A 70,205-nucleotide genomic window follows, 5' to 3' on the forward strand; every position below is an offset into this window, starting at 1 on the left:
CGGTTCACGTTCCCGGTGCTGCACAGCCCGCTCCCCTTTGCAGCCCAGTTGGGGCTCCCGGTGCTGCACAGCCCGGTCCCGCTTGCAGCCCGGTTCCGCTTGCAGCCCGGTTCACGCTCCCGGTGCTGCACAGCCCGATCCCGCTTGCAGCCCGGTTCGCGCTCCTGGTTCTGCACAGCCCAGCGACCTTCGCAGCCCGGTCTGAGCTCCCGGTCCCGTTTGCAAGCCGACCCCTTTACAGCTAAGCCCAAGGGATCCGGTGCTTTGCATCCGTCCCGTTCGGAGCCTGGTGCGGGCTCCCGGGGCTCCGCACGCCCCACAGTGGGCTCGCCCCGACCGGGACCCCTTTTGCCGGCCGCGCTGCCCGGGCGCAGGGCCCCGGTGCCGGGGGGTCCCAGCCCGCTCCCCGGCATAGTTTTGCTCCGTTCTACGCTTGCTCTCTGCGCAGAAGCGGGTGTGCAGGCACCTGCCCCGCAGAACGACCGGAGACAAGATCCCGCACGCGGGGCAGGGGACGGCAGCAGACACAAACCTCCGTCCCACCGGGCACCGCAGCCCGGCCCGGAGGCTGCGCGGGCCCGCCGGGCAGGAGGGATTTGTACCCTGAGCCCCGGCCCCGACCCCAGCCCCGACCACGGTGCCGAGCGCGGGGCCGCTGCAGCGCCGACTCCCCCCGCTAGGGGGCAGGAGAGGGCACGGCCGGCGGGCAGCGCGGGGCGGGCGGGCGGCGCGGGGCGGGCGGGCAGCGCACCCGCGTTACTGCCCCGGGCAGGGCTGGGGGGGCTCGGCCTGGGGGCCATGAGCAGCAGTACGGGGCCTTGCAGCCCCTCTGGGGCCGGGGGAGGGCTGCCCGGAGGAGGAGGAGGAGGATGGTAGCAGGGATGCAGGCGCAGTGCAGGCAGGGATGCTCCCAGGGCAGGCAGGGTGCATGACCGCAGCTGTGCTGCTTGACCTTGGCGGGTGCTGAGTTGCTGGGTGTCGGTGGGGTTGGAGAGGCAGCTCCCAGGGCTGCCAGCGTGCTGGGCTTGAACCAGCACATCCCCGAGCCAGCGACACACCGGAGACAGTCCTCAGGGAAATGGGAGCGTTGCTGTGCCGAGGGATCTCCGTGCCATCAGTGGCAGAGAGACAGGGCTCAGGGAAAGCCAAGCTCCTCTTTCACATCAGGCCGATGACAGCCTGAATTCAAAACACCTGTCAGGACCTATTAGAATAAAAAAAACCCTCAGCCAAAGGTGATGCTTAAATAAGGTTCAGGATAAGCGAAGCCTCACCTACACCACCGCGAGGGGCCTCAGGGACAGCTGGAACACAGAAATTTGTGCAGCGTGGTGCATTTCATCCACACCGCTCGGGAAACGGATGGTGTTGAGCTTTTCATTTCCCCCAAGTGTGGTCTCACACTTGGATATTATTAACTTAAACTCTGTCCAAAGGTTTCCGGAGGAATTGTGGTTGTCTGCAGGGTGGGAGGGAGCAGTGGTTTAACCAGCCCCTTCCAGCCCCAGCCCTGTCTGCAGGGAAACATCCTGCCCGGCAGCAGGGACACAAAGACACTTTGGGGAGAGAAGGTGGGACGGTTCCCCGTGATTATTGATCTGTGTGCGAGACAGCGACGAGGTTTAATAGCTGATTATAAAGCACAAATGTATCACCCCAAAATAACAAAAAGATCATTTAATTGAAGCGGTTGATGGAAAACGACAGGGGGAATAGGAAGCACGGACCTCTGGGGGACAGACAAATCGAATATCTTGATTGGCATTTATTGCTAACTGTAAAACTATTAATAGTGCCAGGAACAGGTAAAAATAGCCTGCTCGAAGCCTACTCTCAGGTTAACAGGCTTCAGCAACGGAAAATCCATTTGCTCCCTCCGAAAGGCTCTTTGTTGAAAGTAAAGGCAGAGCACACCATGGGGCAGATGCTGCTGGGATCCTGTGGGCTCAGCTCAGGGGTGCGGGGTGTAACCGGAGCCATCCTGCCAGGGACCCCGTGGGAGCAAGGGCAGGGACCCCAGGAGCACGAGGAGGGACCCCAGGAGCAAGGGCAGGGACCTCGGGCAGTCGAGGGGGGGATGATGGCTGCAGGAGCTCCTGGGGAGAGGACGTGGGCACCGCCTGCGCTATCCCAGAGCTCAGCTCCTCGCAGAGTCACGCAGAGCCTAAGGAGAGGAGTGTTATGAGGCATCAGGCTGAGTCCACCCCAAGATCATCTAGAAATTCGTCTCCTGGTGGAAGCAGAGCACGTTTGCCGCGAGCCAGCTGCCAGTGATGGATGATAAAGGACCCACTTCGCTACGAGGCAAAACCTTCCCACGGTTATGACTCTGTTAAAAATCACCACCTATTTCCGACCTGACTGCAAACAGCCCGAGTCTTAAGCAGGGGCAGGTAAAACAGCATTTTCCCCCACGCTGCTGTGCCGCCTGTGCAGAATTTGACCCTGCCTTTCATCAGGTGTTTTGCTCCTCGCTCGGTTTTGGAAGATCCAGGCTCTTTGCTCGCTCACGCAGCTGCTCGGTACAGCAAGAGCCTGGGGCAGGCTGCTGTGCACGAAACTCAGCGACTGCAGCCACCTTGAATGGAATCGAACATCTTCAGCACAGATCAATCCCCAGTTTCTTGCTATTTCTCTCCCTATTTGCACCCTCCCAGGTTTACCAGCCACCTGCCAAGGAACAAAAACCTGCCCAGCAGCCACGAGCAGGCGGCTGAGGAAGGGAAATTCCACGAAAGTCACACAAACATCCCGGCGACAGAACATGCAGCTCCCCAGGGTCCAGCTTGGACGAACTGTGCGAGCAGTAAAATAAAGCTCGCAGCGGCACCAGCCTCTGCAAAAATGTAGGAAGCAAAATGTACCAGGAGGCAGGAGCGTGCATCGTGCCGCCCGGGCCAGGGACAGGCGAGCGGGGAGATACTTGGAAAAAGAACAATTACATCAGAACATGACTTTGATTTCTGAGTGTGCCGCAGAGCCGGGAAGTATCGTCACCCTGGGGTCGAGCTGGCCTCGGTTCCCAGCTGGGTCCTATGGATCCCAGCAGTGAAAAAGCCAAGACCAGAATAGCCATTTGTGCCTTTCCCGCCCCGGCACACGCAGATCCCACAGCCTCTCCCGGGCACGGAGAGGGGCACATCTGACACGAGCTCCTTATCTTTGCTGTTAAGATGCTTCACGCCCTACCAAGGGCTTGTCCCCTGCCCAGCAGCACATGGAGCCAAGCCCGCTCCCCAGCCCAGCTTCCCTGGCTCCTCAATTCCTGCTTTTCTTCCCCAGGACAGGGACCTATCCTTCACCAGGTACCTCTCCCTGTTTGGTGTACAGCACTCCGGCAGGCTGCTCGTTAGCCTGCTCACAAATAACCGGCATGGGCTGTGTGTTTCCCAGCGCCTGCTGGTGAACAACGAGGTCTTGAGGGACCCCAAATCCTGCCCTGGCTGCTCCCCTGGGTCGGGAAAAGGAGTGAGAGGCTGGAGGAAGAGGGGAGCAGCTGGGTAGGGAAGGGAAGGGAGGATTTAGCTATAGCTCTTGCTTGTCCCCTTGGGGAGAAGCATCTGATTAAATCAAGATGCAGCATCCAGGGTTGCTATTCATTCCCTATATTATTAGCTTGTCTCATTTTATTAAATTTCCTTTAAGGCTTTTCAAAAGAACCACGTAATTCACAACGTATAATTTTTCCCAGATGAGATACGATGCAGAAGCGGGCTGCTCTGTCGCTGGGGACTGGGGCGGGGGGGTGGGTTTATTTGTTTCCTTCTCCCACCCCCTACTTCTTTAGCAACACTTTTCATGTCTCTTGATTCCTTTTAGCATTTGGGATTTGAATAACAGAGAATTTGAAAGCCTGAGACATGTCTCAAATCCCTAATTCCTTAAATTATCCAGGCAAGGGGCAGCATGAGCTTCCTTGGAGATGCCATCCAGGCACCTGGTGCGATGCAGCTCCTGGAGCAGACTTGTGCCATGCTGTGGTCTCCAGAATTTCTGCTCTCCTGCCATGGAAATCTCTCCCGTTCAAGTGTGTCGAGGTGACATTAACGCATCATCAATAACTATGTGGGAAAGCTGGGTCAAGAGCTCCATACAGAGCAGAACTGGGGTTCCCTGAGCTGGGAGCACTCCAGGAATCCTCTGCTCCCAGTTTCCATCCCATTCTCTTGCCCGTGGTTTGTTTGGATGCAGCAGCATCCCGCCAGCATCTGGCATGGACAAAGGTGTTTGTGTGTCCTGGATGTGTCCCCAAACTCTGGCACCTTCTGCTCCCTTCCAAAGAGCGGCAGCCTCCCTGGGATTAGAGAGAAATGTCACCTGTAACTGGATACAGGCAGCGACTGGGCTTGGAATATAGGGCATGGGGGAGAGGGAGGCTCAGTGACCCCGGTGGACATGTTGCTACAGATTTCAGGAGGGTTCCCATGGAAATAGCGGTGGCTGCCGGGGTTATAGGACAAAAATAAAAGCCCAAGAGGAGACAGGGAGCCGGCTGGTGGGCGACGGGCTGGAGCTGGCAGAGGGATGCGCAGCCGGTGCTGAGCGCTCAAGATCCTGGAGGTGTTTCGTGTCCTGGTCCTGTATCCACCCCTGGAGTCTGGAAGGGGCTGAGGCCAGCGCAGGGTTTGAGGCTGGGGTGGTTGGAGTAGGGGGGGGTTGAGCTGGGTGAGGGCCAGTGCTGGTGCCCGAACTGAGGACCCTCGAGGCTCCTGCAAATGCTCAGCCCTGGTGCAGCAGCAAAGCAGAACTGCAGGCAGAGCCTGGCCCCGACAGCTCCTTCCCGGGGGGCTCTGGCTGCTCTCCCTCCTTCCTGTGACCCCCATTCAGGAAGGAGCTGCGCTCGGTAAACAGTTCCCCTCTGAAGACAACGACGCAACACGGAAAAAGCAGCACATTCCTACCAATTTTTTTCTTGAAATAAGATCCAAGGAGGACGCGGCGCCTTGGCCAGCTCACCCGGCTGTCCCGGGGCGGCTTTTTAGAGTGCAAATTAAGGAAAACAGCCTTGTAACTTGTCCTCTGGCACATGGTGGGGGCTCCGTGCGTAAAGGCCCCTGGGGTGGAGGGCAGAGGTGGGTTGGATGGTGTCTCCGTGCTGTCCCTGGCCGGAGTGATGCAAAAGGCAGGGGACATGGGGTGCTGCTGCATTCCCAGCTCTTACAACACCCCCAAAATGACTGGGAGTCATTTTGAAGCATCCCCTGGGCACCCACGAGCTGGGGGCTGCCTGCATCCACAGACTCCAGAGCCGGAGCCTGCCAGTGGCATCCATGTGGCTCAAGCCCGGCTCTGCCAAGGCGGGATGGATCCTGGTCCAGCCCCAGGTGTTTGTTTGGGCTCCAGCACTGGGGGTTTCCCACCTGGGAATAGCTTCCCACCAGGACATTCTTCCCATTGCACTTCTTTGTGAGCACGGAAAGCCCACACTCCTTTCCCTACACAGTGGGGATGGAGGATGTTGCTTTAGTCCCATGTAAAGTCCTGTCGTGTCCTCCGTCTGCCTTCTCTGGATTAAGTGGTCTCCAACAAAGCATTCAGTGCCCAAACTGTCCCTAAAAGCCCCCATACCACCTGCGCTCAAAGCTCGTCTTTGCTTTGGCATCAAATCCCAATCATCTGCAGACAAGCCCACGTCCTCTGTCCACCCAACGGCCATTCAGCCTCCGGGTCCCGTTGGAGCCATTGCCAGAGCCTTGAGCCCCCCGTTTCATAGAATCACAGACTGGTTTGGGTTGGAAGGGACCTCAAAGATCATCTAGTTCCAACTGCCCTGCCATGGGCAGGGACACCCTCCACTACACCAGGTTGCCCAAAGCCTCATCCAACCTGGCCTTGAACACTTCCAGGGATGGGGCAGCCACAACTTCTCTGGGCAACCTGTTGCAGTGCCTCACCACCCTCATTGTAAAAAATTTCTTCCTTAGATCTAATCTAAATCTCCCCTCTTTCAGTTTAAAGCTGTTACTCCTTGTCCTATCACTACACGCCCTTGTCCAAAGTCCCTCTCCAGCTTTCCTGGCCCTTTAGGTACTGGAAGGTCTTCCTGGAGCCTTCTCTTCTCCAGGCTGAGCAGCCCCAACTCCCTCGGCCTGTCTCCATAGCAGAGGTGCTCCCTCCATATTCTCAAATAGCAAAAGTGCAGACTCAGCAAGCCGGGCCTGGCAGAAGCCCAACGGGAATTGGGACTTCTCCCATCGCTCTGATGATGCGATACATGCTGCCTTGACTGCTCCGTGTGTTTATTCTCCACTCCTGGCTAATGGTGTTTGTTTGCCATGTAAGGGTCAGTGGCCGTCCCTGCCCCGGGTGAAGGCAGTGCAGCTTCGCTGGGTGAAGGCAAACATGGGCAGAGGGTTACAGGTGGTCACAACGGAGGGCAGAGCCCTCGGGGCTGTGCCCCTGGTTCTGGATGTCCCCACCATCAGGTTGCCTTCAGGGAAAGGACCTCAGGATGTGGCCTCCATCTCCTAAACTGTCCCTGGATGAAGCATCCCATGAGCGTGGAGCTGGGTCCGCATCGCATGTCCATGGCTGGGGCTGTTTGGGTTGGTACGGGTGATCCTCCCCACCCCCAAAAAAACCATCCCACACCATCTCAGGGAGGGGAGACACATGCGGAGGGGCCACACAAGCAGCTGCACGGAGAAAACCTGAGTGGTGGGCAGAGCAGCTGCTGGGGGCTGCGCGGTGGGACGGGGTGACCCGAGGCAGCGCGGCGCGACGGACTGGGTGACCTGGCTGTCCCTGCCAGGCAGGAGTTGAGATTTAACTAATTCCTCCTGTCCTGGTGTTTGCTCTGGAAAAATATCCCAAACATCAAGGCAGGCGTTATCAGCGGCATCCGCGCACAGCCTCACGTGCGGCATCTCCCAAGGCTGCAAATAAACGCCCCCGCCAAGCTCACATGGGCTCAGCAAGCCCCACACTGCATTTGGAAGCCATGAAGTTATGAAAACAGACCCATAACCACATTTCCAGGGACCTGGCTTGGTGCTTGATACCCCCTCAAGAGTTGGAGGGATGCACCTGCCCATTCTGGCACAGCACCGGGGCTGCAACCAGCTGGTCCTGGGGTTCCGACGGTGCAGGTCTCTCCTTTGGAAGCAGCAGGAGTTTCATGGCCAGACTGGAGGCCGTGGGGTCCATCCCTGCATCAGTGCAGGATACGGCCCAGCCACAGCCAGGGACTGGCCCTGGGGATGGGAAGTGGGGAAAAAGCTCTGATACCACCAATGCTTCATGCTCAGCCTGAAGGTTTCATCCCCACCTTCGGTAATCTCAAATTCTTAGAAATATTAGGTAATTGGAGAGGAATCAAGCTTTTTCCCTATAACCAGGGAGACTCTCCTAATCCTTCATTCTTAAACACTATAAACCAATATAAATAATGGTCTTTCTGTGTTTTCCTCCCCATAGTCCCAGTGAGCAGCATGGCACTGCTGGGAATGGCTCCAGCCAGGGACAAAGGTAGGCTTGGATCCCAGTGAGATGGGCTTGAACATCACCTTCCAGCTCCTCGGGTTTGCTTGAGGGAACAGAACAGACGCCTTTGAAACATCAGACTCCAGCTTTACGGCAGCCAGAACCTGTTCTGTTAATCCGTGCTGGCTGCTGTGGGAAGAGCTACTAAAAACGGGGATATATCTGGCACAGCCCCAGAAAAGCCCTTGTGCAATGCAAAACCAACATGGAGTGGCTGGGAAGTGGGAAGGGTTGGGATGGAAATGGCAGAACAAGGGTGAAGGAGTCTGTGAAGCCAGTCCTGGTGCAGCACTGAACCCCTGTGCTTTCGGGATGCTGTGGGCACGGAGGGGGAAGCAGCTCCGTCACTGGGGCTTATGGTGACAGAGATCCATTTTAGGGGGGCTGATGCCAGCTGGGGATGGGAACGGTACAACTGGGGTCCCCCTGGTCTCATGGCAGGGACAGGGAAAGGCGTACGTGGTCCTCAGACCGGCCACGAGACAGCACAAATACAGCCCTCGCTGCGTTCTCGTTAAGAGTAATCCTTCCTGAACACGCACGCGTCTCTTTGGTAAATACTGATTTCACGTATCAACAAATCCGAATTTATTTACATCAGAGACTTTGAGCCAGGACTGGCAACTCTGACATAAATTGTCTGGATAATGCAACGTATCCTCTCCTTGCTGGTTGCTATGGGTACTGGGCTGTTTTAGCCTCTGTCTATAAACCTCAACTGAAGGGGACGTAGAAACTTATCTAAAAATAAAAGACTATGCCCAAGTCTTTAAGAGAAGGTTGTTGAGATGGCAATAAAAAGAATCCTGGTGTAATGGTTCTGAAGTGGTGAAACACAAACTCGGTGTCTGTGAGCCCGGCCGAAAGAAACAAGAGGCTGGACTGAAAAGAATCCAACGCTTTTAATTCCGGCTGAGCAACGCCCGAAGGGTGAATTACAACATGCAAAAGCAAAAGGAAATTGTACCGTTTCACACAGGTGACACTGAGAAAAGGAAGGAAGGACCCTCTGTGGAGGGGACGACGCGATACCGAGACGTGGCACCACATCCCCGTGCCGGCACGGGAGCTGGCAGCAGCGCAGCTCCCTCCTCCAGCGCCGCTGCCGGGGGCTTGACATTGCTTTTCTTTTTTTTTTTGGTCATTTACAGCTTATTTCTCAAACCCTTCTGGGAATCTGTAAACACTGAGCCTGAGCCTGGAGCATCATCCCTGGGATCTTCCCGTTGAGGGTAGGATCCAGCATCGGGCTCTTTGGGACTCGCCAAGGCTGGTGGCAGAGGCGAAGGGGCAGATCCGTACCTGGCTGTGGCCCTTCCCCTCCCTCCACCCATCTCCCCTGCAAGGCAGTGAAAATAGCTGGAAGGCACTGGGTGGTGGGGAAGGCAGGACCCAGGGAAAAGGAGGGGCTGGGTGGGTGTTGAGGGGACCGGGACACCCACACAGCCAGGGATGGGATATCTGCAGGGCATGGATGAGGATTGACTCTTCCCCTTGGTCTTCTCCATGCTGGGGTTTGCCCACAGGACAGCTGCCATCCCTCCACCACCTTGGGCAGCGGTTTAGGTGGTACGTTCACACCAACGTGCTCATCAGTCACCTTTCTCGGAGCCTTTGCAAAGAGCGCGGAGATGCTACAGGGCTCTGCGCTGGTGGGAAACTGCAGCTCTGGACAGGGAGGGTTCCCTCTCCCAGGAAAGAGGGGGTTTGCTGCTGGGTTTGCACCAGGTTTTGTTGTTGTTGAGTTTGCAGCAGTTTCCCCTCTTCCTTCCCCAGCCGTGTGCGAGCGCTTCAGGGGCTCCTGAGACCTCTCTGTTGCTTCGGCCAAGCTTTTGTTTGCTTCCCAAGGCTCTTTGGCAGCATCTTCAGATGATCTTCAGGATCAGCCGAAGCTGGTGCTTCCCCCTGCTCAGAGCTCACTTACGAAAAGCCCCCAGTGTCTCCATCATCACTCTGCTTGCCCTCCAGTCCGGGGCTGGTGCCAAATAGCTTTTTTCCCTGCTGATCTCTAATAATCAGCGCGGGAGAAGAGGTCGGGAGGTCCCGTGCCATGTGGCTCCCGGGAGATCATCGCCTTCGTGGCAGGAGCTGCAGTGACCTGGCATTGGGGACAGAGACCTGGGGACAGAGACCTCCAGCTCCCACGGGCTGCAGCGAGGAGGTGCCGCCACGCTCGGGCTGTTCCTCCGATCGCTTCCAATACTGCAGGGCGCTCAGTTGGCTCATTAAGGGTTGCTGGGCTAATTAGTAGGATACATCTCAGTAGGAAAACAGGCGAATCGGGACAGCGTGGGGACGGCAGAGGCACGCTGCGCCGAGGTGTCCAAGACGCTGCTCTGCAAAGGGCAAAGAGACAAGAGTCTGTTAGGGACCTCGCCGCTGCTCTGGCAGCTTTGTGGGGGCTGCCAAAAACCCAGCGGTGCCGAGTGCTTGTCCAGCCTGTCCCACCACCAGTGGGCAGATGGGGGGCATTTAACTCCAGGGAAAGGAGCCTGGGCAGGAACTCAAGGTTTAGTAGAAACCTTTGACCCCAGAAAGCAAGCATAGGCTGAGCTCCTGGAGTGAGCCGGTGCAAGCCCATGTGCAGAATGCTCCCGGTTCGGGCATGGAGCACCCTGGAGCAGGGATGCCCGTTTTCGCTGCGGGGTGGTCAGGCACACATGCCCTCTCACACCATCCCTGCCGCTCGCTGGAGCACTGGCCATGGCCAAAAGCTGCTTTTTTCTGCCTGATTTAGACTAAGCCTGGAGCCTTGAAGCTCCCCAGCAATTTTCCCCTCGCGCTGACTCTCAAGTATATAATCAAAACAATTTGGGGGTTGGTGGTTGGGTGCCAGGAGGCGGACACGACTGCCTCTGCATAAAGCCTTCCCACCTGGGTTTTTGCGGAGGTTTGAAGCTCAAATCCCTGGAGAAGTGCGGGAAGGGCTGTGGAGGAGCTGGGGAAGGCAGGGCTGGGCAGGGATGTGCTGGCAGGGAGGGTGGTGCTCCCGACCCCATCTAACGCGCTCGTAGGTGGGGGAGCAAAGCAAAGCAGCCCTTCTCGCTGACACACCGATGGGCAAACGTACCTGTCGCTACTTGTTCTTTGCTCCCTTCTGTTTCTGCCGATATATTTTCTCTGTGAAAGGCCTGTGTTTGGGAGAATGGGAATTTGGGGAGAGACAAGAGAGGGGCAAAAGAAGGGGGAAGAATTAAAATCAAGACTACTGTGTGCTTTCCGCCCAGAAATTCTGCCCTTCATGGGTTGGCACAGTCCAACTATTCCTGTGCCATGGCAAGCCTCAGCTCAGTCTCTTTGGACCATGGAGCATCTCCAAGCTGCTCCCACTGAGGACCATCCCTGTGCCGAGCAGGATGAGGCTCAGCACATGCTCGGGCTCCCCCTGCAAGCAGACCAGCCTTGGCTCTTTTTGCATCTCCTCCTCCCTTGCAAATACAAAAGACCTTTCACTGCTAAAGTACAACTTCTGCTTCTGGGAATAATCCTGCGTTGCTCTGTCCTGGGCTATTGTGGTGCAAAACATCAGAGAAGCCCATGCAAGGAACTACAAAATGCAAGCTCTTCTTGCAAGGGTCTCTTCAGATGACACAGTAAGTCCTCTCGCTGCCTTCCTTATTGTTCTTGTATAGACAGAATCAGGCACCCGAACGAAAAAAAAAGATCTCGTTTCGATAAAAATAAACAAATGCATAAATGTTCCTAGAACTCAGCAAATAGTTTCAGAGAGGAATCTGCCCATTATGAAACAATTGAAAAACAATCGTCTGTTTTCCTTCTTTCCTGCTGAATTAATGGGAAAAAACATCTCTACTTCTGCAGTTCCCCGAAACCTCAGGAGTTAAAGCTGGCAGAAATAATGAGAAGCTCTCCAGTTTTGCAGAGCTACTCACCCCTCATACAGCACCGCGATTGTGTAGGAAATCGCCACTACAGCTGTCAGCAAAAGGCCAGCTGGGCTCGCATGCCTGTTTTGAAAGAGAAGGAAAAGATCAGGTAAGTACACAGGCTTACGCAAGACCTGGTTTAGAAAGTGAAATGAGACGCCGGGCTCCTCTCGCTCATTAAACAGAAGCAGACAAAAGGGTGGTGGGTTTTTTTTGTACTTAACGTTAACTGTCTTAGACAGATGTTTCTTGGCAAAGACTCTTCCCCAGCCTACCCCAGCGACTTCTTTTAAGTCTGATCCCTGCACGTCTCTGCTAAGACAGCTTCTGCTTTGATGCCAAGTCCTGAGATTCTAAGGCTGTTTAACAGCTGAGCACCTGCTTACAGACGGCTGTGGCTCCGAGTCGGCGCTGTAAGGGAAATGCCTGATGTGCACAGAAAGATGGGCCACCCAGGGTGCACGAGGCACCTGGCAGACAGAGCAGCGTATGGTACCGTATACATCGGAACGGCGGCTGAGCCATCGCAGGGCTGGGGATGGAAGGGGATGGAAAGGTCCACACCTGCCCTGGGAAGGGTGCTGGCGTGGATGCTGCGTTGGGGCTGGGTGCGTGGGGTGCTGGGGGCTCAGTTCACATTTAAACCCATTTCAAGATGTTTTAGGAGCACGTCCTGTCACCTCCCAAGGCCCAGCTGAATGGTGTCCTGCAGCAAGAGGTCACCAGGCACAGCGCGGGGGACCAATGCCACCCACTGCACCGCCTGGTTACGGGCAGGGGTGCTCGAGGGCTGTGGATGCGACAGGAGTGGCTGTTCCTTTTAGCATCGAGGCCGAAGAATTGGGACCAGAAAATCCCCATCACTTCCTGCTCTAAAGAGAGACATCAATGTAGGCAGCAAACCTGCACCACCCACTTGTGGCCACTTCTTGGATGCTTGGCCTGAAAGCGTCCAAGGCGGATGCTGCCAGTGAAGGCAGTGACGGCTTTGCTAAGGCACCAGGATTTCGGCGGGTGGGTTACAGTCCCCAAACCTGGAGCTGAGACCATCATGTCACGTGCAAACTCCCCCAGTTGACAGTGCCCACACCAGCAGCCGTTCCCCAGTCGCTAACCCAGCACCCATGAGCTCCCGGCCCCATCTCCCCAGCGAGACGTCTCGCTCACCACAACCACCAGCTCCCCTAAAACACCCTTTCTGCATCCTACGCCTCCAGTTAATGCCTCCAAGTGTTCCCTTTAATTAAGACACTGCTGATTGCCTTTAATTACTGGTTGCAGCTCAGCTCTGAGGCAGACAAGAGCTGGCTGTCAGCAAAAAAAAAGTACGTAGCTGGTCCTTGGTGAGGATAAACATCCTGCAAGCCTTGTGCAAGGGGACAAGTCCTGTTGGGAAAACACGCCTTGAGAGGAGAGACCAAACCACCTAAACCTCATACTGGACCTGCCGTCAGGTGCTGCTCGGCCACATCAGTTCCTGGATAGACGCACACAAATCTTCACCTTTTCACTGTTTCCATTTTGCAATAAGTTCTCCCCTCATTAAGAAGCATCGGGTAACTTCTTCCTCTCCCAACCCCCCCGCTATTACATGCTTAGTCATGTCTTCTCCTTGATTCCTATCGGAGAGAACAAATTTGCATGATTGTTTGTTGACAGCAAGACCTCTAATTGCATCATTTGGCTGCAGCTCCAGCTCTGATTTACACAGCCTGTTGCCATGAGTTAAAACACTTCCCTACCAGAGATACACAAAGCTGTCCCCAAACAGCTCATGCTCCATTTGTCTTTCAGGGAGAAACGAGGTTGCTTGTCGCCTGCGACGAGAAGCATTGGTCAGGGTGAGTTGTCTCTCTCATCTTATGAGCTTGTCCTACTTATTAGGCAACAGCTCATGTCTTAGCAGAGTGGACAAAGACTCATCCAGGAAGGTTTCGTGGTCTTGGCAGGACTTTTTTTGGGCAGAAAAATCTGTGCATCCCCAACCCCTGCTGCAGCTCCCCATGTTGTCTCCGAGAGCAGTGGTGGAGGGGTCGCATCCTTCCCCACTGGCCTCGCTGGTCCTGGGTGCTGAACGCGGGACACTTGCTTTGCCCTTTCCTGCTGAAGCTCCTGTTTTCATGGTGATGGGCAGAGGTGCCATCTCCAATGTCTTTGGCAGACACGGTTATTTTGGCTGCGGAGCCACCGTTAGTCGAGGTGGGGATAGCTGTAATATCCTGCAAGGGAGAAAACAGCGGCTCTCGTCCCATGTGATGCTTTTAAGGTTGAACTGGAGATGGAAAGGCAGGCTGGCCGGAGCACTGCCAGGCTTGCTTACATTACGTGGTTACGTGCCCTTACAGGTGAAAATGAATCAATCCTTTGGGCTCCGATGCCATCATATGGAGCATGATACATGGCTGAGGGAGGACAAATACGCTCTATGGTTTAAGTCTGACCAAAACCAGATGGAAAACACATTCCTCCGGCATCTCTCCCACTGCCATGGAGCCAGGACATTAGCTCTGGCCTCCGAGGGCAGACACCTAACATCTTCTGAAAGCCCTGGGAGCTCAGAAGAGACCTGGGACCTCTCAAAAACCTCATCAACCCGAGCCGAGATCCCAGGGAAGAGAAAATGTCAAAAACACCCCGTGAAGGGTTGTGCAGAGCTTCCCCAGGGCAGGAGGGCAGTGTCCTGGTGCCACTTTGCACAGCTCCAGCAATTTGTTAACAGCAATTATTTGTCACGCCTTGCTGCCCTTTATGGTGGCAGCCTTTTAATGAGAAAAAAGAGGCAATCACACCCTTGTCTCGAGTTGCTTTTGCCCAGGATTGGGGTGGAACACCAAGCATCGTGTACCCGGTGCGAGGCTGCTCTCTCGCAGGGCAAAGAAGGGATTTCTGCGATAGAAACAGCTCAGGAAGGTTCAGCTGGTTCTGCAAAGGTTCTAGGAAATAGCTCAATGCTCATCTTAAAAAAAATAAAAATCTCCTTATAATTTCTCCTGGTCAAATTCCTCATTTTGTGCTGTTGCGAGGGTGATGGTGCCAGTTGCTCTCCCGCCCCGCCTCTGCCCCACTCCCCCCCAGCAACATCCATGCTGCCATCGTGCCGCTGCCGACCCCACGGCTGCCTCTCCTGCCCGGCACCACCGTGACTGCAGCAGTGCGCTCACCCCGGCTCCTGTGCACCATTTTCCCAGGGTCTGGACCCAATCCAGTGCCGTGGGTTTGCCAGGAAGGCAAACAGCCTCGTGCAGCCTGCCCTGACGGCATGGGGGGGGGCTGGAATTTCAAGTGCAGAACAAACAGCAGCAAGGCTCGGCGGAGAAAGGACAGAAACCATCAGCTTTACTTATTACCAGAGGCCAGAAAGCGCTGCACACGTGGCTGGAAAGGTGACTGGGAAGTGGCAAAGCACTTCATTTCTTCCACCGAAGTAGAAGAGAGGTGGCCACACTCAGCAGCACCAGTGCAAAGTACCTAACGATAAAGGCCCGTCGCGCTCTACTCGCTCCCGACGTAACAACAGCCAGGGTTGTGTTTTTTTTTTTTCTCCTGGGCAAATAAATAAAATGTGATATTAAATGAAAACCACATAAAACTTGTTACACAGAATAGAGTATATTGCTCATTTGCTGCTAAATTACAGCCTATTCATTTCCTCCTAAGCGGGCTATTGAGCCGTGCTGTATCACGAGGAGCGCTTCGGAAGTGTTATCGCCGTGCAGTGGGGGAAAGGGTGTGTTGGCTTGTTTCGTTTTTTTTTTTTCAGAGGTAATTACAGGGTCACACTGATCCCCGGTATCAGCGCCCTGCCCCTGCTGAGTTGACACCCGGCATGAATTCGGCCCTGACTGTTGATTTTTCCACGTGCAGAGCCTGCCAAGGACCAGCTCATTCAGCTGCAGAGCATTTGCTGATGCTTCTTCTCCCCAGCACTTGGCCGTTATTTATTTTTCTACAATTAATGCTACAAGTCTTTTATGACAGCAGAGATTTTGCATGCACAAAAATAGTCGGGAAGCGAGAAGTCGGGACATCTCGTGCTTTGCCTGACATTTTTTTTGTTGACTGCCACCACCAAGAGTTCCTTTGGCCCTTGATACAGCCTGACACCCTATCATAGAATCAGAGAATCACAGAATGGTTTGGGTTGGAAGGGACCTCAAAGATCATCTAGTTCCAACCCCCTGCCATGGGCAGCGACACCCTCCACTACACCAGGTTGCCCAAAGCCTCATCCAAGCTGGCCTTGAACACTTCCAGGGATAGGGCAGCCATAACATCTCTGGGCAACCTGTGCCAGTGCCTCACCACCCTCAATTGTAAAAAGTTTCTTCCTTATATCTAATCTAAATCTCCCCTCTTTCAGTTTAAAGCCATTGCCTCGTGTCCTATCACTACACGCCCTTGTCCAAAGCCCCTCTCCAGCTTTCTTGTAGCCCCTTTAGGTACTGGAAGGCTGCTGGAAGGTCTCCCTGGAGCCTTCTCTTCTCCAGGCTGAACAGCCCCAACTCTCTCAGCCTGTCTCCATAGCAGAGGTGCTCCAGCCCTCGGATCATCTTCGTGGCCTCCTCTGGACCCGCTCCAACAGCTCCATGTCCTTCTGATGTTGGGGATCCCAGAGCTGAACACAGCACTGCGGGGGGTGGTCTCACGAGAGCAGAGTAGAGGGGCAGAATCCCCTGCCTCGACCTGCTGCCCACACTGCTGTGGATGCAGCCCAGGATACTATTGGCTTTCTGGGCTGCCAGTGCACATTGCCAGCTCATGTTGAGCTTCTCATCAACCAACACCCCCAAGTCCTTCTCCCCAGGCTGCTCTCAATCCCTTCTCCACACAGCCTGTACTAGTGGTTGCCCCACCGCACACAGACCCCACGCTTGCCCTACAACCGGTGCTGTTTGCAGGGGCACGTACTCACATGAGGGACCAGCCCAGGTAGACGGCTGTGCTGCCCCAGTACATGGGATTATCCAGGACGCTGAAGGGGAAGCTGGTCACTTTTGCCTCCATCAGGATGCCAAAATAATCACCTACAGAGCAAACAGAGGGTTTCTCGTTAGGCTACACGAAGCTGGGAGTCACTGTGGGGGGCTTTGGCACACTGATACCCTCCCTGTGGCACGGGGCATCCCTGCCAGGGACGCAGAGCGAAGGCGAACAAGGGGTTTCGCTGTTGACTTCCAGGCTGAGAAAATAGCAACAAATAGGTTGGCTGTTCACTCTGTGACTATCAGCTTTTCCGGGAATGGCTCTTTGCCCACGAGGAAGGTTTGTGCCTTGTAGTGAGGCTATGGCAGCCACGTCCCTCATCGGGAGGCAGCTCTCAAGGCCCCAACTGGCTGATTCTGGCTTTCTCATTTGAAAACTGCCCGTCTGATGCCACTTGATGAGGAAGCAAGTGCATAGGATCAAATCCATTTAATGGGGGAAAAAGCCCAGCATGCTGTAATGGTGTTTCGAGATGTTATAATCACGACCGCCACCACCAAATGCCCTCATTCAGTGTCACCCTTATCTCACAGTTCAGAGAAATTTCTCAGAATTTCAGAAAATAGCACCTCTGCCTACAAAACACTCAATTATCGGCATCATGATGATGATGATAATAGGTGATTGTCATCTGTAATGAGGAAAGCTTTCAGAACTGTCAGCACCCAACCAGCTTCCTATCCACCTCGGAGTCATCCTTCCACCCTCCTGAAAGGAGCCGGGAAAAAAATACGACAAGCAAGGAGATGTTGTGCAGCTCGCAAGCGGCATTTCAGTGGGGGAGAAAGGGCTGGGATGCTGAGCTCTGATTTCTGCTGGTCTTACAAGCGAGACCACAAAGCCCAGTAAGGATTTTGCTCCGTGCCCACTGCACAAGACGCAGCATCAATCAGCGAGGAGCAGTGCTGGTCCATCAGCTCAAGGAGCTGCCACTGCCCTGGGTCGTGTTCCCGGCTTTGCTGCCAGCCCGTTCCTGTTCCCTGACCTTGGGCAAGTCTCCTCCGTCCCTCCCAGTGCTATTGTGCACCGATCATAATATCAGTCTTTCTTATAGCGGGGATGGTGGTGAGGATTAATGTATGGTGAGAAAGTGCTTGCAAATCCAGATAAAAGGCATTACGGGAGTGCAAACTATTCAAGGTTATTATTATTACCTGGATCGTAGTGTAATTTCTTTGACCTCACACAGTGCAAAAACATTTATTTCTAAGGATAAACAGCGCCTGCCCAATTAGACAATGCTTTTGGGCTTTAACTACAGGCCACTAAGTGAGATAATTGCCCGGTATTCATACTATATGTTCTCACAGTTACTTGGCAATGCATCTCGGAGATTGTTCTGGTAGAAAGAACACATCACCCCCTGCCACAGCCCATTTCTGTGCTTTCTTATGTGTCAAAATGCTTCATTATACCCTGCCCGCCCTCGCCTTTGGGCTCAACACCTCGCTCCGCGAACGGCGCTGGCACCAGGAAGGTTCACACAAAGCCCTAGGTCTGTGGGGCTGGCAGGGGCTTATCTGTGCTGGGCACCAGTGGGACCCTCCGGGCAGGAGCCCAGCAAGCAAAAGCACACAGCAGCTGGGGGGAACAGGCAGCGCCCCCCGAACACAAGCTTTTCCGATGTAAACCTACACAGTTAAACGAACATGATCACCAGAGAGGACCTGAGATGTTTTTCTCTTCAGGCAGGTGCTCAGGGAAAGGACTGCGCATTGGTTTGCACTGCATCAGCCTGGGCATCGCCGGTGCCGCCGCTACGCCCTCAAAACAGGAACCCGCACCTTGCCAGGCTGAGGGACCTTGGCATCTCATTTGGGTTGGATTTTGCCGGAGGTCAGCATAACCATCTCGCAGCACAGGGCAGACGCTTCGGATCGCAGCAGCAAAAAGCCATTTGATGGACTCCGCAGGGCCCCCCGTGGCCCCCGGAGCCCGACCTGGGCTGAAACGCCACCTCCGCTTCCCTCCGGGAGCCGCCGGCTCCACTGTAGCCCAGTGACAGACTTCGGTCAAGTCAGATTTACTTGAAATCTTGGTCAGCGCTGGAAGGAACCGCGCTCGGGTGCCAGACAGATGGGCTCAGACAGGCAGAGCCGCCTCTCGGTGCCCTCGGCCTCCGGGAAGTCAAATCCTTGTTACTACGTTTGTCGGGAAATAGGGCGAACAGCGAGGCAGAAGGTGCTGAACTGATGTCTGAATCCCTGCGAGGGCACGGTGTGGAGACGGGGTGCCAGGCGGGTTGCTCTGCCGGGGCGAGGGGCCGCATCCAGCCCCTGAGAACAGAAGCTGGGGTCGGTGCTGCTGGGCAGCAGATGGGGTGGCACAGAAAGGCTCGTTGCAGAAGGGTGACTCGTGGCTCCCACTGCACCGTTCAGGCAAAACTACAGAGACAAAAGTGCTCTGCAGCTGCTCCAAAGCTTAAATGTGCTGGTAAAGAGGAATCTAATGGGCAGCTCCAGTGCAGTCTCCGTGCCCTGAGTGGTTTAGCTCTCACTGCTGTAGGAAAACCCAAAGGGAAGGGTCAAATGCTGTTCCAATAAGTTTTTTAAGTGCTTCAGTGATAGAGGCTCTCTCAAATTTTCTCTCGAGCTCAGATATTGACTGTGAGAAGAAGCTGGATGATGTTATAACCCCCTTCTTAACGAAACAGCGCAGCCCTTTGCCACCTGCAGTGACAAGTGTGATGGGTGCTGGGGGCTCCTGCCCCTCCCACAGCCCCAGTACATCACTGAAACTCTCCATGCAGGGGGACCTTGGAAGTCCCAGTCCCAGGTGAGTCCTGAGCAAGAGAACATCCCACGTGAGATCCTGGGGAGACCAGCAGACCCCTCGTCTTCCCCACGGCTTGGTAAGAAACTGCACTGAACAGTATTCTCCATTGAGTTAGGACTCGTGGAGGCTTACACGGAGCTGAGAAGCCACTCTCAGTCCAAGGATGGATGCTCTGCAGGGCTTCAGCTGGGCCGTGCCTCTGTGGCACAGAGGTCCTGAGCCAGCCTGGCTGCACCAGCACATGTTCTTGGCATCTCCCCACCCTGACTCAGCTCTGCCCCGGTGCCTGTCATGCCCCGGTTAGCAGAGAGGGATGGCCTGGCCCCTCGCTGCGTCACGCAAGGCTCGAAGCCATGCAGACTCAACCTGTGCTGGTGGCAGGGAGAGCCTCCACCGGCACAGAGGATGAAGAAGTGCCCGATACAGGCCACTAACTCCTGCCTCTTCCCTGCCCGGGGGGATAGAGGAGCCACCGGTCGTGCAGAGCGGAGCGGGACGGGGCTTACGCTGAGCCTGACTCACTTGTTTGCTTTTCCCCAGCGGTTCAAGCCCAGTGGATCCTCCTGGTCAGATGAATCAGGCTTTACGTAAAAACCCCAGACCTGGCTGAACCTCAGGAGCGTTCAAGCAGCTCTCTCCGGCGGGTTACTCCTGTGCCCGGCCTCTGTGGGCATGTCTCCGCGGGCACAGCATCGCTCCTGGGGGCTGCGGGCGATTTCGGAGGATACTGGTGGCTGGTAGCTGGGGGACAGGGGTGTAACGTGGGGCCAGGAGCTGAAGTGTGAGGGCACGTGTTCAGGAGCACTGAGCTCTATTTCTGGCAGCAGGATCTTGGCCAACTCAACACATTTCTTTGCAGCTCCACTTGAAACCAGGAAGGCTTATTACCTCCCTCTCTTCTTCCTGGCGACGCTGCAGGGGCTAATTGAATTTGGTTTGTAAAGCACTTGCAAAAGCACAGCCTAAATGCAGTGTCAAAGCTGGGGCTGTGATTATTGCAGCCAGCGGGAGCTGCCCCTTTCCTTCGGTATTTATTGTTCCTGTCTCTATTTTATTTTTATGAATTCCACACATACTGGCATGTTTTTAAAGTCAACAACGCTAATAGAATTACTCTCTAAACGCGAAAGAAGGCACAGTGGAAAATGCCTTCTGCCATAAAGCGGCAGATAAAAGGATCTGTCAACAAATGTCAGGTTTATTGCAGCGGGAAGAGCAAATGAGATCCTGCGTTGGCACGTGTGTCGAGCATGTGGGGGCTCAGAGCAAGGCTGCCCGATGGCTCGTACCCGCTGCGCCGGTGCTGACCTGCTCGCGGGGTCTGGACTTGGGGTCCCTTTTCTGGAGAGCATTTGGACTGTCAGACGATCAGCTGCTTCCTAAAATTTCAGGCCTGACAGTGAAGGTGATGGGACTCAGTATATAAAATCCCTACATGATCTTCTCCATGAGAGGTAACGGCATGGTTAGATCTACCACGCTTTGGTACCATAAAGCCAAGATCAAATCTAACAGCTCTGCTGGCAAAGACGAGGAAATTACTAGACTCTGCCCTAGGAAAAGACACCGGCAAGGACTAAATGCACTTTCTGGTTAAGCTGTTGAATATTCAGTGCTTACCTAGGAATGTCCCGGTGAATCCCAGTGCTAAGAAGCTGGAGACGACAAATAAGGTCCCCACAGCCAAGATGGCCAAGCCCAAATAATAGGCCCAGTGGCAGTCTAAGCCCTCCAGCTTCGGCTGGCTCTTCATGGCTTCGGTGAAGCTGTCAGAGAGACAACAAGGGCTGTTAATAGTGGTGACTCATGACTAACACCACCCACCTGGGAGATGCAGAGCTTTGGCAGAGGATGCTGCCAAGGAGGACACTTCACCAGGTCCCTTCTTCCACCTGGACCTACTCAACCTCCCAATGTGAGAAGCAAGGAGCCAAAGTCTTGTGAGCAACCAGGGCTTGACCCAGGGCAGCTACTTCTACTTGCAGCACTTGCTCACTGCTGGAAGCACCAACCTCACTGAACCACAATATCAAAAGCTTTACCTTGTTCTCCAAACCCCAGGTCTCGTCGTGACTGTGAGCTCTGGGAAAGACACCCTTGCAAACGCTGGAGGCTGCGATGCCTCGGCACGGGACTTGAAGGGTTGGGAACAATTGGCTGGGTTATCTCGTGTTCCCACCCCCGTTCCCCTCCATCAAAATATTTTGCAGCGTTCATGTGGTAGCCACGTGCCCAGGAATGATTCACGGCTGAAGCCTGACAGTCAGGGGGAGGTTGGAACGGCGAAAGGAAAATACTAGAGACGCGCGTTTTCAAGTGCGAACGCAGCTCCTCGGCTCCGGGCTTGTTCAGGCATTTCGGGTCTGACCTTCTAAATACTCGTTTGTGAGTGCAATAATTGTGACCCCCCTTTTAGCCCCCTGACCTCTGCCCAGAGCAGGGCTTGGCAGGCTCAGCATCTCGCATAGCTCCGACACAAGCCGATGCCTACAAAGCAGCTAATGCCATGATTAAAAAAAAAAATGCCCACTGATAATAGTGGGAGGAGATAACAGACCCGTGGAGCCGCACACAGTGTTTCTCCACATGCTGCTGACACATGAGGTAGGAAACTTTGAGCCTTTTTTTATTACTGAGCACCCTGGAGGCTGAAATTCAAGTGGAATAACAGCTCTGCCGCGCCTCCGGCCACCGCTGCCTGCCAGGGCCGGGCCGGGAGAGCTGCTCCTGCCCAAGCTCCCGGGCTCCTTGGCTGGAAAGTGCTTCCATGACGTTACCTGCAGGGTTTGGGATAGGTTTGTTTCCCCGATGTCCAGCTTCCCCAAGCCTTGCAAACCGCTGGATTATTCTCTGTTGCCCAAATGAAAGCTGAGAGAGACAATCCTGCCTGCCTGGCTGACGGACAAGCAGCTGGAAACGCACCTTTTGCAGGCTCAGAGACCAGACAGCAAGTTACATGCACCAGGCAAAGTCCAGGATGATATTTAAACCTCGTGGTTTAGGGACCTGGATGGTATTTTTTGTTTTCCTTGGAGCTCGTTCCTACTAGGTTTTCTACCGTCGGGGAGTTTTTAGGACCCCAGAACAAGCCATTTAATCTTCGCTTTGGACTGGAGCAAGGAAACAAAGACCAGAATACAAGTCATGTGCTTGGGAGCGAGCACGAACACGGCATCTTGGTGATTTACACTCTGCCCCCTACACTGGAAATTACAGAGAAATTCCCTTTTCCAGGGAGCCGAGCACAGGCAGAGGAATGACAGCGTGACCCGAGGCGATGTAACAGCACAGGTCCCCAGGGCTGGCCCTCCTCCAGCGCCCAGCACATCTCCCTGCGCTCACCAGCCTCACGTTGCTTTAGCTTAAAATCAGCCTTTAGCTTAAAACCAGCGCCGGTGGGAATACACAAACCCAGCTGCAACGTGATGCAGTCGCAGCTGCACAAGCCTTTGCATCACCCTCCTATTTATTTTTGAATGACAAGCCCAAATCCACATCCCTGCTACCAGCGCTGCCTGAATTTGGGTGGAATGTGATCCCTGTGCAGGGATATGCCCATCTGCCTGAGCAACCCCGGTCTGGCCGTGCTCTTGGAGCACAGCGTGACATCCTGGTGATGCTCTGGAGCTCTTTGCTCACACAGAGGAAGATGCTAACGTCTTTCCACAGCACTCATGGTCTGACTGCCTTTGGCCAGGACCTCTCCACAGGGCACCAGAGCCGGGAAGGCATTTTTTACAGCAATCAAAGCTGCTGAGGATCCCTGGGGAGGCAGGTCTGGGAGACCAGCACTGAGCTGGCACCCGTCTGGGTCCCAGCCCGCAGCAAAGAGACGGCAGAGCAGAGAGGTACAGCTAGAGCACAGTGCTCGGAGGCTGCTTCTTGCTCCGGATGAGCTGCATCCATGTTATCTCGCATCCTTGAGGTTCCTCTATCCTATGCCAGTGACCCGACTTGGCCTCGGAGCAGGAGAACAAAGGTGGCTTCAAGAGTGCGAGCTGGATGACTGTGAAATCAGCCTTGGAGGTTTTGCAACCAGCACGTGACGTGGTTTGTTTTGGCAAAGCTGTCTCGCCTGCTCCAGACGATCCCATCCTTCCTTTTCATGGTCGGATAGGCCTGCATTAGTTACCCTCATCAGCATGTCTTGCTTGGTCTCCTGCTGTTTGGCTTACAGCTAGAGAGGGAGGTGTTTGCACGGAGATAACGGACTGCCTTTCCCTCTAGTAATGTTTTATATCTTCCTAAACACACTCTCCATTTGCATGAAACACGATGCGCACAGGAGTTTGCAGAATTGGTAAATAAACCTTTTAAGCATTTATGATGCGGGGCCATGACAAGCAGCGCAGAGTCATCAATTATTCTGGCATCCGCGATGGCTCCTCGGTGGCAGGGGAGCTTCTCCGTGCCACATTTCCCCCTCCTTGGCAGGGGGAGGACAAGGTGCCGGCCCTCTCCCTTGTTAGGGGAGCTCGTCATGCAGCCGCTCCGTCATTAAACCAGTCCCTTCCACCATGTGCCTCTGAGTCACGTTTGTCACTGGCATTTATTTCTGGCTGCACGACAAGGCAGCGGCCAAGCTCGGCACCCAAGAGGACATCAATTAAAGCCACGCTTTGTCCCAGTACCTGGAAATGCTTTACGTGCCGAGCGGAGCCATTGCCATGGTGAGGAGCATCTCTCTAACCAGCGCAGGGGAGCGGGTGGGTGGGCTGCTATCACAGACCCGGCTGCTATCACAAGGACGTCTGCCATTGTAGGGGGGGTCTGAAACGGACCCCCAGCTCTGGCAAGTGGAAACTGGGGGAAGGGGCTTCCCTTGACTTCTCCCCACGCTTCTCCGTGTGAAGCACGACACCAGAGGCACCCGTTTCTCCACCTCAGTGGGGAAAAACTCCAATCCATCAGCTCTGCTCCGGCCAAATCAGGAGATTCAGGCAATTCCTGGCAGGGTGGGAGCAGCCGCAATGGCTGCAGTTGGGCTGCATGAGGGCTGCGGTGTGCCGCGGGCTTTGGCACGGGGAAGCCAAGGCAGCGGGCATCGCTTTGCCCACCCTTCCCGAAACGGAGACGCCGTTTGCTCGGATGCTCAGCCGACGCTTTGTGGGAATAAACCACGTGAACTGGAAAAACACACTCAAAACGGTACCGAAGCACGGGGCCGGAGGTGTCACGCGGGTGGGCTCGCAGGAAGAAAACGGGAGCCAGGAAAATCAGCTGGGACACGGAGGGGACGCGCAGCCAGGTTTGCACAAACAGGCGCTGATTTGTTCAACCGGAGAACGGCGATTGCAACACCAGAAAACTTACCAAACCCACAGCCCAAAACACATCCCCAAAGGCCGCATGGAGCATGAAGCAAACCTGGAAATACTGTACTAGGAGAGAAGCCGAGGTTTTTAGGTCTCTGGGCCTCTCTCGGCGGCCCACAGCGAGCGTATTTTGCAATCCCTTTCCTGCAAAGGAGGGCGAAGATCTCATCCAACAAACTGGGTCACTGCTGGGAGCAGCCCAGCAGCGTTCCCTTTGCCTGATCCCAAAAATCAGCCCGGAAACTGGGGCTGGCAAACGCAATTGGGGCAGAATTGGGCCAGGGGCTGGCAGGCAGCGAGGAAGCAGCGGCGGTGCCGGCGGCCAGGGTTTTGGTGGCAGCTGCCGCTGCTGCACGGTGCCGCGCTCGCCACGCGGGCCGTCGGTGCGTCCCCCACGCCTGAGGTTTTGTTCCTCTCGGCAAAAGGAGGCGACGGGGGTAAAACCATCAGGTGGTGCCCAGCAACACACGCTGCCGCCAGCGCAGCGTGACAAAAGATCTTGTTCATTCGAAAAAAAAAAACCCAAACAACAACAAGCCCAACAGCACTAAAATCGTCCTGCCGATACCACCGGCAATTGTCAGCCCGGTCATCATCTTCACAGCTTCTTTTGCCAATAATGACTTTGCTTTTCTGCTAGCACCAGTGTGTCTGTTATTTAGGTCAGTTGGGGGCTGTAGCAGCTTTTCCCCCCATCAGCTTGCATCTCAGCTGCCTGGTTTCCTCATCTGGATGCCCGGCAGCCACGCTGACGGAGACCAGAGGTGCTGTTGGCTGCCTGGGGCTTTTCCTGGAGAGCCACCAGAGATTGCTGGCAGCGTGGCTTGGAGTGGACATCGGTTCCTTCAGGCCATGCTCGATTCCCATCATCAAACTTGGTCACTTCTGCACAAAAGACCACACGGTTCTCAGATCGATACTGTTTACACCCTGCTCGTTGATGGTACTAGCTCACAAAATCAAACAGCACTGAGTGTAGAGGTGAGAGGCACTACCCGGCAATGACAAACAACCCCTTTCCTTGCAAAATCCCGTCTCGGGGTGGATTTGTTTTCTTGGAAGCGTCAGCTCCAAGCGAGAAGCCCATCCATGCAGGAGGCAATGCCCAGAGGATATTGTAGATGTGGCACTTCAGGACGTGGTTTAGTGGGCATGGTGGTATTGGGTTGATGGCTGGACTTGATGATCTTAGAGGTCCTCTCCAATCTTAATGACTCTGGAATTATATGATCAACGGAGGACTTCAGGTCAGCTGGCGGTGTGGCACCCACTGAGCACATTGTCAAAGGCGCGCTGCCCTTCATCCATGGGGCTTGCTCCAACCGGAGACGTCATAGGCCCAGGCACCCCGAGACCCTCGCATGGTCTTTACAGCTCAGGCAAACACCCTGAGACCCTTAAGGTGGGAAATTCCTACGCTCTTGGCATACAAAACCACCTGCATGTGCTTGCCCCGAGATGGGGAGTTTGCCAGGGTGCACAAAAGGCAGCTGAGGAGGGCTCGGAGGCAGCACCAGCAGCTCATTATAGGGCCGATGCAGGGAAAGATATCAACAACGTGGCAAGGCAAGAGAGAGAGAGAGACACTGGCTGTAAGTCTGGAGGACAGCGAAGGTTGTCACGTCCCATGTCGCACAGACAGCAGTCATAAACCACTGGGGCAGCGCACGTAGCGCAGATAGTTCAAAAGTTCAGGAATTGTTTTCGCAGATAAGAGCATTGGTGATGGAAGTTCCCTGCTTCTCGCAGAAAGAACGTGGCTGTAATGAAAATAATCATTGCACCAAAGCAATTAAGGATGCTTGTCTTGTGCAGTTGACTAAGCAGGTCCCCCCTGGTCACAGGCCATTCTGGATTGCTTCTCAGAAGCGAGCCAAGGCTGATAATGAAGTTCAGAGCTGGGAAGCACCTAATTGCTTAATTGAGCACAAGACATTCCTCTTCTTACACCCAAGGAATCCCTTTGGAGCAGAGTGTGCATCAGAGCACCACGGCGCTGAACTGGGGACAGGACCATGGCACAGACCTGTATGCAGGGCAGGTGGCGAAGCAGCTCCCGGGTGCTTTCAGCCATGATGCCAACCCACTCGCAAAGTTTCTGTCTGCTCTGCCCTCCCCTCCGCCGCTCCAGCTTGGAGCTTTTCCAAAATCCAGCTGCAAAAAGGAAGCAGGTTTTTCAAAACAAAAGAGACATCCCGTGGGCTCCTCAATCGCTCCCTGGCAGCCCCCACCTACATTAAAAGTCCTCAGAGCACGCAGAGAGGAGTTTTAAAGGCTGGATTACAGTACTGGGGGTGTAGGGACCACCCCCTTGAGGCTGCTTTTTTGCTCGCTATCAGCAGCCAGCGTGCTCTGCGTGAGCAGCCCCGACCGCTGCGCGTAGCCGAAGAGCGAGGCTGAGGAGCGGAAAACCTGCTTCATCAGTGAGCTCAAGTACAAGTGACTCAGAAAATAAAATAAAGGGAAAAGCGAAACAGCGAGTGAGACGCGTCCCTCCCGGCATCACTGGCCTCTGAGATGACAGGGCCTGTGTCGTAAGACCCGTGGCCAGCTGAACCCCAGTTGGGATCTCGCTGATATCTTCATGCAAGGTTAAGGGGCAGGATGAGTCCTTCCCAACTGGCACAACCTCTCCAGGCTTGCGCAATAAGTCTTGAGCTGGGAATGGAGGCAGCGAGTCTTCCAGGTGCAATTCCAGCTCTGATGACCACCCCGAAACCATCCCATCACTCCCACAGCTAAGGGCTTGCCTTCCTTGAACAGCCTCCAAAGCCTGCTAGCCGTCACTCCGGCCAAATTCAGTGCCAAGGAAAGGCGAGGGAATAATCCAGCTGTGTTGAAACACCTGGGCAGAATAAATTTCATATTGCAACCATCTGAAACGGCCTCAGCCCACTGGGTGGGCTGGCAAGCGCAGCTGGCTGGTGTCACATCCATGTTCTGCTGGAGGTGAGCTGCCCCATCTTCTAGGGACCTTCCTCCAAAACCAAGGTCCAAATGGGGCTTTTCCAGTCCCCTGGGTTGACTTCGTTGTCTCCTTCAGGATCCGACTCACGGGCTGCGCAGGCAGAGCTGCCCCCAACAAGCCCCACAGCACTCACAAACTCATGACATAGAGCAGAGCCAGCCGTGCCAGTCCTGGTAGGGCACTGAGGGCTCTGCAGGGGGAAAGTGTGATGTAGTGCTGGGACAGATAAGACCTCTTTGGCTCTCCCAGAAGTTCCCTGTCCATGCCTCACTGTGACCCAGCAAGCCTCGCTGACCCAGGAGCCAGAAGGACCACTGGGAACGGAGACTGTCCCTTCATTAGCTGTGGTTTAATTAAAGGCAGGCACAAGGCTTTGCATTGCTTCCCAGACAACAAGTGACTATGTCATCTGTGCAAGAGACTGCCGAGACATTCCCCAGTGAAATCCAAGCCTGCTGCGTCGCTAAGACATCAGCGGAACACACACATGCCCTCTGCATCGCCTGCATTCAATTACAGCCCCGTTCATTGCAAGCTTTCTTACGGTTTCTGCAATAAGCAGTAGCTGGGACAAACGCAGAAGGGCAAGGGCAGGTCTTGGTGTCACTTCCATGAAGGCAAAGCTCTTAAATACATGTGCAAATACCAACCTGAGATCTCTGCGCCTGGGAAATTACCCAAAGTACTAAACAACCCATTAGCTCTGACCCTGCCATAATTGAATCTGGGAATTTAGTAAGAGAGTCTGTCTCTCCTAACAGCGTTGAAGATAAAGCCTAGCAGATCGCAGATAAATTGCTGGCATTGAGGAAATCTTCTGCAGTAAACCTCTCTGCTGCACTCAGAACGTCAAAAGACGTATTCCCATGGTGTAGGGTGCATCAGTCACACAATACTATTAGCTAGTACAGGAGGTATTTAAAGAGATGGCAGATAAGAGTTTAAAGAGACTGCTTGCTAAGTGCACAGATAATCCTGCTCTTCTACACGGGAAACTGCGGCTTCTTCAAAACAGGTTTAATTCTGTTTATGATTTTGATGAGAAAATTAAAAAAAAATCTGCTGTTACATATGATCCATCCTGTGCAAACAGCCCTCCTGTCACCCGGGCTGCTCCCAGGGCAGGGAAACCACCCCCAGAGAGCAGAGCGAGGAACCCTGCGCCACGCAACGGCTGTCGACACTGATGGTTTTGTCCACGGCGTTGCATCCCTCGTCGTTATTACAAATCCTGGAATAAATCTGCTGCTGGCTGAAGGTATCCAGCCACGTAAAAGCGATACGCTGGGGCTGGATCCAGCACTGCAGAGCAAATATCCCTCACCCCCCCACTTCCTTGCATTGATACGTAGCAGTTGGGTTAGCTCCTTACCAATGGCTCCGCACGCAGTTCAGCATCAGGATAACAGCACCCAGGCAGTAGCAGGCAGCACGTGGAGAGCCGAAGACTCGGCTGAGCGCTCGCGTTTTATGCTCCCATCTGGCTACCTGAAGAGACAACAGAAAACAAAGTGGGTGGTTGGAGGTGCCCAGGCACGTGCTGCCCCAGGAGTGTGAATCCCACCACCCCGGTCCCACGTGGGGGGATGCACCGTCTGTGTGGATTTGCGCAAGAAGCAAGCGGAGGCCACTGGTGGGACATGGCTTAAACCAAGCCTGGGGATGAAGGCTGCTTCTCCTGCCCATGCCAGCCCCTGCTAGAGCTGGCATTGCCCTTGCATTGCCAGTGCTTGCATTGCATATGCTCTTGCATACAAGGTCAGTCAGCAGCAGCGAGGCACAAGCTCATAGTAAAAAAAAAAACAAAACCACTCTATCTATCAGTTTTGGGGAATATGTGGCTTGGATGGACAACACGTGTTCAACAGGCTGAGAGCATTGCTAAGGCTGTCCCCAGGCCACCAAAGCCAACAGGCCCCCTGCCATGGAGCCTAGTATTGCTCTCCTGGAAGGAAAACAGATCCCTAAGTAGGGGAAGTACCACAGGGATACCCAGCTCTCATTTTCTGGGCTCTATCACCTCCTACATCCAGCCTTGGGGACCATACCTGCCAGGAACAACCCCTCCCTGCACGCATCCAGAAAAGTTTGCAAGTGCTTCCCCACCAAGATCTGCCAGCTTTGCCCAGAGAACTGCTTCCACTTGCACAGGCTGAACCAGAGGGGCTTCATTAGCGCTCAGCAATTGTAGCTGTTAAGGGCTCATCTGCACCCCTCACCCATGCCCACACCGCTGGCTCGATGCAACTCATCCAGCACGTCCGTCACAGCCCAGGACTCACACGTAGCCAGGCACCATCTCCGGGGAGGCACTGAGCATCCTTTACCGCACGCTTTTCTCTGGCTGCAATTTTCAGCTCCGTGTTCTGCAGAAGCCGATAGGCCCCTTGCAGCTGAGGAGGTGCCCGCTCACCCTGGGCAGCTGCTGCAGGCAGGTGGCTGGAGCTGCTCCCAAAATCTGCAGGGCCGGATCCTAAACCCAGGACTCTCACTCCCAAGCTGATGAAAATCCGTACAGCTACTCCATTTTCCACCTTTCCTGTACCCCCCAGAAAGCTGCCGCTGTATTTATCGCCTCTTTTAGGCTCCATTTTCAGGCACCAAAGCTGGGGTCTGGATCAGCCCCTAAATTCAAGCCAAGCAGAGCACACCTGGGCCACGGAGTGGGAGGTGGGAGTCAGCAGAACATCTCGGCACCAATTTGCTTCTGAGACACGGCTGGCACTTCATTAGCTTCAAACGCACTTCGCTCCGTCGCGTGGAGGCTGGGCAGCTTCTGGGAGGCATCCGCAGCCCAGCTATTCATTTACTCTGAACGAATTTGGTCATTTATTGGCTCGATTTGAGCAGAGAAAAGCAACTTTGCAGGTCCCGCTTTCTTCCCAGGCTGATGCAGAAGCACAAAGTGCTGCTGGTGGAGGGGGGCTGCTGGCTTCGGGGGGGGGGGACGGCGACGATGAAAACCTCCGATAAGCAGGGCACTGATTTCACATGCTGAGAGCTGATTCAATTAGTTATGCAATGATTGCTCTGAAATTACAAATCCACTCATGACAGAAAGAGCTGCTTCACTGCCTTTTTCTGGCTGGTATAAATAGTTTGTATTCTAAATTGAATTTAAAACACCGTGCGTCACGCTGCTGCTAAAACGGGAGCTGCTGTTTGAGCGCTGAGAGAGTGGAAAAAAAGAAATATAGGGTGAGTTACCGCCCTTGGAAAGTAGAAAAGAAGTGACCATACAGGTGACTGAGTCACAGATGGAAAAACGCAGCCACGTGCCAGTTATCTCTACCAACTTCCTAATTCCCTGGAAATTACCCTGGCGGTGTTCACACGGATGGCAGCGCCCGGCTCGCTCCGAGAGCTTTGCAAAGCATCTCGGCCGGCGGCAGAGCCGAAGCTGAAAGAGAAGGCAGGTGGGATGAGAGGGGAGAGCTGACACGCTGCTGGGAGCCGTCGAGGTGGCCTCGGAACCACCCTCACCTTCAGAAAGGCACATCTGAGCGGCGAGGGGCCGCGTTTCCGAGCCCTCCGGGGCAGCAGCTGGCTCGGCCGCGTTGGGATCGCTCCCAGCACAGCCCGGCTCATGCTGCAGCACGTCACTGCTGACTCCCCAGCTGGGATGGAGACACTGACTTTTATTTAGCTGTCAGCCTGCGGATGGGACCCCCGGCTCCGATCCGAGCCCGCGCGGGAGCCATCACAAGCAAAGCGGAGCGGGAGCCGGCGTGGGGCTGGAAGCGGCGGCACCCGCCAGGCCCCGCGGCGATATTTCAGTAACAATTAATTTGTTCCGGTTCTGGTTCTATTCCTTGAACAACTAATTAGTTCTGGCTCGGTTCTCATTTTCTAATTTTAGTCATTTCTGCCTAATATTAGCTCTCGTTTCGACCCATGGCTATGCAGCTGGCTTAATTTTTTTATCAAATCATGAGCCAACGTGTTACTATTTACTGCACGACGGACGCAAACGCTTTCAGCATCCTCCGCGGCCGCATGCGGGACTCGGCAGGGCTGAGACCGGTGGCCTCCCAGGGAGGCTGTGGCTATCCCCGGTGTGCCATTCGCTCTCCCAGCCGACACCAGCACCGTGCTGCCCACAGACGAGCACAGCATCAGGGGGAAAAAGCCCCATGCCACAGCTGTGTGTCCCGGTGAGGGAGGGAAAGGAGCTTTTTTATTTTTCTTCCAATCTCCGAGTTTGGAAACAGAGTTAATACAAAGTTTCCTGACTTACCCAAGGATCAAAGCAACAGAAAAATTCAAGGCTCCTTTTCCAAAGCTCCCAGCCCTCTGCTTTCACTTTAGGATACTTGGTGAGGGCTGTAAGTAATTTTTTTAATGTTTCCCCCAATGCTCGGTATTGAAATAAGTCACGGAGCAGATGTGGCTGCAAACCCGGGGAGTGCCCGTGGGTCCCATGTTCTGCCTCCAGCAGGCCCTTTTGGTGCTCACTGGGGGCAGGCGCAGCCGGCTGATGTTCCCAGGCAATTGCCTCCTTCTTGATGTGAATTCGGGACTGATTTTGACGTAACCGAACCGAGCCATCTCCCCAACCGCTCCGACAAGCACGTAAACAAAAATGAAAGCACCGGCACGCATCCCCGGGGGCTGCCCTGATGAAAAATGGAAGTGCTCTGAGTTTTCGTTTCTTTTTTTTTGGGCACGCAAACCTTCCCGAGCCACCTCGAGAAGGGCCACAAATATCCCTTCGAAAAGCAATTTCGTCTCACCGACCCGCCTCCGCTGCTGATCAACGGGAAATGCTCTTTCCAGTTCTGCACGCACGGCAGACCATCGCCTCTCATTAATATTTAGTATTTGTTTCAAGGAAATTGATTATTTTTGTCTGCCATCCAGGGAAGCTGGCTTTTGAACATGCTCCATTTTAATTTGTTCGAGCCCCGCTCTAAAATAGAGACTCTGTTCTGTTTTGCATGACTCCCATTTCTATATCTGGCTCGCCCCAGAGAGGGGGAACGAAACCAGATAGCCCAAAGGTTTGGGTCTCAGCAACGTTTTGCATCTCGATGCGAATCAGCTGGTCCATGTCCTCACATCGCCCCGTCACCATAGCATCCGAAGGAGACCGTGTGGGCGCTGGTGAATTTAGCCTTGCGGCACGCCTGGGACACTGCGATGGATTAACAGCTTCATTCAACCAAAGGGAAACTGAGGCACCAAAGGGCTGAGGGGAGCAGCTGCTTCGCAGCTCTCCAGGAAGCAGGGTGGTAGGGCTGTGCCCGCATCCCAGGAAATCCCAGACCCATCACCCACTCGGGAAGATGCTCTTGCCCTGGCCAAACTGTTGGTATAAAAACTTCCAGGACCCAAGTCTGGGCTGAAGAAAAGATGACAGTGACTGGACATGCTGCCTTCACTGTATCTGTCTCACAGTATCTGCCAGAATGAAGGATTTTGCCCCATCACGTGGGCTCTACAAAGCAACCCACCGAGAGACCTAAACCTCAGAAATTCCATGAAAAGCCCAGAGGAAGAAGCTCCTCAAGGCATGTCTGCACCCTGGTCCCAAGAGGACGCACAGGACATGGTGAGCCCTGGATACATGGAGAATTCAGCCCAAACTCAAAAAAAACTTTAAGACAAAACCAACCTGAGCAAATTTTTAAACTTTCTCTTTCAGTCTGAGCAATGCTGAAGGGGTGCATCTTCCGGTGGGCTCTGGGGCAGGAGAAAACCCGACGCTGGACTTAGGTGGCTTCATGTGAGCATCTCCCATCGGGGCAGACGAGCCCTGGCTAGCTCGTAACCCAATGAAAGGGCAGGAAACCTGATGTTACCTTTATTTCACCTACAGGGACCAGATGCACCGATCTGCTCCCCTGTATGAAAAACCCATTTTTCCTGATTCCCTGGAATCCCTCATTAAAGTGTAACGACGTTCTCTGCTCTCTATCACTGCTGGGATGCTGGAAAACAACCCTGCTTGCAGCTATGACATTTATCTAAAAGATGGGGAGGAAAAAGATACACCTGAGCACCCAAACTCTGACTGCGATGCTCCCAGGAGCGAGCCGAGAAGCAGGCAGAGCACGCTGCAGTGTAAACGCACCGCGAGCGCCGGGGCTGGCTGACCTTTGCCGAATGCCAGAGGAGCCAGCCTTCCCGGCTGTCCCGAGTGACCGCGGAGGAAATGAGCATGGTGACCTTATCCCTCCTAACGAACTGTGCTCGAGCCCCTCTGCAGCCAGCAGCGCTCAGCACGGGCGGTTTATCACCGATGTGCCGGTACGGTAGTACCGGCAGCACCGGTCGAACGCTGCAGCCAGGCTGAAAGCTCCAGCTTGGGCTCCTGCGGCTGCTCGAGGCAAATGTTTGAGTGCCCGTGCTGCTTTTAGGTGAGAAAAACTGCTTTTCTAAGTGATCACAAACCGCAGGAGAGACGGGGAGGGGGAAACTGAGCAGGGCTGGTCCTGGGGAGGATGGTGCAGGGCAGCCCTGAGGGGTGTGCGGGGTGTGCAGGGGCAGTTCCTGCGGCTCACCGGCACGGCGCTGAGCCCCTGGCATGGGAACACCACCAGCCAAGGCTGGCATATGCCCATGCGCAACCTCATCTGAAACACCAGTTCGCCAAGCACCCGCCCCAGCACCGGGCACCGGCACGGGCTTTCCGAAGGCATGTGCAGAAAAAACCCCGGGGACCAGCGTGCCACTGGCAGCAAGAACATGATTAGTAGGAGCTCTGGGCAGTGAAGGCAGGAGAAAAAGAACAGAACAAACCACGGTTTAATTTGTACAAGCTGGTAATTATAGTTGCTATCTGTCTGAAATCTCTATTGAGTTTATTTAAATATGTTCTCCGTGAAGGCCATTCAGACAGGAATTATCAAGGTGTTGCAGCAGAGGAGATAATGCCATGCAGTTTTCAACAGATCAAGGGCTGATTAGGAGGAATTAATTAGCTGCTTAAACAGTCCTTGACTCGCTGCAGCAATTAGCCGTCACCTCCCCGCAGTCACGTTCCCCGTGCAGCAGTGGCGATACGAAGCGCTCGACAGCAGAACTGCCTTCCCCATGCCACTGGTGAGCACCAGGCGGGTGCACGGCCCCAGGAAGGTGCCCTAAACCCACGAGGTTTAGCCCGTGGCCGAGGCTCGGTGGACAGGCAGTGGTGCATCAGGCTGTGGCAACTCCCTCGCACCAGCCTCGGTGCCCATCACCTTCCCATTGGTACAAGCGCATCCATTGTGACTCCCACCACGAGGCAGCCAACGGATGTTTTCCCTCTTCCAGCCTTTGGCAGGCCTGTCCCTTGTGCATCCCCCATCCGCCATCTCTGACATGCTATGAGCCCCAGTTCTCAGCTGCGCTCCACCACCGGGGCCGGCTGATCATCCCGCAGCCTTAATCCCATGTGCCATCGCTCACCATCCCTTTGGCAGCGCGGGAGCATCGCTCCCACCTCTGCTCATCCAAGCCATCGCTCAGCCTTCCCGAAGCCCTCATCCCACCTAGCCCCTCCATCCTTCCCAGCACTGCTCAGGGTCACTGCTGCTCACCCCCGTGCTTCCCAGCACAGGACCCGTCCACAGGGCGCAGCCAAGGTGGGCACCAGCTCTCAGGCTGGCTGGGAGCCACAGGGCAAGCACTAAACCATGGAAAAAGCCAGTGTCACAGAGCAGAAAGCCAGCTGAGCCATGCCCAAACGGATGCTTTGTAGAGGCAGGAGGAGATGCTGGCACTTGGGGCTACCATGAGACGCACCTTCTGTCCCGCCTGCCAGCACAGCACCCCAGGGGAGCCGGTTGCAGGCTGCCAGCTCCTGTCAGCACCCCGAAAGACTCAACTTTGTTTAACTGCTTCCTACCTACACTGGGAAAAGCCACGGTGCCTCTGGATTACTCGATCTAGAGACCGAGTTATTTCTCTGAAGGCTTCTCAACTCGCAGGCACTCAATTACAGAGAGCCACGAGATGGTAATGGAGCCCGAAAGCTTTTTAGCAAATGATTAAAGCCCTGCGAAGTTCCCCCACTAAGTACTGGAGCAGCAGCTTCCAGTTCATGCAATTAAAACACCGAAGTGATATTAGAAGAGACAGGCACCATCTTAACGGTTCCACGTGAGCTGTAAGGCAACGCGGGCCAGAGGCTTTGTCCACACAGCTTGTAAAAGGTCTTTTTTATGGTAATGCACCAAGAAAAGATGCAGCCAGAGGGACTGCTGATGAGCAACGGGCACTGGGGACAACAGGTGACAGCCTGTGCCCACATGTGCGGAGCTGGAGCAGGGCAGGGACTCCCATCGGAGCCTGGAGGCTCCAGGCAACCCGATCTGATGATCAGAGACCTGACACACGTCCCGAGAGATCGGGACGGGCTGGCTCATCTGCAAAAGGTCTACCCAGGAAGCTACACCAGTTAGCCCTTCCCCATTCCCATTTCCCCACCAGCAGGATGGCAATAACAGCTGTCAGCGAGCCGCAGCCAAGGAGAACGGCTCAGCCCATCCGTGTCTGCCAAGGGCTTTCAGTTTGGAAAGGAAGGTGTTGATTTGACTCAAGGAAGACTTTTCCACTGCCTTTCATGGGCTTTGGATGGGGGGGGTTGTTGTTTATTCCAGCCAAAAGAAACAGCAGCCGGGTTTTGGAGAGACGAGGCCCCGGCTTGCAGCGACACCGTGGCGGGGAACAGCCAGCTGGAAGGACGGGGCTGTACACGCCAGTGCTGGAGACTTCCACGGAGGGAAAAACCACACGTTTGCAGGCTCTCGCAGTGGAACCAGACGTTTGGAAAGCACAAAAGGCTGAAAAAAAAAATAAGAATGTCCAAGGGGCTGAAGAAGAGAACCATATACAAGCAGGAAGCAGGACGGGCTCCTCTCCAAAACCAAGGGGCTGGTTGCGAAGCTGCCGTGCTGAGACAAGCCGGCGTAACGAACACTTGCTGCCCGTAATGCCCATTGCCCAAACAAGCGAGTTAAGAGGACAGAACACATGCTGGAGTGCCTCTTCCAGGGACTTTTCCCCGACAAAGCCGGCGCGCCACTGCCGATGGGGGTCAACAGGGTCTGATCTGAGCACTTCAACGCAGGGAGAAGAGTGTAAAGTGACTCCAATTCTTTAAAAGTGGAAAAATGTCTGCTAAATAAAGCCAGCCTGCCTCCACTATGTGTGAGTTCAGCCTAAAAAATAACCCTCCTTGCATCCATCCCCGGTGAAAATAATTGGACTGAAATGGCACAGGTCACTTCGGCTAACAGCCTTGAGTTGGGGAAACAAAACAAGCTGGCAGGTAAACAGATAAGGGTTTCATAAGGACTAGGTACGCTTTACCTCAAAGCCATCCCTTGAGATTACCTCCACACGAGCCTTTACCTTGAATCCACTCATGATAAACAGCTAGATAATAAATTTCATTTCTCTAATAGCGTTTATGCGATTTGTCCAGGTACCATCTCATTAGCTGGTTGCAATAAAAACAAGCCCCTGCTTAACGTACACCAAGGCAGCCTGGGTCCATCGATGTTCCATGAGCCACATCCTCTCCTCTTCAATAAAAACAAAAATGACATGGAATACGGGCTGTATTTGCGAGCAATTTCCAACACAAAATCTGAACGGTTTCTCCTTAAGGCAAGGAGCTCATGATTTATGTCTGAAGAGCTGGAAGCTGAAGGCAGGTGATTTTAAGCAAACCAGAACGAGCTGCATTAATTAATGTTGAGTGTGGGCACTAGGAGCCCGTATGAGCTGCTCCTCAAGACTGAGCAGGGGAAGGGCAACACGCTCCAGCTGCAGAGAATCAGCCTGCACAGCCCAAACAGACTCTTCCAGCCAACAAAATCCACGGAAAAAGTATTTGCAAAATAATGATTTCTCCAGAGCGCAGCACTGGATGGAGAAGGACCTTTCCAGTCCCAGTTTGGGACGTGGTGGGGATGGCCAAGCACTGGGAGGGCCAGAGGCTGTGTGGCGGAACAGGGAGCAGCCAGGACCCACCCAGCTCCTCTAATCCCATAATACAACCTAATAAAATAATCTCCTGAGATTAGGGAAAGGCGGAGGCTGTCCCTACATAAGTATTTGGGGCTCTGCTGCAGCCCGAGGGAAGGCAAGCAGTGCTGGATGAGCATCTCTTACGCAGGACGAGGAAGCATTTTACCCAGTGTTTTGCCGGATTTTTTCCTCATCTTCCATGCCCAGATGACTTGGCCCACGCTCAGCTTCCCATTGCACACAGTTGCCATCCAGAAAACCACAAACCTCCTATTTTCATACATTTTTTCTGAAGCTCAGAGCATTTTCTGAGTGAAACCAGTCTTAATTTTGCTCTGGCAGTCCACAGCAGGCACGTTCCCACACCAACCAGAAGCAAAGGTGCGTGTCGGTCTCTCAGGTGATTGAGACTATTCTGCCCATCTCAAATCCTTTATTTGCTTATTTTTTTTCTCCTGTTCCTCATACTCACGCCACACTAAAAAAAGCAAAGCCGAGGAACGTGCCTGCACGTTATACACACAGCCGCTTTACCGAAACAGGCCGTCTACCCAAAAGACCCATTTTCAAACAAAGCGATCCAACAATAGCACCGACGATGTTTGAACTGGCATCGATTTAGAAAGACAAGCTCTTTGCTGCACCACACTGTCAGCGAGCGCTCAGTACAAATGCCACGTTACAAGATGAACACCTCTTTTTTTTTAAGACTTCCCTTCTATTTTCGCGCCTCCTCTCCGCTGCGTTATTTCCAAATCAAGCCCTGGATCCCAGCGGATCCACAGTTCTGAGGTCAAGTCCCTCTGAATTCGCTGCAGACTTCAACACCTTGGCTTTGGTTTTTAAACGTGGCGACAAAGCTTTTTTTTTTTTCCTTCGTCACAAAGCATCCATCCTCCTCTTCAAAGCTTTCCGACGATTGCTGCAAACCTCTACTTCAAATCGCTATCGCCGTCGCAAATAAGGTCAGCCTGATTAAAAACACAGTTATTCTAGCTGGAATAAAAATGGACAGTCTTCAGCAAGTGCATCCTATGTAAGAAGCATCCTCTTACTGAACTGAGACAAGCCTTCACTGGCTCCAGGTAAAAGGAGATTGAGGTCACCTAATGACTCTGACATTTCTTGCAGCCTCTGATTCATTGCAAAGAGACCGTATAAAGCTATACCCGAGATGTCAGCTAATTCAAGAGGCTTTTTGCTCTCCTGTATGTCCTGTATTTAGTTGCAGCTCCGATACACATTCCAGTAGCTGCGTGAGCACCCAGCTCTGTCACTGTGTCCCCAACCAGCTGGACCTGCAGATGTGCCACTGCCTGCAACTGAAAACTGGGGCTGGATGCTGCAGTTTTTCAAATCGGGCAATTCTTCAAGCAGATGTGAGGCCTGGGAGTGGAAATACTTTGGCTCCATCGTCTTAAAGATTAAATCAGAAGCTCCAGTTCACCCCACGTGTGAGCGAGAAGGAGCTGGCAGGAGAGAAGGGGATGGGGCAAGGCTGGGGGTGACCAGCAAGAAGAAACCTCTCGAGACACAAACCCATCGATACACAATGACGCGGCCCCACGCGGAGGAAGAAAAAGCAGCGGAGCCATCCCAGCGCTGCCTGGGATCTCGTGCTTGTTGTGAGGGTTTTCAGACCCAGGCATCATCTTTGCCGTTTGCTCTCGTTAATAGGTTTGCTTGGATTCCAGCTCAGCCCAGCTCATTAGCGACGCCGCTGAATCCAACACTAATTCTGGATCGCTCCCATTGCTACAAATAAATAATAAAATTGCCTCCACGCAGGGGTTGTTTTCTTCCTCTCTCCTCCTAACGCAGGTCTGGTAGCATCTCGTGTATCTGTTAATGAAGTCCATTATATCCAGAGTTTCTCAGCAAGTAAAAATTACAATCATTAGCCAGCGACTGACGAGAGACAGAAACACCGTTTCTGCCCGGGCTGGCAGTACCAGTACGCCAAGTACACATCCCAGCGAGTCGAGCCTTGCTCTCCTGTAATATGGTACCCAATGTTCTTCATTAGCATCTCTCTTTTTAATAGAGCAAGAAAGCGTCCTGCGGCAGGTCGCAATTACACACAGGAATTAATTCGGGGAGGAACAATGACGGGTGTCGCAGAGGCACATTTTGCAGCAGGGTTGTCAAAAGGTGAAGTGGAAGATGATGAGGAACATTTTAAAGCCCTGCCTAAAACCAAAAACAAAATAAGAGGCACAAGTCAACAGCACAGTAGAGGAGACATGGCTGGTTTCCTTCTACACCACTTTGTAATTTTTGTTTTAAATAGTAAAGAAACACAATTATTCTCTTGGTCGTAATACCCTGACGACCAGGACCAGCAGTCTCGGATCAGGACTTCTCGTGCCATTTGCAAACAACACACAAAGCTGGCTCGGCTTCTCCCAGAGCTGCAGCCGCTCTCTTGCTGCCCTTTTGTGAAATTAGGGTTTAATTCTCTGGAATAAGTCTGCTAATAAGGACTCCCAACACACCCGTCCTCTGGACAGCGTGTACTCGCTCGTCGCTCCCCCAGGGGCTGCGACGGGAGCGGGGGACAGGGAAGGGGGGAGAAAAAAATAAATACGCCTGAGAGAGCACGAAATGCAGGAGAAATCTAATACCCCTTTGCAGGGTGGTGAGAGTTCGCTGGAAAAGAGGTACTGGTCGCACTGGCTGCGCTCGGCGGAGCGCCGATTTCGGCTGGAGAGCCTCCCGTCCTCTCGCTGCTCGACATATCATGTTCCACGCTCCGTGTTAAGCCTCCCCTGGGAACATTTCCCACGGCACCAAGGACACGCATGTTTGCGACGCTGCTGTCGTCCCGGCGGCCAACAATAGAGAGGGACAATCTGATCTTTATGTAACGCGGGCAGCCGCGCGCTCTGTTCCCCTCTCCTCGGGGATGGGATGTTCGGACCGCGCGGCACAACAAGAAATAACAACTCGAAGGGTTAAATACAATCATCGAACCCCTCGGGCTTGCTGGTGTTATCGCTGGGGTTCCTGTGGGTGTTGATGGGTGCAACCACATGCCCCATGGTATTTGTTCAATGCAAGAAACTTAACCCAAAAGCCGAGCGCACAATCCATCATCCCCAGACCCAGCAATCTGCACCCCAGGGGAGCTCCTTCCCCCTTTTCCAGCCTCAAAGCCCAACGCTGAGACAAACGTACGAGCCTTGCATGCAGTGCTCAAACTCTCTTACAATCTTTTGCTCCTTGTGTTTGTACTGGAGCCCTGCACGGACACAGACAGATGAGGCTGAGCAAGTCCTTCCAGCTAAGGATCCCCACATGTCCACACCAGGGACCAAAGCCTGACGGGTACAGGCAGGAAAGTAATGTTCTTAGTTGGGCAATGCACTCATTTTGGCTTCCGAGTACATCAGTCTCTGGAAAATGACTGCACAACAAAGTCTTGAAATGAAACTAATTCATTGCTGCTCTCCGGCCTTGGGAATCAAATGAGTAACTGTGCAGTCATTAAAACAACGTCCTGGTAAAAATAAACAGGAAAGACCATTTAATAGGAATGCTGTGTAGTTAAAAATATTGTATCACATCTGAGGTCATTCAGTTTTTAATAGGAACAGCCACGCGTGGCTCAAGGTGATCTGATTTGGTATGACTCCAGTCCTGTTACGGGTGTATACTGGAGTCACAGACGACGGATGGGGCTATTTTTTTCCCCAGTTCAAAATCCTCCCCAGGACTTTGCAGACTGAGCATCTGCTGTCAGACTGACCGCAGAAAACCCAGCTCGGAGGGAAGAGGCACGAACAGGAACATCGAGACCACACAGGGGAATTTGGGGTCCCTCTTCTCTTCACCCAACAAGACTGAGGAGGAGGATGCTCAGCTTTTTCTTTCTAAAAGGGGCATTTCTGTAGCAAAGGAGAGGCTCCAGCCAGAGGCGGTCACGTTGAGCACCAGGAAAGCACAAAGCTGATGCTGGAGAAAGGGCAGGAGGCGAGAAAAGTAGGCAGAAGGAGTGCTGTAAAGGATCATAAAAGCTGCATGTACATTTTCCTTCCCTGAAAATGTCTTTGTGCTTTTATGGCAAGGAGCTGCTACAATTACAGCTTCTTTTATAAGCGAAGCACAAACCAGATAATGAGCAAACCTCCCACCGCACAAAGGAGGCGACGAAGGTGTTCTGTGAGCCCTGACGGTCAGGCTTCTCCACAACAGCCCAAGGCAGAGAAAATTGCTAAAACCCATCTCCGTTTCACCCACTTCAGGGGTGTGAGCTGCTCGCAGCCTGCTTTTTCCTCCCAAAAGCGCAAAAAGGATCACACCAAAAATGACCGTGCCTACAGACAGCGGGTGAAAACCCTTCAGCCAGACAAAGCAGCAGCTCGCACGTCCTGACCTGCAGAAGAAGCCCACGGCTGCATCATCGCTGGTCTGGAGGAGTAAAAAGAGAGAACAAAAAAGGTTTTGCGAAGTTAAAAACCAGGCAAGATACTGCCAAATCCAGACGACCAGGTAACGCACCGCGGAGGTTCAAGATTTCAACAACACATGGGAAAATCAAGAGCTCCAGCCAGCCTTCCTCTCCCTGATCCCAACACAGCTGGGAGCGCGAGCCTGGGGCTTCCTGCTTTTCTGGCAGCCAAATTCATAATTTTTTAAGAGTTGCCCCTCTTTTCCTGCACGTGAGCAAGCACAGAGGTTCGGATCACCTGGCAGGGAAAAGGAAACTCAGGCAGTGGCTCGCTGGGCAGGGCTGTTTCATCCCGCTCTGCAGCCCTTCTCCTGGGTTGGGGCCAACCTCCAAAATCAAAGCCCCTTGCTGCTCCTGTCCCTCTGCAACGTATCAAGCAAAGCCATTGCCCACGCATGCTCTATGACCATAGCTCATGTCCTCCATCGACGTAACACATCAGCACCAGCTCCCAAAAATCGACTATTTCTCCCCGGGCTGGAGTACAGGGCTTTCAAAGCTTTGTACGGACACCTTAGAAAGGGGAATATCAAGGAGCCGACGCAGGCAGGCAGCGCTGCGGGGGGCACAGGTACTTGTTTGCTTTAACTGAGATGAAGTTCCTAATATTTATCAGGAACCAGTGCCCACCAAGCACTGCTGAACTATCTGTTTTCACACTCATGAGAGCAGGGATGATGTGGGATGCTTCTGCCAAGTGCCATTTCCAGCTACTATTTACGTCATTTGGGACACAATAAATGTGGAATAGAGAAGGAGGAGTTGGCTTTACTGATTTACTAATCTACTTTACAATCCATTTCCTACTGCAACATGAACAGCTGGAAATAAGTGTCCCCTCAGAGTTCATCAAGGGGGGTGAAAACAGAGAAAACGAGGAAGCATCTTCTTTGGGCTGCCAACCCTGTGTGTCACCAGCCTGCCACAGCCACATCCAGAACCTCCACCACGAAACCCCAACACTTCCCTCCACACCATGAGTCTCCAGGCTCACAGGAGATGCAATCGCATCGTGACCGAAGCCGGGCAGCGCGTCTTACGGAAATGACCTCTCAAGAGCACTCAGCAGACTGTGTGTCTCTGTATTTCTTTGTCAAAGCAGCCTATTTTGGGAGATCCCATCCGTCCGGGAACTGGGCAGGCTTCTACTAAATGCTCTGCGCCACAGCACGGCTGGAGAACACTCAACTCACATCTGTGACTGCGGCAGGCAGGCAACCCAGGAAGCCTCCATCCGGCCCCGGGACAGCCAAAGTCCCAGGGGATGCAATGGATTTCAGCAGCTCCCAGCCCCAGGGCTATGCACAAACACTGCCAAAGCCCAGGGCCTCCTGGGAGGACTCGTTGTCCTCCATGCTTCCCGGTCTGGGTAGATCATAGTAGCTTTTTTGCCTCCAGCTGAATTTCTTATCGTCTTGTGCGATGCAGGTGGTCGAAGATCTGCCATTTCATAGACTAACATCTTTGAGCAACAGGAAAAAGTGTTTAGCAGCAGCATGGCAGGATAGGAACGGAGTGGGGCAGAGAGAAAAGGGCCTCTCCCAACTCCTAGGGTCTACAGATAACCCTCTGATGCGTATGGAAACAAGACTCTCAGCTTAAATACATTTTTTCATCTTTTGTGCACGTGCTGACTTATTCCAGCAGGGCTGCCAGCAGCCCGCAGTTTATTTTTAAAACACTAAACAAGAAAAATCCAGTATATACAACAAACACCCTGGGTTTCTAGAGAAGGATTCTGCAGAAGCTAAAAAAAGGACGTTGCTTTTTGGGGCAGCTTGGCTGTGATCCATAAGGGACTGTGAGGTGAGAGACAGATTCTGACCTCGGTTTAGAGAAACGCTGAGCAGGCACGTCGCACACCAGCTGGAGACCAAATTCACGCTAGGAACGGGCACGGAAACAGCTCAGCTGCCCAAGCACACCCTGCCTCGGCAGGTACCCATGCACGGTGGCTGGGCAGCTGCTTGAATGATTGCCACCACCTCGCCTGGAGCCCCGAGGGCTGAGACCCTGCCTGGCTCGACACACAGATGAAGAATCTCAGCTCACAGCAGCCCAGCCAGGCTGGGCTCCACGATTCCCACCCCCCTCCACAGGCAGCTCAACCTGCAAGGACACGGTAAAAAAACACTGCACAGCTTCTTAAAGAGGATTTAGATGAAAACACCCCTGCCCCTCGCTGGGAGGCTGCAGGGAAGCCGTGCTGGGATGAAGGATGTGGCTCTTCCCCAAGGTGACAGCACTCCTAATTGTGTCACTCCAGCCGGCAGGCCGGAGGATGCGACCCAGTTTTGGTGCCTGTTATGTGGCTCACAGCGGTGCCGACGTGCTGGAAAAGCTAAATTTAGGAGCCAAACAGGCGCAGTGTTACACACCCGGCCAGGACTCACTCCGTTACGAGACGGTCGGAGGATCGATGCCGGCCGCTCGCCACACGCGTTACGGCATCGCTGCAGAGCCCTCGCCGCCTGAGTGGGAAGTGTTACCAAGTCACTCGGAATAAAATTGCCAGTAAACGCTGTTTGGGGAAAGAAAACAAAAAAAAAAAAGAAAAAAGCAAATCCTCACTCTTTTCTCAGGCATTGTAGGAAATGAAAACGGCTATTGCTGCCTGGTAGAGAGTCCAATTACGAATAATGTGCGTTCTCGTCCCGCACAAAGGATGAAAGGCATCAGAGCTGGTGGTGACATTTTAAGACCAGAGATGTAAGAGCGAACCAGAGCCTGTTGCAAGCCCAGCTTTACCCCAATAAAGAGAGACCTTCTGCAGTCAATTGCCTTGCAGCGTGGCTTGAAGCCCCGCTATTGATCTAGCATCTGTTATGAGCAGATAATCATCATCGCCGCGTCACCGTGCCGTGGCTTCTACGACGGGATCTGAAAGCGCTTTCCAGAAGCTGGTTGAGGGCTGTTTTTCTGCTCTCACCCACGGCTGCAGGCAGGCAGAGGTTTGCGGGGGAGTCCACGAAACACTTGCAGGTTTGCAGAATTTTAAGGCTAGAAAAGACTATTAAATCGCCTGCTCGGACTCGTTCCTTTCTCAACCCTGTAAACTTCAGCTCACCGAGGTGTACACCCCACGAGGCTCTGCCTGCCACTCCAGCCCTCGCACACCCACTTCATACCCTGCCATCTCCTTTCCCCAGTGAGGTGCTAACACACCATCACCAAGCCACTGCTCAGTCCTTCCCTTCCGTAAGACAGACAGTGAGAGCTGCTGAAACCCCCCAGCATCAGGCATTTTTCTTCCGTCTCCAGGTTTCTTGGAGTCTGGTTCACTCAATCCCAACATCCCCTGAGCTCCCAGCCCCATCCCAGAAGCATGGGGAGGTTCTGGGCCAGGCATCTTCCTCTGAGTTTAGCAACAAATGGTCAGAGGTAGGTGAAAACAGGCTGCCAGCGCCTGCAAACTTCCCCCTCCCCACCAGCACAAGCACTTCTTATCCACTTGGCAGATTCCTCTAGTCTCCAAAGAAGGAGAAAAGGATGGGAAATTAAAAATAAATGAACCAAGAGATACACATCCATCAGGAGCCAGGCGTTGTCAGCCCAGGTCCCTGTGCAACTACTCCTTTAATCAAAACCTCACGCAGTTTAAACACTTGACAGAAGTCTAGAACAGAGATCTCGTTACCCTGAACAGAAAAAGCTGCAACCTTGAAGAATAAAATCACGTTCATCTGATGGGGTCTATTTTCTTTTAAAATCATGCTAAATTATGCTAAGCCCGTTCCTAACCGTGACATTCGAGGTTTCGCCCTGCGGATTCCAGCGAGACGCATGGGTGTCTCGAGAGGGTCACCGAAGGTGATGGGAGGAGCAATCTCCCAGGAGGCAGCTGAGGATGTGCCGTTTCTAAATCGGTCCGTGACGCCAGCCCTAAATTTTTAAGAGGCTCAAATCAAGAAAAGGACTGCTGATGGATGCGCTCCCCACTTGAAACTCACTTGCGTGGTGACGGACGTCAGACCACCCAGCTCACGGCTATGCCACTTGCCTGTTTGCTATTTGAGAGAGTGTCAGAAACCTTCCAGCTTTCTAGAAACTCCCCGTGTGCCAAGGCTCAGCGAGCTCTCTAAAGCCTCCCGTATGCAGGTTATCTGCCTCTCCTGGCTTGCAAATGTTTGTCCCCGAGGAGTTGTTATTTAATACTTTCCTTAGTTACCAAGGGATGGGAAGTTTCTCCCATCGTTCTGCGGCTTTCCAAACACAGATGGGATTTATTGAAGTTTCTACTGCTCTGACCTCATTAACGTTTTATGGCACGGCTCCAGCGATGCACCTACTCCTTGCCGGGTGCCTCTCAACAGCCCCACAGCAGCTCAGGTCTCCCGGCTGCGCTGAACATCCTTGGGGAGTTTTAAGCAACTTCATCCCCAAAACAGCTCCACCGCTGCCTTTCAGGGACTCGCCTGCACCCTGCCTCACATGGGACCCCAGCTCCCAGCAGCTCCTTTCGTAACAGCCACAGTGGGTGGGAAAGCAGAGACACCATGAGGAGGAGAGACAGGGGGAAAAAAAAAAAAAAAAGGAAAAAAAACAGATAATAGTGCAGAAACCTGTGCCATGGATAATGTAACATGCGGGCCACCTGGGGATGGGCAGGATTTCAATTGGCATAGAGGGGGGAAGCAGAAGAGGGGGTGCGAGCCCTGGGTTTGGTGGGGAAATGCAGCAGGCAACCCTGGGGTGACATTCATGGTACCTCGCCAGCACATGCCTGCAGGGAGGAGGGTGGGAATTAGGGGAGTCCTGAGGCTTTTTTTGATGAGCTTTTCTCCCCTGTGGAGAACAGGAGGGAGCATCGGCACAGCCCGGCTGGAATCCTGCAAATTGCCCCACTTAGGCTCTGCTCCTCTAAATTGCTCTCTTAACCGAAGTACATAAATCGACCCGACGAGCATCAGCGTTTTCTCCGGACTCACAGAGAGAACTCCAGAGTTCACACTTCGTCCCCAAACCCTGCAGGTTTTGCCCCAAAGAAAGATGCCTGGCGATTACCAGGAGGTACGCTGGTACCTACGCTGGAGGCCTCGAGATGCGGCTCTCCGTTGGCCGAGCACCGCACGGAGCCGGGGTTTCCCACCACGTATTTGTTCAGAAGAGCTGCACAGCGAGGACAACCCGGCGCCAAACTTTGCAAGAGGCTGACCTGGCCGGAGTTCAGCAGAAACAGGGAATTAAGATGCTGAACTAAACCAATCCATCCCCACCCAATTTCTACCCAAATCAGGAATTTCATGCACAGGAGGGGTTTTGACCAGGGTCCCGCATTACTGATTAAGCACAGAGAGCAGAGAGTGCTCGGCGCTGCACAGAAATCCAGTCTTTGCACTAAAGCTCTTGCAAGCCCAAAGTAATTCAGATGCAGAAGCAATCTCAGCTGCTGGGAAGGAACCCAAAGAGCAAAAGACAAAGGGAGCCTGTGCAGGGATGTAGAGAAAGAAAGAAGAGCTGCTGGCTGGGTGCAGGCAGGGGACACCTGCACATGGAAAAAAGGACGGGGAGGAGGTAAAGGAAGCAGGTTAGGGAAAATCCAGGGATGGCTGGGGCCACTCCTGCTAAAATGCACCCGAAAGCAGGGGCTTGCTGAGGGTTGCAGGTCGCACAGCAACTTGCAAGGGTCTTCCAGCAGTGCCTGGCATGAGCCACATGCCAGGACTGGCAGATCCTGAAAACACGAGGGGGATGCCCAGGGACATGGGCAGAGCAAGCGTATGGATGGAGGCACATGGGCTGCGACAGCCACCCGGCCCGTTACAGCCAGGGAAACATCTAGTGCCACGCTCACCTCCCTAGAGCTTTCCACCAACACCCCAGCTCAGGTTGCTCACTGCAAACCATGCAGAGATGCCTCCTGCTCGTGGCGCAGGCCCTGCACGTCTTGCTCGCAGTGCCACCTGCCGCCACCTGCGATGCTCCGCAGACGCTGGAAGGGGACAACGGCAACGCAGAGCAATGAACTTCCTGCTGTTACATCAGCTTTCCCTGTCCTTTAACAGTAGCCAAACTCTTGATCCAAAAAGCAACGCTATTTCCCAAGCCGCAGGCGTCCCACGAGTCGCAGGCGTAGCAGCAGACGCTAATAAAGTACTTTTTTCTTTTCCTTTTATGCTGTTTCTCGCTGGAGCCGGTCTCTTCCCCCCGCCTCCGAGACCGAATCTTCTTGTTCATTGATTCTTTATGCTAAAGGATGACTCCGCAGTCGAAAGAATGTGGCATATTCTAGTTCACATTTCAGACACCGTGAGACTTTTTAATAAGGAGTTGCATGAAAAATTAGGGAGGCTGCAACAAAGAGCTCCGACAGAGGTTTCCAAAGTGACTCACAGCCAGGAGAGCCTCGCTTTTCCAAAGCCCAGCATGAGACAATCTCAAGAGCCCCCGCGCTCAGAGAGAGCCCAGCCCTCCCCCTCTGGAGAAAAAAAGGCCTTTTTAAGGAGCCTTCCCCAGGGTGAGAATCTCCGCGGGGAGGTTTGGCGGGTGGTTTGGGGAATTTGGGCTGAGATGACATCCCGTTCCTCCGAGCGCTCGCGGGGAGAAGGTTTCACCCCGCACCTCAGCCGTGCTGCCGAGGGTGCTGCGGGGTGGGAGTCACGCCGTGCTGCAGCCGGCCTCGGCTCCCCGCTCGGCACACTGGCTTTGCGACGCTCCGAAACGGGGCCGGCGACGATTCTCGCTGCCCTTGCAGAGAGGCAGCAGTGGTAAAGGGCAGCTGAGATTCTTCCAGCCTGGGCTCCCAAAGCGCCACGGCACCCACAGAGACAGCGAGCATCACCCGCGCACAGGTAACCCTGCTCCTGCTCAGGGCTGGTCTGCTGCCCGCTCTGCAGCTCCCTGCCCGACTGTGCAGCACGATGGAGGGGGAATTTCTTCAGGTTCACTTTTGGCTGGCTGTTTTTGCTTCCTGCCATCCACACAACCAGCTGCCAAAGCATTTCAAGGAGAAGCAGCGGGCAACGTACCCAGTGCAGCCCCTCGCCAGGGGCTAATGCCATTTATGCTCAATCCCAGTGGTGACCAGTGCCCAGCTGCTGGTCTGGGAGGTGCGGCAGAAGGTGGCTAAAGGAGGAGTTTGATTGCTCTGCCCTCTCTCCCAAGCTCGGTTCCTAATTCCTTCTGCATCCCACACTGGCTCCCACCTTCACCTCCTCTGTGATACCCGTCACGGCCACTTCCAGCCCTACGAGTTCTCTCTGCAGCACAGGTCCCTGCTCACGCACTTCTAACACCTAATAAGTGGGTACTGCTCACCCCACCTGCTCCAGCAGACTTTCCCAAAAGCAGTTTTTCCTCCAGCACGGCCCAAAGGAGATCCCCACGTAGCTGGCAAAGGAAGGCTAAAAATAACAGGGCAGCCAGCACGCAGGCAGCTCTTACCACATTCCAGAAGAGCGGGTTGAAGGCGATGGAGAGGACGGCCGCAATGAAGCCAGAGCTGGTCACGTCTACGTAGCCGAAGAGCCGTGCCATGGCTGTCACATCCACCTGGGAGGGGGGAGAGCCAGTTAGTGGGGGTGCAGGTTCCCAGGGGGGCACCAGGTGTTGCATCCAAACACGGGACGCTTCATCTCAAACCAAATGCATCAGCTGCCTCGAGAGAGCGGACAAAACTTTTCATGGCCCCAAGCAACGTGTTGTTACAGCTCGCAAAGCGCTAGGTCAAGGTGCAAAGCCAAGAAGAGGGATGGGGGCTCCTCCAAGCCCTCTCCCCCCGCCATACCTCGGGGGCACCGAGCTCTCAGGCAGCCTCGTGTTTGCAGCAGTGCCCAGAAGGACACGGGCACTGCGAGGACACTGCTGCTGTGGGGACGAGCACCAGCCCTGCAGGGCAGCTGCCAACCCCAGAGTGTTTCCAAGCTGCAGGAAAGGGAGCACCATTTGACAGCGCCTGGGTATCCCTGGGGACGGAGGACTGGCCCAGGGATGCTGGTCTGCATGGAAACTCCAAGTAATGAACTGTGTCAGCCTCAAACTTGCCTTCCAGAAAGTAAGAGTGATGCAAACCTGCTCCACAGTGAGTAGGGATGAATTTGCATTGTAAGAAGCTGCAGAAGACCTTCCTGTTTTACTTAACAACAAAAACCCCTTAAAGCTCACTGTTTTTCCCTCTTTCTCCTTTTAAGAAAGAGATATTTTTCCCAGGATGGCTCCCTGACATTGTCAGCATTTTTACGTGCAATAAGCCATGCTGCTCCTCCCTCCCCGCCCCCTCTCCCTGCAGTGGTATTTGGATGAAAAACAGCCAGTGCCTTTTTTTTTTTTTCCAAAAACTTTGAAAACAAAGGACAAAATAGCCCAGCCTGAGCCCTTCCCTAGCTTCAATCAAAATCAAGACAACATCAAGACGTGGAATGTTTTTGCTTCCCAAACACAGCTGTGTTTGCAAGTCCTTCGGATGCCAGGAGACAGGAAAGGTTTCAAGAGGCATCGGCTCCACCTTGTCTGTCCAGGAGAGAAATTCCCACCGGCTCCTTAGAGGTTCTTCAAATGAACCAGAGCTGCAGTGGGCTCCACAGAGAGGGGCTGCTAAATCTGCCCCTAAATCTTGTAGCCAAGAGCAAAGGCCCTGGGAATGGCTCCCGTGCTGTCCCGGGACACGGCTGCTTTCAAACCACCACTGCCCCAGCTCCCCTGAGCTCCTCCATCCGAGCCCTCGGGATGTGGGTGCTGGCAAGGAACGACGGGAACAGCCCCGAGGGCCTGATCCTGACCCATCTGCCCCTATTCCCACCCTCCCTGACCTCTCCTCCTCTCCCTTCGTCCCCAGTAGCCCTTCGCCATCAGACCTTGTCCCTTCGAACCGAGCGTTCCCGAAGCCGTAACCCAGGCACCCAGACAGCCGCTGGCGCCAGGGCCGAACTGTCTGGTCCCGCTTCAATTGCCAACCCGTGGGACCAGGACAGCTTCTTTCCTCTCGTTTCGTACGGCACTGAGCACACCGCCAGCACGGGCTGAACAAAAGCTTCTTGACCTACTAACTCCTGGCTGGCAACATCGTTAACATCGCACTCACCTTCTTTTTTCCTCCTCAACAACCGAATCCGCCGCTGCCAGCGGGAGGCAGATTGGCCTGTGCCTAGTACGTGCTTTTAGGGATAAAAGGGGAGCCCATTAGGATGAGCTGTCTCTGCAAGCTGCTGGGACAGCCACGTAACAGGCACAGAACATCCAATTTTGCCCCCTCCTCCCCGACAGGTGATAAATAACGCTGGCAAACGCTGCCCGCTTGCCCAAAGCCCCGAAATCGGGGAGGGCAAGAGCTGCATGGGCACCTGAGCAAGAGTGGCAAAGGCACCCGGGTGAGCCGGTGGCAGCACCCACGGGGCACCCGTGCGGTGCCGGTGCTGCCCGCGCCACGTGGCCGCAGCGTGCCGTCGTGGCAGGGGTGGAGACGGGCCAGCGACGGCGGCGGGTGCACCGCGGGCACCGGGCACCCAGTGCCCCCGGGGTTACTCCGCGGTGGCACCGGGGGTACGGGGCGGGGTGGGGGTCCGGCCTCAGGCCGCCCTTCGCAGCCGGGCGGCAGCGCCCCAGGCCGGGCCGTTTCCCGGGGCCGCAGCGAGCGCGGCGCCCCCCGCCCGCCCCCCCGGCGCCGCCGGTACCTGGCCGTAGTCCAGGCCGCCCAGCCCTTCGCAGCACTCCCGCGGGAAGGGCCGGCCCCCGCCCGCCGCCGCCGCCGCCCGCCGCCCCGCGCCCGGCCCGGGCCGCCCCGCCATGGCGCGGGGCCTGAGGCCGGGGTCGCCCCGCCGCCGCCGCCGCCGCCTCCTCCCCCGGCCGGGGCCGGCCGAGCGCGGGGCCCCGCGGTGGCGCTGACGGGAAGCGTGGACCCGCCTCCGCCGGCACGGCCCCGGCGCGGCGCGCAGGCAGCCGGGCCTGGCGGCGCGGCCTGCGGCACCGGGGTAGCACTGACCTCGCCGCGGGCCCGGCCGCCTCGGTCGCGGGATGCGAGCGTGTGTCCGGCCGCGGTGGCGGGGAGGGCGGCCCGTGCTGCCGGCGCCTGGACTTCGACCCTGCCCGTTGAAGCAACCGGGCCGCGGGTCGCCCCCCTCTCCCCCCCGCCGGGGCGGGCGGGATGGGGCCTCCCTCCCGGGGACGGGGCTTTGCCCCTCCGGGCAGCCGGTGTGGGAACGGAACAGCCCGGAGGGCAGGGAGGGCAGGGGGCCGCCCAGACCCGGCCCTGCCGACCCCTGCCCGCCCCCCTGCCCGAGTTCGGCAGGGCCGGGGCGAGGGAAGCGGCTCCGCTGGTTTTCTGGTACTGGAAAGGCCGTGGAAATTAAGTGTTGCTTGCCCGATGTTACTCATTCCAGGGCAAACTGTAAAGCCATCAAGTCTGGATGTATTTTAAAGACAATTCCTTCAGGTGTAATTATTTTTTATTATTATTCTGTTATTACTACTGATATTGTTGCTCTTCTTCACTCCTCTCTAGGATGTTTCTGGTTGAGGCACCTCATGGGCTGCAGTCCCGCACCTGCCGGTCGGTGCATGGGAAATCGAGTAGCATCATCCCTGCGGACCTCTGAGGGTCTCTGCATGGACCATCTGCTTTTGCAGACCCTCCTTTGAGTGGAAATAAATTTTCTTCAAAAAGAAATTTGTTATTAAGGAAGCCTCATGAATGAGCTGCAAGTTTCCCTCCCAGAGGTCTCGCAGGAGCGGGAAAGGGACGGGATGTCTGAGCTCTCGTGCCCTGGCAGGGACCAAAAACATGCATGAGTGATGGCTCGCGGGAAGCCCTCCCTGGTAAAAGGGCATCCTTGGAGGCTGCACTTCGGGAGACCCAGGGGATCCCAGCTACGACTCTTGGCCCAACGGGAAAGAGGTTTCCTTAGTTCTGCTGCTCCAAACCCCTCGCTGCACCAGTGCATCCCCCCCTCCCCTGTCCTGCGCTCAAGGTGCTGGTGCAGGGCTGGACCCCATCCTGCCTCAGCCCGACGAGCACGTTCACAGAACACATTGCAGCACCGGGCCGGTTTGGGATGAGGCGCCGTGGGTGGGAGCCACCTTCCCCGTGGATGATCTCCAGCTGCTTCCGGCCTCTTCTCCCTCGCGCTGGATAATTTTGCTGTGCCGAGTGTGTAATTATCGCCTCTGTCATCTCCCAGGCTGGGGCGCGGGAGCAGATGGGAGGATGTTTATTTTGCGAGTCCCACCAGCTGGATGCTTGGGGCAGCGGGGAGGGTGAAGGGGACGCGGTGGGAAAGCAATGATGGCTGGGTTCAGAGAGGAGGAAATGTCACCCAGGGGAGGGAATTAGTGGGGAGAAACCTTCTCCAAGCCATCCTGCTGCAAGGGAAGGGCATCCCGGTGCTGCCAGCGCTGCCAGCTGGGAAAGGACAAGGACACTGTGTCTGACTGGCAGGAGGAAGGGGTCTGGCCGAGGGATGGATGGTGAGGAGGCGCAGAGGGGTGAGCTGTGTCACTGCCTCCTCGCACGAGGCCAGCAGAGCGGGGTTGTTACAGACTTGTCTGTCCTGTCACCACCACGTTGGGGGACACCCAGTGAAGGCATCCACTGCAGGACCCGGTGCCCTACCACCAGCTCAGCTGTGTTTGGGACAGGGAGTCACACCGGAGCCCCCACACCAATTCTGCTTCTTAAATCCCCTGTCCAGGGAATGTTATCCATGTAAGATGAACAGAGGGTGGTTGCGATGGCAGGGACTCTCCGCTCTGGCCTCTATCCCGCCTCGGAAACATCACAGCAGCTGTGAAGGAGACAAAGAGGGCTTTCTGCAGGGCTGGGTTTTCCTTTGTGTCCCCATCCCTCCCTTTCTCCCTGTGGCGTGCCTTTTACCCAGCACCCCGTTTCCGAGCACCGAGCTAAGGAAGAGGGCATCGCCCTCAGCTTTCCCAAGACTCTTCTTAGCTTAAACCCCCTCCAGCACCCTTTGAAATCCCACCATGGCCTTCAGAGGTCACCAATGAACCTGGAGTTGCAAATGCCTGCGTGGGCAGAAGGCACTGAAACAAAGTCGTTTGTAACGGTGACGACGAGCTGCCCTGTCGGAGGGAGGCCTGGGAGCCGACTTGCCAGTTGGCAGCTGTTAACGGCACACGGGGATCATCCAGCTGCCATTGCTTCTGCTGGCATCTGCTGCAGCGGCATCAAAGGGTTTCCGTGCATTTGATGCGCTCGTCGCATGCAGCTCTGCAATGCATGCGTGTCAGGCAGGTGAAGGGTGCTCGCTGTCTGCGAGCGAGCAGGACGCCATGGCTCAGCAAGCTGCCGTTTGCTCAGGAACGTTTCAAACTCCTTGGGAGTGCAAGGAGACCCAAGGGACTCCCAACATGTGGAAATCCAGGGCAGGGAGTCCTGTTGGGTGGGTTTCCCTTAGAAATGGGACATTGGTTGGGAAACTGCAGCCAGGTAAACTTCCTGGGGAAGCACAGAGGGACATCTCTTCTTACAAGGCCAAGAGAAAGCTGCCAGGCCAAAGGATTGGTTTCCTTGCTGAGAAAAAGGAATAAAAGGGATATAAAGCCCCCACAGCTTCCACTCTCTGCAGGTGACTCTTGCTGCCGTCCTCTGCAAAGCAGGACAAGCTTATGGACTCTCCTGATCGCTGGCAGCTCCTCTGACCCCTCTCTCCCCATTGCTCCAGCCAGGCAAACCAGACTTTGTGGTTGTCCCCAGCAAGCCTTGGTGGTCACCAGGAAGGGCTGCTTTCTGCCTTGGTTTCTCATATCTGAGCTTGCAACCCACCTAGTCCCACCCCAGCTACGTCCCTTGCTGATAGCAGTTCCATGGGCACAGCGTGGGGCTGGGGCCCCTTTCCCAATCCTTTGTGTCCCCTTCCTTGAGGGCTGTGTCATGGTCCACGTGTTTGAATCTGCCTTGAAATAAAGTTGACCTCTGTGACTTTAACCCTTGCAAACGTGCAAGGGTTTGGACTGACAGGTCATGGAGATCAAGGCCAGAGCATCAAAACACACGGTAAAGGACGGCGTCGCAAGCCTGGAGAGAAGCAAATCACGCTGGAGCGCAGAGCTGAAACTGCAGGCAGAAGCAGGAAAATTGCAGATGCTTTTCTGTCCTCCATCAGATAACACGTCGTCACCAGCGGTGCAATGCTGCAATCCAGACCCGCAATCCTAGTGGAAATCCTCTAGTGTTTGTGCTGGAGGTTAGCTCTATTTATATTCTGATGAATGATTTACTCGAGTAATTGGCACACAGCTCCCCTATTACAGATCATAAAGAATTAATCACGAGATTTTCAATGCTCCCCTATCAATTTTATTAGGCTTGATTGAACGCGGTGGATTGGGAACATATGGTATGTGAGTCAGACTCTGCTCCCAGTTACACCCCGGTTAACACTGGGGACTCGCTCGGCTGCTGATCCCTGTAAATCCAGAGAGGCAGCTGCTCCGCTCCTTCTTTCCATGCCCCGACTGCTCCTTGCGTTCCCTTAAATGCCCAGGGATGCAGAAAGCCACCAAGATCAACTCCATGTACCTAAATTCTCCAAAAACCTGAGATGCTTCCAAACTGAAAGCCGGACTGGGAAGAGAATGCTTTGCTTCCAGCTCCTCCGCATATCGGCATGAGCCAGAAACCAGAGCCAAGTGCTTGGGAGCCCGAGATCTGCCCCAAGAGCAGTTGTCGAACAGCCCCTGCGCAGGGGACGTGTCACGACGCGGGAGGCTTGTCACCGTTGGTAGCTGAGGATGCCTGTGTTGGTGTCGGGGTGTCCTGCCAGGCAGGTTTGCTCACAGGAGATGCTTTCTTAAAAGAAAGAATTAGCAACAAGAAGTCCTAACACTCGCAGGAGCAGGATGACACAGCCCTGCCCTGAACCAGCGGCACAGCCTGATTCCCTCGAGCAGAAACCTCCTTAAAAACCATGTCCCCTGCATGGCTCTCCTCATGCAGAGAACCAGGAAAACATCCAAAATTTCCACGTGGAAGGCTCACAGTCCTTCCCTTGCTTTTTCGCCTGTGGGTGTTGTTATCGTGCCAGCTTATGTGCCAAGTCATGATGCAGGGAAGGGGATGGTATGGGGCCCTACTCCAGCTGGTGGGCAACACTCACCACTCGTGAAGTTGTTCCTGCTGTGCTCCCAGTAGCTACATCGATGTCTCAATAGGTATTTACAGGAGGGAGTGGGAACCTTGGGTGTAGATGGAATTACTTGCATAAGCACAGCTTATCCTGAACCAGGCTTGCAGAGCAACTGGTCTGGCACAGCTACAACCCACGTCCCAGGCTGCTGTCTTGAGCAGCTGCATTGAAGGGCACCGAGAAGTTATTGCCAGTAACTCTTGGCAGGAGCCGGCGAGGAAACCTCGCTCCAGGGAGAGCAGAACCGGGGAGGGCAAATCAGAGAAACGCAGCAGAGAACGGAGCAAGATCTGTCCTTCCTGCAGGCAAAGGGGAATAACAATGGCCCCTTTGCCTTTACAGTCAAAACATTTCGTGTACACAAGGTCCTGGGTCGGGAGTGGAGCGGGCAGGACCTTGCACAAGCGTCTTGCCAAGCATCAGCGTGCCCCGATCGCCCCGGGCTGCACCTGAACCATCTCTCCAAGGCCTTGCTGTGTCCATGCTTCTGGGTGAACACCCCTCACGAGCACCCCAGGCTCTTGGAATCCCCAAAGCTGACCCTGGGTACACCTTAAATCAGCAGCTCGGAGCTCGGGAGCACCGCCGTGGGTCTTGCCTCGGTGCCGTGCCCTGGCAGGAGCCACAGCTTGTGCTGCCTTTGCCCAGAGCATCGTGCCCCCGTCACGCATGAGTGCAGAGAGCCACAGAGGGAGAGGACGGACACAGAGGCACTTCCACTACGCAGTATCCTTCCAGCCTCAGCCTATTTCCAGGGAGCTCCGGTGCCCTGTTGAGCCGTGTGTGACGAGTGCTGCGGGAAGGACCAGGCTCCCTCCGAAGGAAACCGCCCTGTTGGAGGAGCTTCCCAGCATCTGCGCTCTGAGCCCGGTGGAGACAACATTTAGGGAAGGATTCACAGCAGCTTCCCCGCTCCCTGAGGCCGCGTTGATCACCGGCGTGTCTCTAATGAAGCGGAGGCTTTACTTTCTGGGATCAATGAATCCACCGATCGTGACCTGTCTGCTAAGTGGGAAATCAGGGCTCTCCCTCCCCGAACTCGTCTGAGCTTGGCTCAAAACAGCCGGCTCTGTCCCCAGGGTACTCCGTGTCGCTTAATTGCAAACCCCGTGTCTGATTAGAGAGCAGCAGCCAGGGCATGCAGAAGCCTTTGCCAGCACAGCCCAGCAGCGGCGGCTGCTCACCCAGCCTGGGAGATGGCTGGAAGGAGGGAGGATATTTCAGGGTTCCAGGAGGGTGGAAATCACTCTGGCTTTCTCTTCTCTGAAAGGTCCTGATTCTGCACAGCTGGCTGAAGGGTTTATTGCCAGCCTGCTCTCCCTCTCAAAGCCCTAAATCCTCCAAAACCCGTTTAAATCCCTCCAAAGCACCTTTCGTGGAGACAGATGCTTTAAGAGAAGCTGAGGCTTCCCGAAGCAGGAGGAAGCTAAAAATGTCACTGCTGCCATGTCCCCTGGCCACAAGCATGTCCCACACCAGAGAGGGGAAACAGCACCCATTGTCCCCTGGGTCCATCCAAAGAGGCCAGGCAGCTTTCCCTAACGCCGCCTGCACCTCCGGGTCCTCTCTGCACCTACAAACCACCCTGTGCACCCTCAGCACTTTTGTCTGTACGGCACAAGCTGCAGAAGACTGAACCAGCCTCCAGAAAACTTCCCTGCACATCATCAGCCCAGGGATTTGGGGCATTGCTCCAGACAAACATAATTAGGGTGTCCCCATTAGCCAAGCAGCCAGGTTTCAGATGCTGAGCTGTCCAGCCGCTCGCCTAAAGCTTGCCACAGCAGGGATGATGGAAGGAGCTGAGTCACAGCACCCAGCATCCCCTCCATGGCCATCTCTCATCCCTAGCTCCGCTGGCAGCCGGCTTTTCCCCGGCAATCAGCCTTGCTCTCAGATGTGACACTCAGGAGGGCTGCGGAGAGAAAAAGAAAAACCCTCAATGAGGACCTGGCAGGGGGCAAAGCCGGGTAGCGGGGGCTGCTTCGTGCCGTGCATGACGGCGCCCACAGCGGGAGCCCGGCCCCGGTGCTCAGCGCCGCAGAGAGCTGGGCTCAGAGCTGAATTGGGGCGTCAGCCCTTCCCGGAGCAGGGTCTCAAAGCTGCAGGGACGGGCTCTGCCTCCGGGCTTAAACCACCCTGGGGAAGGGCCGACTCGCAGGTCTTAGACACAAACATGCGCTCTTGGGGGCCGGGGAAGAGGCTTCCATGGGGGCACGCAGGTTTATCCCGAGAAACCACAGAGGCAGCTATAAATACCTCTGCAGAGCATCACTCCCCCTCCTCTTTGATGTTTTGCTGTTATTTACTGCAAACCCACTCCTGCTGCTGTTATTTTTATCTCCTCTCCTTCCCCCTCTGCTTTCGCTGCTGTTTATGAGCTGCATCGTGGAAGCATCACAAAAAGGAAGATGGAAAGAAGGTTGGGGACTCCAGGAGGGCAGATTCCCCATGGCCAGTGAGCTCCCCAGCACTCAGCATCGTGCCCTCCCAGCAACATACAATGAGCAAGAGCTTTTCCCTCGCATCCCACCGGCGAGGGGCACGGCAGCCTCCCAGGCATGGAGCTCCTCTACTCTGGGAATTGTGCTGGGCTGTTCCAGGTTGCCCAGAGGAGTTGTGGGTGCCCCATCCCTGGAAGTGTTCAAGGCCAGGTTGGATGAGGCTTTGAGCAACCTGGTGTAGTGGAAGGTGTCCCTGCCCATGGCAGAGGGGTTGGAACTGGATGATCTTTAGGGTCCCTTCCAACCCAAACCGTTCTATGATTCTATGATTAAAAGGAGAAAGGGTGTAGAAACCCAACAGAGCTTTTCCCCACCTTCTCTCCAGTGCATCCCAGGGGCTTTCTGCTCTGCCTCCGTCCAGCCTTTGGCCAGACGCTTTCCTGTGCCGGGATGAACTGGTCTCGCTCGGCTGCAGCCCAGTACTGAGTGCTGCCAGCTCCCGGGAAGGCCATCTCTCCGTTCCGTCCCTGAATCAGCAGCTGGTCACGAGGCAGTAGGTCCCCATAGGACTGATGTGATGGGTGACCAAAAGTGTCCCCCACCACAGGGATGCGGCTAATGGGGTCTCCTGCCACTCCCCAGCCACCGGCATTTGTTGAATTTGCAGGAGACTGGTCTCCCTGCGATGCCAAACCCCTGGCAGAGCCAAAGGAAACCAGGCAAGCGGCTCAGAAATTAATGAAAGTGGAGGCGATGTGAGTAGTCAGACACAGACGAGCTTAATTCCCTTAAACGAATTAAAAATACATCGCTCCTCACCACCATGAGCCCCAAGCCCTGAAGCGCGGCGGCAGGAGGGGAGGGCGAGCTGTTTGTGCCAGCTGTCCCACCCACCCCAGGGCGAGGGGGCTCCTGCCTTGCCCCCCCCCCCCAAATTATTCACTCAGGTTTCCCTGTCATCACCCTTCCTGTAGGCAGACCAGGAGCTGGGTGCTATCCCTGGGTGCTGTTGCTGGGTGCCGATTCAGGTTGTTCCAGCAAAAAGCAGCTGCTGGAGGCAACTTTTTAGGGGTTTTTTTCTTCCTCTTTTCAGCAAGATGAAGAGCACTGAGCACAAACCATCTCTGCTTTGTAGAAAACAGCCTGAAACAAAAGGTGTGGGGGGTTCCCCACCCAAACCAACACAGACTGTTTATCTTGTTCAAGGTGTTTAATCCCCTTATTGCTAAAGACAAGATGCTGTCCCAGCTCCCTCCACACATCCCTCCTTCTTCCCACACCCAAAAAAACCCAGAAACTGCCTGGAAGCACCGAAACCCAGACGTCCCCCTCACCAGGGTGCCTGCCGGCAGCATCGCCCGCTTGCCAAGAACTGGGGTTTTTTTGCAGCTCCCCATAAAAAGGGCAACCGGCTGGGCCGCGGGTCGCTGCCCGGGCAGGGGTGCAGAGGCTCTGCATCAGGACGGATGTTTTCTGCCCCGGTTTGTTGTTGCTGGTGGGGAGTCCCTGGGGCCCCGTTTGGACGTCGGCTGCTGAGGATGGAAATTGAATCCAAAGGGCAGAGGGGGAAGGAGGAGAGGCTAGAGCGAAGCTGGGAGCACGGGGTGGACCCGGCACCCACTGGCCCCAGCCCCACGGTCGGGCACAGGACATGGGCACTGCAAGGGTGGAGGAGGACAGCCGAGCTGGAAGTGTGGCTAGAGCAGGAATACGGAGGCTTTGCCAGCAGATGGGTTTAGTGGGGGCTGCTGTGAAGTCTTCAGCGTGTGGAAAACTTGAAATCCCACCTCTTGCTCCTCTCCAAGGCCTGCTGCAGCCCAGACGGGCAGGCGTCCCATGGAGCCTCCTGGCCCGGATTGCGTAGGAGGTCACGGTCATGGCTGTCCCTGCGGGCTCTGAGAGCTGAAGCTCAGCAAGAATGGATGCCGGGTGATGGGAAACCGTGTTTGGGGGTGGCCGATGGCTCCATGCCAGGGCACAGGGACCTGCCGTGGGGGGACTCAGGGCCCCGCTCGCCCCTGCTGCTAAGGATGCTGCGATGGGAAGCAGCTGCCCTGGGCTGGGAAAGCCCTGGGTCATCCCTGCGGACGAGCTTCCCCTGTGCCACTGGAGACCCCGCTGCTGGCACCGGCCCTGGCAGGGCTCAAAGTAGTTGCCTCTCCTCCTCCCTCGGTGCCGGACAGCGTCTGGCCTTGCACCAGCTGCTGGGGATCGGTGTTGGGCTGCAAACAAGTCTCAGCTGCGCAGAGAGCAGTCATGTCCCGCGGTTGGTAGGGGCACACAGGACAACACTAATTGGGAAGAGAAATTACCTCCATCTCCTTGTGCTTCTCATTAAAGCCAAGCCTGCTAGCATGTGTTTTTTCTCCCAAGTGGGTGCTCGGTGGGGATGGGTGCTTCTCTGGCCTCCAGGGACGTGGGTGCACGTGGGGAAGGAGGCAGGATCCAGCTGGTTTGCAGCACATCAACGCGTGGCAGCCAGGCATCACCTCCGTGGTGCTGGGCAGGGCTCCGCTGCGAGCCTGCTCCGGCTTCCCCTAACACTGCCTTTCATCCTCCCATGTTGGATATTCCCCATCCGGATGCTTTCCCTATTGCTCCATCAGCTTATGGCATGATGGGACAACCCCAGGAGACTCGCAAAGCACCGGCTGCAGTACCCAGGGGTGCAGGACCCGGGGGTGCAGGGATGGGACACGAGGCCACAGCAGCGCTGCAGCTGCCAAGGAGCATCTTGGGGTTTCATGGTCGGCCCCAAATCCGGCCTCGCCGGGTGCTGGCGGAGTGAAGCCGCCTGCAATCCATCACCTCTCCACCTCGCACACGGAGAGGAAAATAGGCTTGGGGGCATGAGGTAGGGGTTCAGGGTGCACTCTCTCTGCTTGGCTAAAATGACACTAATTAAGCCCCTCGCAGCGTGTGAAAGCTATTCCTACAGGGCAGACAATTAACCTTGAAACTTGGCTTTTAGTGCTTGGAGGGGAGAGAATTTTTCATCCTGTTATTTCCCCGTGCTATTAAGCTAATCCTAGAGACCGCGAGGGAGAAGCAGCATTACACGTCCGCAGCTCCCAGCCTTGCCAGGAGCACAGCTTGCGGCCGGCAGCCTCGTGCTCCATCCCTCCATCCTGCTTATATCTTCACCCACAGTCTCCGACATCATCATCATCGCTGGGGAGCGCCAGGAACAAGGGATATGACCAAGGGCGCACGGCAAGGCTGTGGCATTACACGATTATCACGGCCAGAAGTAAATCAGCCTCCTCTGAGCACGCTGGACGTGGTGCCAGCCTGGCCTTGACTTTTCAGAGAGTTTCCCCAGAGGGACGGTTTGTCCACAGCTCTCCAAGGCTGCGGCTGCTGGCACGGCATCGTCCCAGCCAAAGATCTGCAGGAGACAAGCCACGGGAGTTTTATTTTCCTGGAGGAGGAAGGGAAGGACGAGGGAGGTGGAGAAAGGGAGAAGATTTGGCTCATGGACGTCAATCCCTGCTCTAGGGGCTGGGGCTGTCCCTGGGCTGCCCAGTGTCCTCCCCAGCGCTCACAGCTCCTCTCAGCCCCCAAAATGCAGCTGATGACAGCGCTGAGTTTGGGGACACTGGGGAGAGGAGCTGGTGGCTTGACCTGATCCTGCCATCAGCAGAGGCGAAGGGAAAGGGAGGATGGATGACCCAACAAACCCCACCGCGGGCTGCCGCGCAGGCACACCAGCACATATATAACATGGTTAAGCACTAAAAAAAAAACAATGTGAGGACATTTGTTACAACAAGCTGCAAGAAGGAACTAAAATGCTGCTAAATTGCCCCAAGAAGGAGCACTGGGAGGGCACTGCCGCGGTGCAGGCACCCACGGCCAACCTGGCATTGGGCAGGACTCTGGCAGCACCACAGACCCGAGCCCCTGGGAAAGGGGACAGGAGGGTTCGGGGGGCCCCAAAGCCTTGAGATGCAGAGGGTAGAAGCGGTGGGCAGGGCTGGGAAAGCAAACCTCTGTGCCTGGGAGGAGATGCACCTGCCTGGCAAAGGTCTTGGGGGTCTTTGGGATGGGGGAAAACAAGTGAAAGCCATCGGGAAGGGAAATGGGAGCATGTTTTGGGGTGTAACACCAGGAAAGCTCAATGCCAGCCACGTGCCCAGGTCGAGCAGCGGCTTGTGAGCAAAACGCACCCGGGATGATGAGCAGCGTGTGATGGATTTGGCGAATGCAAATCATTTCCCCATGGCTCAATTAATCTCAATTAACGCTTACAGAGGAAAGTCTTTTTCCCTGCGGTCAATCTTGGGTTAAAACCTCCTTTTCCTCCATCAGCTGCCCCTGAGCAGCTCTTGTTCAGCTGTGAGATGAGCAGTGGTGGGGAAGGGGTGGCCCTGTGGGTCCCCCACCTCCAAGGACGAGGATGGGGCATCCTGAGGATGTTGCTGCCGAGAAGCAAGGGAAGACGTGCAAGATATGCTGCTCCATGAGAAAATAAACCAGCCTTCGGGGGTGGCCAGGTGCAATGGGAGAGGTGGGACCCCGCTGTTTGCTGGGGTGATGCAGCAGGAACTTTCCCCCCCGCAAAATGCAAGGAGCAGCCCACAAGGTGACGGCCCCCGCCGAGACGAACAGGGCGCAGGCAAAAAGCTGGCCGAGCCAGACGAGAGACAGGTTTTGCCTGTGGGAGGTTGAACACCGTTCTGCTCGCTGGGCTGGCGTTACCGGTGTCAGCCCGAGCCGCCCTGCACACAAGATGTTTTCCAGGTGCTCCTTCAACCAGACCGCTCAGCATCATCCAGCCCAGCAGCTGCAGCTCATGCTCATCTCCCCCAGCTGCATCCTCTGGAGAGGTCTTCCTCATCTTCAGCCACCCCATCCCACCCGTGGGACCTGCAGACCTGCCCCTGACCCCCACGCTGAGCTGAGCACTGGCTGCTCAGCCCCTGCTCCCAGGCTCAGCGCCCCAAAATAGCAGCAAACCTCCTACCTGAGCACCACTCGCCTGGAAGTGCTTTCCCTGCTTGCTCCGCTAATTGCTCAGCCTTTAAATCAGAGCGTGGAGGGCTGCAGCAGCCCTCGAGGAGCCATTTTGTACGTGGGTGCTGTTTTTTCCGAAATGGCCTGGTTTTTCACTGCTTTCCTCGTTTTTTCTTGAGGGGGTGGTACATTCTGAAGGCTGGATAAAGCGACTGAAGGGAGAGCGGCACCATAAAAGCCAGTCAGCTGCTAAAGCTGTTGGGGGGAAAAAAAAAAATAAAAACGATGCTGCGAAGTGCCTTTGTAGTTGTTTAGTCATTTGTTAGCCTGGTCGAGGGGGGATTTGCACGGCCACGCTCTGCTCGCGTGCGTGAGCTCCAGCTGCAGAGCATCATGTTGGGGAAAATGCCATTAGTGTGTACGGGGAGCAGGGGAAGGGTCAGGAAAGGAGGACGAGAGCGCACTGCTAAGAGACTTTTCTTTTTTCTGGGTGATTTTTTTGACTCGTCTGTCTCACTCTCCATTTTGCAAAATGATGCTCATCTTCTCCAGGGCTCCCATGGAGGTAAATTCGTCTCCCGCCGCCTTGCAGCTTTTGCCTCCCCAAGAGCCGTGCCCGTGAAAGACACTTTTCCTGCAGCCCTGTTCTTTCTCACAGTTCGCTTTCATGCTTTAAAGAAATTAAAAAAAGAGAGTAGGTGGCTGGGGTAGCAGATGGGACCAGTTTCTCCTGCCTGCTGTAAATCACAGAGGAGGTTTTACCTTCCTGGGATGAAGCCGTGCTCTCAGAGCACCGATCCTGCTGGAGTCGGGAACGGCAGCACGGCCGGCTGCCAGCACCGTCACCGTCATCGTAGCGTTTTTCTCTCTGGGAGGAGAAGACAAACCGGCCTGCTGTGCCTCTTCTGCAGAAGTGGCAAGGTCCTAATGGGATTGCTAAATCATGACCGTACTTGGGAGCGTCCTTCTGCCGGCGTAAATCAGCCCCGCTGAAATCGGCTGTGTTGTGCTGATTTACACCGGGGAGCGGGGGGAGATGCCAATGGTTCATCTGAGCATCCCTGTCCTCTGAGCGGTGGCAGACGGCCACAAATCGTCCGGTGGCGGTGGAAATAACTCAGCAGCCCGAGCTCGGGCATGGAGGATGAGGGAGATATGTAAAGCCAAGGGTTTTGGAGTGGCTGTGGGAATGAGTTACAAAATTTAGAATAGAATAGAATAGAATAGAATAGAATAGAATAGAATAGAATAGAATAGAATAGAATATTTTCAGTTGGAAGGGACCTACAACGATCATCTAGTCCCACTGACTGACCACTTCAGGGCTGACCAAAAGTTAAAGCATGTTGTTAAGGGCTTTGTCCAAATGCCTCTTAAACACTGACAGGCTCGGGGCATCGCCCACCTCTCTAGGAAGCCTGTTCCAGGGTTTGTCCACCCCCTCCGTAAAGAAATGCTTCCAAACATCCAGTCTAAACCTCCCAGCACAGCTTTGAACTACTCCCTTGAGTCCTGTCACTGGATTCCAGGGAGAAGAGATCACCCTGGAGACCTCCCTGGTTTGCTGGTGGCTGGATTTCTCCAGAATTTTGGGAGAGTTTAGGATGTACATCCTTTAGCTCGCAGGAGGCGCAGCCTTCCTGAGCATGCATGGTGCAGGATGGGGCGAGCAGGCACCGAGCTCAGCCCCGGGCTGTTTGCAGCAGGGTGAACGGTTGTGAGTGGCTGGTTGCTCCAAAATTGGAAGGGATAAATGTGGAAGGGGATGCGTGCCAGCCGACCGGGCTGTGTTAAACCCCGGCGTGAGCGCTTAGCTGTGACAAAGCGTCGGCACTGAGGGGCTTACACGCGTGTGAGCTGGCGGCTGGCGAGCCAGGCTGTGCTTTATCAACATTCCCAGCTGCAGAGCGGCGGTGCCAGCTCCAGGGAGTGGGGCTGGCCGGGACCTGTGCGCTGCCGAAAGCCACCGCGTCCTCGGGTGACCGTCAGCTATACCTGTCCACAGCCCTGGGGAAAAACTGTCTGCAGCCCGGCAAGTTGCGTTTACCCCTCTAGATGACTGCGGAGGTGAGATGCATATGTAATATTGCCTGCTCTGTTTATTGTATAAGGTCCATGCAGGATTGTATTACCTGCACGTGCTGGGGTAGACCAGGGCTGGGGAGATCCTGACCCCCCACGCAGCATTTCGTGCCCCAATGGTGCAGGACAGCGGTGGGTCAGTGTGAGAGTGAGGGTTTCTGCTCTGCACGGGAATATCATGGCAAGCTGGGTGCAATTCCCAAGGATAAATTTTGTGTCGTGCCAAGGGCAACGCCTGAGAAGGAGCACGGGCTGCCCTGGTGTCACGCTGCCTGTCTCTTTGATCTCTCACGCTGGGCTGAACTGGTGGCTTCTGCCAAAACCCCCACAATGGTCATTTGATTTATTTTTCTCTTTTTTTTCCCCTCTGTTCTGTGCTGTAGGAAATCCAGAGCAGCATCTCCTCAATGTGTCAGCACCTTATACGGCACAAAATCCAACATTCTTCCATAGGCATGGAAACACAGACATGCACGCAGGCAGGATACAACTCCCAGGACTCATTTATATCCCTGCTCCTTCTTTATACCGCTGCAAATCCTCACGGGACGTTACCAGGTCATAGCAATACCGGCAGCAGAAATACCTGCAGCAGAAATACCTCCTTGCCTTAAGCAGCACGTTTTTATCCCAAGACACTATTTGTTTAGTGCATTGTGATTTTCATTCAGCAGATGGTACCAACAGCTGCCAACTCTGCTTCTTATCTCCCTCCTAGCAAGCAGCACTGACCCCATCTAACCCCAAGCAAGGCTCAACCTGGCACCTACGGCTATATGGGTGAAGACATCCCCTGGCAGTGTGGTCTGCACTCAGGCAGGTATCAGCCAGGTCGGGTGTCCTGGGACCCGGAGGATGCTGCAGAACCCCCCGAGGATGCTGCAGAACCCCCCGAGGATGCTGCTTCTGCCCAGGCCCAGCTGCCCAGCGGCTGCCCCAAAGCCGGGCACAGGCTGCCAGTGTCGGTGGGGATATTGCACTGCTGCAGCGACCTGGCAGAGCACCTGCAGCTGGGGACAGGCCATCCCTCTGCTCCTTGTGGGGGGTCTCCAGGCTCCTGCTCACACCCCAGCGTGCCTGAGCTTCCCCCAGGCAGAGCTCAACCTGCCCTGGGTGCTGGTGGTCCTGTCTAATGACGGCTCTGCTAATTACTGCTAATAGGGCCCGATGGGGCTGATGCTCCACCATGCCCCAGCTCTGTCCCTTGGCTGCTGGCAGACCCCAGCTATCCTCCTGGACACCTTCTTTCTAAATAAGGTGCCTCGTATACCTTTTTCCGAGGGAATGTGGCATCGAGGCACCCAGGAGATGGAGGATCCTGCTGCTGTCCTTGATCTCCTGGGTGACTCTGGCAAGCTGTCCCGGGCCTCAGTTTCCCCAGACTACAGTGGGTTCCTGGCAAATAAGCCCTTCACCCAGCTCCTGGGGTCTCCTGGTTGGCAGGGCAGAGCTCACTGTCCCTTGGCCACACAGGGAAACTGAGGCAGGACACAGCAAAGCAGGGCTGGACAGTCCTGAGCTGGTCTGTGCTCCCACTGCCCCGAGCCCACCAGCTGCTGCCATCTCCTGCTCCTTCCCCTCATTACAGCCCGATTCCCTGGAGACTGCGGCGGCAGAACGTCCTTCCCTCACGATGTTAGATTAGCTTAATAGCATTTTTCCACTCCATTTGAGAGGGGAATTTACAATGATCTCCGATTAGGACGTCGCAGTGCCGTACGTCTGCCTGCTTGGGCCAGCCGCCCGGGCTCACCCTGCCCTGCTCCGAGTTCAAGGGCCTCCAGCCACTCATCACCCCACAGTGCAAAAGCCTCCATCTCCCTGCACCCCATTTCCCACCTGCTAAAGAGCTCAGGAGCAGGGGGCATGGCTGTTCCCGTGGCTCTTTTTGCCCACGCCATCTCACCCTGGCGATGTTTGTAAAGCCAGCCAGGCACCACTTTGCTCTTGCAAACGCTGCTCATCGTCTTGGCTTGCAAACCTCACTCATGGTCTTGCTTGCAATCCGTAGCAGCAGCCCAGCAGGCAGCAAACCCCCTCCATGCAGGGCAGACCCAGCCCTCACTCCAGGTTGCCCCAGCCCTCGCTCCAGATTGCCCCAGCCCTCGCTCCAGATTGCCCCAGCCCTCACTCCAGATTGCCCCAGCCCTCGCTCCAGATTGCCCCAGCCCTCGCTCCAGGCAGTCCCAGCCCTTGCTCCAGGCAGTCCCAGTCCTTGCTCCAGGCAGTCCCAGCCCTTGCTCTTGGTAGCCCCAGCCCTTGCTCTGGGCAGCTCCAGGTAGCCCCAGCCCTTGCTCCAGGCAACCCTGGCTCTAGCAGCCCCTGCCCTCTGGAGCCCCTGTGGGCAGCACACTCGTGGCCCCTTCCTCACCCAGAGCTACCGTTGCTCTTCCCTCGCCTCTGCCACAGAGGGTTCTGAGATCACTTACCAATTAGTGTGGCCTGCTCATTAAAGCTCATTATCTGCCAGTGTGAACTTGGATGGGATCGTGCAGGCTTGGCGGGGGATCAAGATCTTCCTTCTTTCCAATCTCATCCTGCTCAGCAGCCCCGCTCTGGGAGCAGCCCCGCGGCCACACCAGAAGGCTGGGCGACAAGATGCTGCTTTTTAGAAGGAAAAAAAGGTGCCCAAGGAATTAAGCCAACCCCTTCCCACGGCGGGGATGGGTCACTGCACTGCACCGACGCAGCGATGGAGCAGGAGGATGCCCGGGCTCACCGTCTTCCATGGCTTTCCAGGAAGCTGGGGACACACGGGGTGAACAGCTGAAATTTTTGTCAAACCCTAAATCACAAAGTCAAGCTTAGAGCCTGATAAGCCCAGACTAGTGGTTTTGGAAGCCAGGAGGCAGCTGCAGGTACCGGCATGCCTGCAAGGTCACACTTGCCAGCTGGCCGTGGCTCAGCCCAGTGGCAGTCCCCTGCGTGCCCAGGGAAATCCCCAGGCAGGTCCTGGTCTGGCAGCCCCAGCTGCCCCCGGGTGATGCCCAAGCCCCCGGCTGTGCCCACAGGGTTTCGGGCAGCCCCCAGCGCTGTGCAATAGCGAGCTCAGCTCAGCTTCAGGGCACTGCGTTGGCCACAACAGGGAAACACCAGCTGTCAACCACAGAAATTAGGTTTCTTCTCCATGTGCTACGTTGTCAGAAGGGGCTGGTCTCAGAGGTGTCTTGGCTATTTTCTGCTTTTAATTGCAAGGACAGAGGTGAAAACACAACACACTGATAGAAGCATTCTTCCTCCACCACATTAGTGGGTGTTTGAGTTAAATAGGTGCTAAAACCCAACAGATTACATGGTTTGGATGGAAACATCTCCACTCACCGAAGGAGACTTCACTGCACGGGGACCCCTGGCTTGCTATGGTCCGTGCTGGAGGGCAAAGCTCTGCACCTCCATCCTGCCCCACGGTACCCCACGCCATCGGGCTGGGGCTGGCTTTGCTGTCATTGCAGGGACTTCTGCCTGACACTGGGGCGTTGGTGCCCGCAAGGTGACAAGGATCCAGGTCCCCAGGCAGGGATGGGGCTGTTGCTTTGCTGCCACAAGGGCCACAAGGGCCAGTCCTGGGCATCCTGCACCTATGAGGCAAACAAGCCAAAGCCTTTCCATGCTGGGAAAATCAACCCCCAAACGCAGCCTGGTTTCATAAGAACCAGCTGCATGGGAGAGGGAGCCCTGGCTTTCCCAGTGCCTCCTTCCCCTCTTTCCCAAAGCCGTCCTTCCCTGGGGAGTCACCCAGTCTGGCTTTCATTAGCAAATGAGCCCGTTTTGGTGAACGGCTCTTGTCAATATTAATTAAATTCCATCTTCCCATGTGCAGAGAAATCCTCTTACCATTCCTTCAGTGCTACACCCTAAAATAGCAGAGAAACAAGACCCTCTTTAACCCTTCCTTCACCTCTCCCAAGGTGAAATCATCCACTAACTGCTCCTTTGTTCATCTCCCGCGTGGAGCCACCCAGTAACAGGACAAAAATCCACCAGGCAGTGGAAAGCAGCTGGTCTAAGTTCAAGCCAAACAGCCTCAGCTTGCGCGAGCCAGGGCGTTAGCACCGGCCAAGCTGGGAAGGCTGCGCCTGCATCATTAACAAAATCCCCAGCAAATGCTCCCTGTGGCATCCAACCAGCTCTCCAGGGCTGCAAATTGTGCCCAGGAGCATATTCTTCCCCAGCTCCTCCTTGCCAGGGTGCCTTTCACTGCCGACATCAATGTGCCCGCGTCCCACGCTGGGCTGGCTGGATTAACTGCCTCTTTTATTGCTGCCAATTACCGGCAGCAAAGATGCCGCGGGGATGGAGCACGCGAGATGGGTTACCACCTTCCCAGCCCTAATGACATGACGGTTTGCAGGCTGCGGTGGCAGCCTCAGCTCCCCACGGAGGTGGGGATCAGCCCACAGCCCCCCACCCCACTTCCCTGCACACCCCTCCTTTGCACCCCATAGTTGGGGGCTGCAAAAGGTATTGCGGGGAGAGCTGTCTCCCCGAGTCCTGGCATGGACCAGGGACCAGGATGCGAAGGTGGTGCCCGTCAGTGGTGACCCAGAGACCTTCCTGCATGGTAGGAGCGGTGGCAGTGCGGGGCTACAGGCAGCAGACCACACTCGGCTGCTGCTGAATGCTCTGAGGCTTCACGCTGCGAGAAGAATGAGCAGATAATAGGATTTTCCATCTCTTCAAAGGGCGCGCAAGCCGGGCCCCGGCGCCACCGGGGAAGAGCCACCGGGAAGATCCTGCATCTCCTGGCTGGTGCCGCAGCTATGGGGATGCTCCCAGCTGCAGAGCAGATGCCTGCGTGCAAACAGGGAGCAGGGACTTGCGTCCTGCGAGG

At 55.1% G+C, this 70,205-nt stretch overlaps 1 protein-coding gene across 1 annotated transcript; it reads right to left on the reverse strand.

The window, feature by feature from the left end:
- Positions 1 to 9,789: 9,789 nt before the first annotated feature.
- On the reverse strand, positions 9,790 to 51,539 carry PEMT (phosphatidylethanolamine N-methyltransferase). The gene is made up of 8 exons (XM_086622405.1): positions 51,426 to 51,539; positions 49,201 to 49,308; positions 28,783 to 28,898; positions 20,748 to 20,893; positions 16,282 to 16,393; positions 11,376 to 11,450; positions 10,553 to 10,613; positions 9,790 to 9,818 (listed from the first exon to the last, which is right to left on the reverse strand). The coding sequence occupies exons 1-7, from the start codon at positions 51,537 to 51,539 to the stop codon at positions 10,559 to 10,561; spliced, it is 726 nt and encodes a 241-aa protein (XP_086478531.1). The 3' UTR covers positions 9,790 to 9,818; positions 10,553 to 10,558.
- Positions 51,540 to 70,205: the final 18,666 nt, after the last annotated feature.

The sequence above is a fragment of the Tauraco erythrolophus genome, chromosome 17 (assembly GCF_009769465.1).
Source record: "Tauraco erythrolophus isolate bTauEry1 chromosome 17, bTauEry1.pri, whole genome shotgun sequence".
Classification (NCBI taxonomy): Eukaryota; Metazoa; Chordata; class Aves; order Musophagiformes; family Musophagidae; genus Tauraco; species Tauraco erythrolophus.

Coding starts and splice junctions, on each gene's coding strand:
- PEMT (XM_086622405.1), bottom strand. CDS start 51,539: ATGGCGGGGCGGCCCGGGCCGGGCGCGGGGCGGCGGGCGGCGGCGGCG. Junction 49,309..51,425: donor GCGGCCTGGACTACGGCCAG/GTACCGGCGGCG, acceptor CCCCCCTCCCAG/GTGGATGTGACAGCCATGGC. Junction 28,899..49,200: donor ACCCGCTCTTCTGGAATGTG/GTAAGAGCTGCC, acceptor TTGTCTCTTCAG/GTAGCCAGATGGGAGCATAA.